This window comes from Cervus canadensis, chromosome 29, assembly GCF_019320065.1.
Source record: "Cervus canadensis isolate Bull #8, Minnesota chromosome 29, ASM1932006v1, whole genome shotgun sequence".
NCBI lineage: Eukaryota > Metazoa > Chordata > Mammalia > Artiodactyla > Cervidae > Cervus > Cervus canadensis.
Window position 1 is genome coordinate 3,282,522 of NC_057414.1, and position 62,325 is coordinate 3,344,846.

General features: G+C 38.5%; 1 protein-coding gene and 1 non-coding gene across 3 annotated transcripts; one reads left to right on the forward strand and one right to left on the reverse strand.

Moving 5' to 3' along the window:
* Positions 1–1,395: 1,395 nt before the first annotated feature.
* On the reverse strand, positions 1,396–40,159 carry HIKESHI (heat shock protein nuclear import factor hikeshi). 2 transcript variants are annotated; one of them, XM_043451996.1, is made up of 6 exons: positions 39,918–40,145; positions 39,528–39,590; positions 37,534–37,771; positions 8,852–9,003; positions 2,699–2,817; positions 1,396–1,745 (listed from the first exon to the last, which is right to left on the reverse strand). In XM_043451996.1, exons 1-6 carry the CDS (start codon positions 39,945–39,947, stop codon positions 1,691–1,693), a joined length of 657 nt encoding a protein of 218 aa, XP_043307931.1. In that variant the 5' UTR covers positions 39,948–40,145; the 3' UTR covers positions 1,396–1,690. The 2 variants fall into 2 exon arrangements, with proteins under 2 accessions (XP_043307931.1, XP_043307934.1); XM_043451999.1 differs by lacking the exon at positions 39,528–39,590 and having other exon boundaries at positions 39,918–40,159.
* LOC122431537 lies at positions 34,651–34,757 on the forward strand. The gene has a single exon (XR_006266554.1). It is a non-coding gene; the product is annotated as a U6 spliceosomal RNA (small nuclear RNA).
* Positions 40,160–62,325: the final 22,166 nt, after the last annotated feature.

Sequence of the window (62,325 nt, forward strand, 5' to 3'; positions counted from 1 at the left end):
TAACTTGAACTTTCCTCATACCATTAGCCCCAATCTTCATTACTGCAAAAGCTGTACTCCAAGTCAGCAAAGTACTTCTGCTGTAATCATTACAGCTTCATCTGCTAAACCAAGTGCACTGGGGTGGAACAAGTGCTGGACTTATTCTCACTGTACTGGTCATTTTCTCCAAGACTTCCCAGACTTCTGTGCAGGAACTAGCTCCAAGAATGTGTCCACCTCAAGGAACAATTATTGGCTTACTCCTGTTATGATACTATATTTCTGATATCATCTGTAACTCAGCAGGAATTGCAACATCAATACCAGGCTTTTGCCCACCTCTTACAGGTAAACAATCTGCCTGCCAATGCAGGAGACACAAGAGACAGGTTTGATCCCTGGGTTGGGAAGATCTCCTGGAGGAGGAAACGGCAACCATCCCCGTATTCTTTTGGGGCTTCCGTGATGACTCAGACAGTAAAGAATCTGCCTGCCATGTGGGAGACCTGCATTCAATCCTTGGGTTGGGAAGATCCCCTGGAGAAGAGAATGGCAACCCACTCCAGTATTCCTGCTTGGAGAATCCCATGGACAAAGGCTACAGTCCACGGGGTCACAAAGAGTTGGACATGACTGAGCAACTAACAACACTACACCCAAACTGGGTATGACTACCTATCCCAACAGCAAGAACAATATAATCAGAAAAGTAATCCAAATTTTGCCTAATGCTCTGCTGTGGAAGCCCAACAAACCAGTTTAAATACACTACCCAGGGCTGTCATGGACAATCACATAGTCTTTTCCTCTTGGCAAGCCAAGGGATAGTTTGTATGTAGTTAAAACTTACTGTTATATCTCTGTAAAGATCACCAGACAGGTGAGATCCTGGTGGTATTTGGTCAATGGGAATCACCAGTGTAAGTCAAAGATTTTCCTCTGAATGAGACACAAGGCTTTATCTTCATACATAAAAGTAAGAAATCCTATATTCTGTACAAAAGTGCCTAACACTATCAATATTAAATAAAGCCTGAACAATAATAATTATGGGAGTTTTGTTAAAAATGAATGAATTTGTTGATATAAAAAGTAACAACCAATTTGTTAACTGAAAACTTTTTTTTTGGCCGCACCATGAGGCTTATAGGATCTTAGTTCCCAGACCAGGGACTGAACTCCAGGCCACAGGAGTGAAGGCTCCTAGTACTAACCACTGGACTGCCAGGGAGCTCCCCTGAAAAAACTTTTACTCTTAAGAAATACTAACTGAAAATAATTTCTCCATACGTAAAAATGTAGATTGGGTATCTTTTTCCAAAAATCTCCACAAATTTTGATATGTTTGATTTTCATTAATTATTCTAGCAAATTCCACTGTAAATATAAACAAAAGATTATAAATACAATGCATTTGGCACACTATTGTGAATATGCTTTATTTTTAAGTAAAACATGAATCATAGCCCAAACAAAATGTTTTACCTCTTGAGTATTTTAAGCTTACGGGAAAGGAGTCATTAATGATGAACATGTTTTCATTTTTCAATGTTTTTAATTTTTTATAAAGATGTTAATTAAACTTCATAGTCACTAAGCAGTTTTTAAACTTAGGCTTCATGGATCCTTTTGACTTCATGCTTTCAAATAGTCATTATCTTCAAAACATGACAAATTTCAGAATCCATTAAAAATTATTTTATTCAAATTATGTTTTCCAAAAGAGAGGGTTCTGTGCTAGTCGTCTTTGAAAGTTTTCATACCTACAAAAGAAAAAACATCTTTATAAGAAATTTAATTAGAATCTTTCATAACCTGACAAATAACTCATCAAAAAGCAAATAACTTTACATGTCACTTCTAAAAAGCCAAGATTAAAAACCTAGAAAGTTAAAAAGTTAATTTGGGAGCTTAATTATTAATGTATAAGAAGACAGCAAGCATAGTGATTTAACTGGCTGTATCACAAAGCACACATCATAATACATTTTATTATCTTTGGCAAATATGAGAGCTAGAAGTGACCTAAGAAAAAATGAAATCTAACTCCCCCACCCTCATTTCATAGATGAGAGTGATTTGCTCAAGGTCACATAGCTACATGATAACAAAGCTCAAACCTAATACATTCCAGACCAGTCCATGCTACACCATGCTACCACTTCTCAACAGCCTCCTTATGTGTCTCCCTAACACTGGGATATTCAAAGTGAAAAGAAACATCTACAAAAGAGAAACAAAGGAAAGCTGAAGAAACAGATTTATTAATCATTTATGTACAGGATACAGTATAAACCACTCTGATGTTTTATACATGTTTATTTTAGATCAAGACTTTCTAAACTTAGGAAAAAAGTTTTCACTGATATTTCACGCCTCATATATGGTACTTAAAATTCAAGCATATAGATAGGTAGGTAGGTAGATAGATAAAAGATACAGACCTTAATTGTGGTCCCTAAAACATAATTAACAGTATTTTCTTGTGTTTATAAAGCCAAAATGTCTACTATATAACAGAATATTATTTGGGGCAGAAATTTTTCCTAATCTGAACTCTAAAGCACATACTATTTAATGGCATGCAAATGTTAATGTAGGCTGATATCCACTATAAAAGAAAATGTTTAAATGTCAAAAAAGAAATACATTCACAAGCAAAATATATATATGGTTACTCAAAGCCTTACTATGAGAGCTACATAATGCCCCATACCATTTCAGAACCACATTTGCTGGAATGAACATTTCAGATGGACTTGGTGTCATCTGGGCCTGAGAGACAGCAAATGATGAAGCAAAATTGTAGAAGTTGTCCAGCATCTTTTGTGTGAACTAAAAGTTAATAATAAATAGATTAATGGGTTGTACTAAACACTGCAATATTTTAAAATATTAAACTCTAATATTTTTAATTTAAAATGTTGTTGCACTCACTTGGTTTAAGGACTAGGAGTTGTAAGTCTAATGCTGACCACTAAGGAAGTCATAAAATGACACTAGTGCACAAAAGCATAACCATCTGCCTTTAGTACTATCCTTATATCTCAAAGAATTTCTATGACTTTCAACTACTTTTAAGTTTCTAACAAATTCATTTTATTAAAAGAAAAAAAGATAAAATTTTTTTCCTTCAAATTATCTTCTTTTATCTCCACCTCTGCAGATTCCCCTCTCCTCAAATACCACCCTGGTCAAATCAACCTGTTTCCTCATCCAAAATAGTAACCATATTTAAAAAGTCTTTTTCTTGCCAGAAAAATTTTTAAAAAGTATAAAAAAGGAGCAACTGGTTACTTGCCATCAATTGCAAAGATGATACTATTCCACTTCCATCTCCTGGCCCGTTTGCTCTAACTGACCTTCAAATGGGCAAATCCACTAAACACCCTCCAGCTCTCCTTGGTAGAAGCCAGAAGCACATGGATTTACATTTCTTGAGCATCAAATGGGTTTAAGCACTAAACCCAAAATTAATGAACTACTAACAATAGTAATACCTTTTATTCACTCAAAAATAATCTTCCGAACATCACTTTCTCAGAAACACAAAACTAGCCATGAAGATTCTTGCTGACTCTTTTCTACATGAGAAGAAACATGTTAACAGGGTTTTTGTTTAATAATATCGAGATAATTTAACCCAAGAGACTCTACTGTTAAGGTACTTGAACCAATATGAGAGTTCAGTAAGAACATGGACTAAATAAAAGTTCAGTATCAAGAGGAAAAAAACCAACAGCAACCCTCCACACAAGCAACAAAAAATTTTAAATGTAATTTTAAGAAGATCCGACTCATGACAAAAAGTCTGTAAGATACCTAGGGGAAATGCAAAGACAAGCTGACAGTAAGATATTTGTGGGAAATATTTTAAAGTGTATTGACAGACAAGAAAGAAAACGAATGAAAGGACTTTTTTTTTTACCACATTGAGTGGAAAGACACCATGTGTTCATGAATGGAAGACATAATGTAATAAAGGCACATTAAAACCTATAAATCCAACGTTATTTTTAACTACATTCCAACAAGATTTTTCACGGCACTTGACAAGTCGATGTTAAAATTATTATGAAAAATACTCAGGCTTGTTTTGTTGATTATGAGGAAAGTCTTGGCCTACCAGATATAACTGGCAAAGGGACAGGCAAATAAACTAACTGGAATAAAATGGAGAGCCCAGAAACAAACGTAAGTATATGTGACACATGACATACAACAAAGATGCTATTACTGAATTAAAAAAAAAAAGTATGTAGGAACTTCCCTGGAGGTCCAGTGGTGAGGAATCCGCCTTGCAATGCAAGAGACACAGGTTCAATCCCTGGTCAGGAAACTAAGATCCCAATGCCAAGCAACTAAGCCCACAAACCACAACTAGTGAACCTGCAAGTCTCAACTGGAGATCCCACAGGTTGCAAGGAAGATCCCACAGGCCACAACTAAGACCAGACACAGCCAAATTAATTAATTAATTTAAAAATAGGGACTGGGCTTCCCTGGTGGTTCAGTAGTAAAGAGTGCACCTGCCAATGCAAGAGACACGGGTTCAATCCCTGATCTGGGACGATGCCACATGCCGCAGAGCAACTATGCTGCAAATGAGCCCACAATCTACAACTACCGAAGCCTGCGTGCCCTAGAGCCTGTACTCAGCAACGACAGGGCACCACAACGAGAAGCCCACGAGCTACAACTACAGAAAAGCCCACTTAGCAACAAAGATCCAGCACAGTCCAAGATGAATAAATAAAAAATTTTTTAAAAGATGTATTTGCTTTAAACTAAGAGTTCCAAGAGGAATGTTTCCAAGACAAATTTTAAATTGCTATAAATATATATAAAGATATTGAATGGGAATTTATATTTGGAAGAGTTTGGGCATAAATTATTAGAAATGGAAACATAGAAATCCATGCAAAGGAAAAAATGACAAATTTATTAACCAAGAAAAATAAAAAGTTATATAGGACAAGAAATATAATCATAAACTCGTAACACATGGCTCAGCTCTGAAAAATATTTACCAGGTCATAATACTGAAAATTTGGAATCTTAACTTGAAGACCTATATTGGAAAGGAGGGGAGAAAAGATACCTGTATATGCCGGGGAGCAGAAGATTAAGAGAGCTAAACCATGCTGGGCTTCTGCTTATGCTCAGTCACGCAGTCGTGTCCGACTCGGCGACCCCATGGACTGTAGCCCACCAGGCTCCTCTGTCCATGGGATTCTCCAGGCAAGAATACTGGACTGGGTTGCCATGCCCTCCTTCAGGGGATCTTCCCAGCCCAGGGATCAAACCCAGGTCTCCCGCATTGCAGGCGGATTCTTTACCATCTGAGCGACCAGGGAAGCCCTTAAATCATGTTATGTATTGATAAGTCAATGGAAAATACCTATAACAAATAAATCAATAAAGACTCAACAAGTTTCTTCTGACACATGGAAGTAAATACAAGAAGAAAAAGTGGGAGGTTGAAAGCGACTGTTGCTGAGGAGCAGAAGAAGAGCAGAATATTAAGAGGCACAACAGAGAACAGCCGTTTTCCATGTAAAACTGACTTTCTCAGTCATGTGCTACTGATAAAAACTAAAATCAAGTAAGAACAACTAAAGGCATAAATTAGAAACATGTTTAAACATACATACAAATTGCACTATACATATTTTGTGAAAAAACAAAATTTTTTAAAGTACTGAAATAGGAAAGATACATAAAGTTAGAAGATTAGCTACTTGGACAGGGAAAAAGAGAAGCAGAGAGCAGTGGATTGTAACACTTTATATAACTTCTTAACTAGTATAAAATATAGCAAAATGTAACAGTTAAACCTAAGTGGACGACTGTGTGCATGTGTGCCCGCTTAGTCCTGTGGGACTCTTTTTGATCCCATGGACTGTGGCCCTCCAGGCTCCTCTGTCCATGGGATTTACAGGCAAGAATACTGGAATGGGCTGTCATTTCCTTCTTCAGGGGATCTTTCCAACCAAGGAAAAGAACCTGGGTCTGCTGCACTGCAGGCAGATTCTTTATCTTTTGAGCCATTAGGGAAGCCCAGGAAGATACATGGAAGTCTTCAAATATGCCCCACTATAAATAGAGCCCTACAAGGTCAGGTACTATTTTATTTTGATACCTGGTTTTATCTATTTGTTCTTTAAAAATGCCTGGCACACAAAATGTACACAATAAATATCTGTGGAATGTACTTTTCTATATATTAAAATATTTCATAAAAAATACATATGCTTAATAAGAAGGTCAAATAATTTATTATAGAGTTAAAATGTCTTCCTGCCTCTCTCCAGGGATAACATCACTTTGGCATGTATTTTCCAGACATTTTTCACATACAATTTATATGGAATAACTGTTTAGTATTGCTTCGTAACTTGCTTTTTTCAGCACAGTTTTTTTTTTTATAATTACTGACAAAAATTTTAAAACCCAGACTGTCTTTCCTAACTCGGCCCATTCTCCAGAGATTGCATGACAAGTTGGCTCTTAAATTCACAGCCACAGTTCTTAAAAGTATGCTGTCCAGCAAGCCCAGAGGTTTCCTTAGTCCATTCATGCTCCTCCTCTCCTAGAGGACTTATTTAACAATCCTTTTGGTTTAGATTGTACTGGAGTGGGTTTCCATGCCCTCCTCCAGGGGATCTTCCCAACCCAGGGACTGAAACCAGGTCTCCGACATTGCAGGTGGATTTTGCACCATCTGAGCCACCAAGGAAGCCCTTGGTTTACATTTCCAATATTTCCTTTCCCCTCAATCTTGGCTGATGATGATCTTGCTTCCTATTTCACTAGAGAAGGAATTGAGAGAGAACCTGCACAAGTCCTCTTCAGCACGTTTGCTAACCTGCTGCGTCTCTCTATCCAAACTCTAAACATTGCCCATTATCCTTTCTATTCCTTCCTAATACAGTCTACTTCCTACTCAAGGATACCACTTTCACAAGTCTCCCCACTCTCCTGCATCATCAATTTTTCTCTCACAAATGCTTTACTGCTGTCAAACATGATATAATATCTATAAACAGAAAAAAAAATTTCCTTGTCCCCACAGCCCTCAAGCAACCAGACCACCCATCTGCTGTCCTTTGTAACAACACTCACTAAGAGTCATCTATAGTCACTATTTCCATTTCCTCTTCTCCAAGTCACTCAACCTCACTCCAAACTCCCTTTCCACCTCTGTGAATTCTTGTCAAAGTCTTTAATGACTTTCTACCTTGCCAAGTCCAATCGTTAATTCTTACCCTTTTTACTTGATCCATAAGCAGTCAACACTACTGATCACTTCTTCCTTCTTAAAAACCAGTCTTGAAAATTGTATATATCTTATGTTGAATAGGTTTATTGTGTTTTTCAGGTCTACTATATCCTTCTACTTCTCCGTATAACCATTCTATTAAGTTTTGAGTTTGATATTGAAACCCCAACTAAAAATCTTTTATCTACTTAAAAAAAAATAATCGTAATATACAGTGGAATTATATATAACTTTGTTGTATGTATTTTCCAAATCTCCTGTAAATGTGCTATCATATCTTAATAATTTAAAGAGGTAAAAAAAAAAAAGTACTTCTCTTCCAAAATATCATTCTGGGGGGTCTCCTACTACATTAGGTGTTCCTTTCCTTTTATTCCTCCTGATCTCTTAAGCATCTCAACTTTGAAATGGCCTCAAGCTCTGTCACTGGCCAATTTTTCTGTTGATAGTTATTTCTCAGTGATCACATTTCCTCTACAACTTTAAATACCACCTCTACACTGAGGGCACCCAAATTTTTCTCTCTCATGAACCTGCCACCTCCAGCTATCTATCTAATAGGCATCCCAAACACAGTACAACCAAAACCCAACTCCTGATTCCACTCCCAACCCACACTTGTTCTTTGCACAATATTCCTGTGTTCTAGCTCCTGGAACCAGCATCCTTACAGCCACAGTTGATGTCTCTACCTCAGACTTTACATGTGATTCACACCGTGAGACAGCATTGGCCCCATATTCAAATTATCTCTAGAAAAGATATCAACTACTTTTCACCACATCCATTTGTACTCCCCATTAAACTCTCACCGAGATTTTCACAAGAGACTCCTAACCGCCCTTTCTCCTTCCATCTTTGCCTCATTACAGTTTCTCTCCAAAGATGCAAAAGTGATCCTTTAAAAACGTAAGTTAGATCATATTACTCCCCTGCTAGAAATTTTGTTTTGTCCTCCAAAAAGAACTTAAGCCAAAGTCCCTACAAAAGCCAATGAGATTTCATATATGGAATCTCATTATGGGGGAGGCACTTCCCCATAATCTCCCACTTCATCTCCCATCTCTCCCCCTTGCTCACTCTACGCCAGCCACAAAGTTTCACTTTATTTTTCAAACGTAACAGATTTCTACCACTGGGCCTTTGTATTAGCTATAACTCTGCCTAAATCATTCTCCCCTTCAGGCCTTTGCCTTATAGGTTAAAAGTCAACCTTTATGAAATTATGTGATTTTAAGCAACATTAGGACCAGAATCTTCCTTATTATCAGGTTCACAACTGTATACCCACAGTCTAGCATATTAATTGTGGGAGGAAACGGGGGGGAAAGTTAATATTTAAATTCATTTAAAAAAAAATCACTTTGAGCTATTTTATGACTGTAAAAACTAAGTATCATCAAAGCATTTATGAATTTTAAAATACCTATATAGAAAGGAGACAAACTGAAAATATTCATGGAAGCCAATAATTTATGTCATATGTGTTTACCTTCATTTTTACATGAATTCTACCACAGGCTGTTTCATGAAGTATAGAATGTGATCTGTAAGCTATTTTAGAAAATGAGAGGTGCACTCCGTTACCTGAGTGAACGAATCAACTGAGGAGACAGCAGCGTTGCCCACAGGAGTCTGCTGAGCCAGGCTGTCCAGCAACTCCACTGAGATCCCAATCTGAGCGACAGACGGAGTCCGGACAATGTTCATGGTTCCAAACGGGTGCTGGCTTCCTTCTCCTGAAAGAAATTAACGTGTGCCACATGTTTCCAACTTAACTTGTATAAATTCCTTCCTAAAGATGTGAAGAACCGCTGATTTATATGCACTAAGAAGTTCTGTCACTTGAAAGTTTGTCTTTTCTCAGATAAATGTAAAAGGATGCGTGTGTGTGTGTGTGTGTGTGTGTGTGTGTGTGTGTGAGTTGTTCAGTCGTGTCTGACTCTTTGTAACCCCATGGATCATAGACCACCACCAGGCTCCTCTGTCCATGGGATTCTCCAGGCAAGAAAACTGGAGTGGGCCGCCCTTCAAGGGATCTTCTTGACCTGGGCATAGAACCTGGGTCTCCTGCACTGCAGGCAAATTCTTGGCCGTCCGAGCCGCCCGGGAAGCCCAAAAGGATGCCTAGTTCTTAACCATAATAAAAAAACTGAGATTTTCCCCACCAGAAAAACAGCCATTACTTTTCTAAAAACTTATAAAGTTATTATAGCTAGAAATGGAGATTAACAGAGTAAGACAAAAATAAATGAGAATTAGATAAAGATTCTCAATGCTGTGACGAAAGGATATCTTTAAAGATTTTTACAATTAGTTTTAATATTTTCTGATTATTCTACAAAGAAAGAGCTCTCAATTGCCACTATGAACAACAAACAACATGGCATATTTTACTACATGTCATGACTCGCCCCACTCAACACCTGAGGATCTATTATCAAATAGGCAATAAAGAAATTTGCAACTTATTCAGAAAATAATAATTTTCCACTTTACAATATATCATTTATAAATAAGTATATAATATGTCATAAATACATAAAACAGATTATATGTGTATTTGATATACCTGATCCTCTAAGTGTCAGCTAACTTAAACATGAAAGAATATAGATCAGTTTTATTAATCCATATAAAGCAATCATGAAAGAAGAAAAAAATACAATGAATAGATTAGTGGTTTATCTGCTCTTTTAATAGGAATATAAAATGTCTAAACTAATACTACAGAACGAAAATCTGGGACAATATGCATTCCTAATAACCAGAACACTCACTCAAAGTATCAAAACTCTTAAATTTTCAGGTATATGAATACAAAAACCTGCAACTGTATGTTTTTGTGCTTTAAAAATACACACACACACTTCACTAAATGCGACTGGTTTAAGATATTTTTATTTTTCTTAATTTCCTCATTATTTGTACATTTTCCAGGTTTACTTCTGTTATTTCTATCAATGTGGTCTGACAATATATTCTGCAATCTTTTAAAATATACTAAGATTTGTTTTGTGGCCTGTTGTGTCAAGGAAATGTTCCAGGGGCACTTGAGAAGAATGCATATTCTGCTGCTATTGAACAGAATGTTCTGCTATGTCTCATCAAGTTTATAGTGTTGTTCAAATCTTCTATTTCTTTGATGATCTTCTGTCTAGCTGTTCTGTCCATATTTAAAGTAAGGTACTGACATTCTCAACTACTGTTGAACTGATTATTTCTCTTTTCCACTCTGTCAATACCTGATTTATGTATTCCCAGGCTCTTTCAGGTGCACACAAGTTTGCAACTGTTACATCTTTTTGAAAGACTGACCCTTTGATTTCGGTTTACATATATATTTTTTCATCCTTTACTTCCAACCCATTCATCTCTCTGAATCAATAGTTGAACCATGTCTTTTAATCCATTCTGCATATCTCTGCTTTTTAATTGGAGAGTTGAATTGTGTGTTAGATACTTGCCAGTGTATCATTTTAACTCCTTTTTCATAATTTTTATTATATTCTTTAAATGACTGCACTATAATTACAATTAACATCTTAATTTATAACAACTCTAATCTGGATTAGTATCAGTTTCAGTATACAAAATTTAAATTTCAGTATACAAAAGAGTTTCAGTATACAAAATTCAGGATACAAAAACTTTGCTCCTATGTAACTGCCTCTCTTCCTTATGTTGTTTATTGTCACTAATTACATCTTCATACATAGTATGTCTATGTTGTGGTGTTGTTAGTCACTAAGTCATGTCCGACTCTTTTGTGACCCCATCAGGCTCCTCTGTCCATGAGATTTCCCAGGCAAGAATACTGGAGTGGGTTGTCATTTCCTTCTCCAGGGGATCTTCCCAACCCACGCATTGAATCCGCATTCTCCTGCACTGGCAGGCAGGTTCTTTACCACTGAGTTACCAGGGAAGCCCACTATATCCATAAGCAGACAATGTTTTATGCCATTATCTTTTATATCAAATAGGAAGAGCAGAGTTACAAAGTATGCATTAATACTGACTTTTATAATTACCTGTGTAGTTACCTTTACCTGCGTTTTTACTTAAAATGTATTTGAATTACATCTCAGGTCTCATTTCAGCTTGAAGGACCCCCTTTAGCACTTCCTGTAGGGTTAGTCCTCTAGTCATGATTCTCTCAATTTCCGTTGATCTGGGAGTATCTTTATTTTGCCTTCATTTCTGATGGCTACAGAATTCTCGATTGACCTTTTTTCAGTACTTAAAATATGTCAGCCTACTGCCTCTGGACTCAATGTTTCTGATGAGAAAAAGCTGTAACTTCATAAGGACCCTTGTACATGATGAGTTGCTTCTCTAGTCAGTTTAACATGTCCTGAAGCTAATCCTACTTGAGTTTGTTGAGCTACTTAAGTGCAGATTAATGTTTTCATCAAATTTAAGAGTTTTCAGGTGGTATTTCTTCAAGTATTCTACCCACCCCTCTGTCTCTCCTCTTCCTCTGGGGCTCCCAACACTGACACGCTTGACAGTGTCTCACAGGTCTCTAAAGCTCTGTTCATTTTCCATTCTTCTTTCAGCTCTTCAAACCTGGTATTTTATCTATTTTCAAATTCACTGATTTGGGGGGGGGGGACCTACTCAAATCTGCTACTAAAACCCTCTAGTCAATTTTTCATTTCCATTACTGTACTTTTCCACTCCATAGTTTACTTCCTTTAAAATTTTTTTTTTCAATTTTTACTTCTTTTTTCTATCTGATGATATATCATTCTCCTGATTTCCTTTAGCTCTCTGAGCATGTCTGAGACATTTCCTTAAAGTCTTTGATGATTACGTCCGATGTCTCTACTTCCTAGGTAGTTTCTAGTCATTTCTTCTGTGAAAGGGGCTTGTTTCTTGTATGCTTCATAGCTTTTTGTTGAAAACTAGAAATTGAATAATTGACAACTCTAGCAATCAGATGTTTCACCCCTTCTTAAGGTTTATTGCCACTGTTTATCGTAGCTGTTTCCTTGTTTAATGATTTTTCTGAACTAATACTATAAAGTCTTTATTTTTTTTTTTTATCATTTGTGACTACTAAAGTCCCTTTTCAGCTTAATGATCAGCTAGTGAACGGAAAGAGACTGCCTTAGAAGCCTGGAATCAAATTCTCCCAATGTTTTGCAGGTGGGCTCCATGTGTTGAGACTTGACTTCAAAACTCATGCCTTCAAGGTCGGCCAGCAGTGAGACCTTAGGACCTTCTTAGATCTTTCCCAAGCATGTGCATAGCCCTGGACACCCATGTGGTCATTTAGATTCCTAGGAATTCCCAGGTCAGAGAATTTCAAAGCCCTTGTTTCCTAAGTGTCTTATTCCCAGCCTTCCCTTCCAAACTTTTTGATTAGTCTGATGTTTGCCCCAACTGTTGACACTTTCTCAGGCATCAATGACCTGTAAATATTTGTAATATATATTCAAATATTAATTTACCTGTAAACATTTTTGACAAACCCTTGCAAGAAGTCACTTTAGCAGTGGAAGAGTTCCAAGTTAAAGGACATAAAGGCAAGCCTTTTGAATCTGTCTTTCAAAGAATCACATAACTCAATAAGTTAATTACAATTAATTGTGAATGACATCCATTCTGCTCCTTCTGGTATCGGTACCAATACTGAGAACATGGTCTGTTACTTTCAAGGCTACCACTGAGCAGAGGAAAAAGGGCTGAGATCACGGCAGATTAAAATACCAAAAGCTCACTGTTCGCACAGAGATTCAGTGTTTTTTCTTAATAAACGTCCCTCTGGTTGTGACAAGCCTTTGGTTAGTTTCCAGGGGCCTGAAAAAGTTGATTCTGGGAGTTTCTGCCAGTTTTTTTGTTGTTATCGGTGTTGTTGCTTTTATAGAGGGATAAATTTTGGAATCCCTTTCTCCATCATTTTAACTGTTTTAAGCTGAGAATCATGCTAAGTCCAGAAAATGCACTGCTATTTGTCTGTGTATCAGGCTCAGGAAAATGACTCAATACACTTGCCTTAGTTAAAATCACCCAGGGAGTGATATGCCCAAGCAGAAAGCCTTGTCATCTCTAATCTCCACCTTTTATTATACACAAGTTCTTGGCAAATGAGTGGGGTCCTAACTAAAGCTGTCTAAGCCCCACTGTAAAAACTGGGGCTAAGCAAATATTCTGACTTTTTCATTTTAGAGCTCTGTGGAAACAAGACACTGTAAGGAGGGGAAATAAGCCTCCAAGTCTTCAATAATCTTTAATCAATATTTTCAAAGAAATCTACTGTGCAATTAAGCCATTCCTTTAGTCAATTTTATTCTCAAAACAGGTTTGACACAGTAGTTGATACCCTCCAAGTACAAAAGTTCTTGTTTGCAAACCATAAAATAAAACACTGGGAAGAAACATTGGAACATAAAATACAAACTTACAGTGAATGCTTAATTTTGTATATGAATTCATGATAGCCAAAGTCAAAAGAAAAACATGATCAGTTATATTGAGTCTTATAATAAAAAATTAAAAAGCAAAAACAGCAGGGAAAGTAAAACATCTGGTCTTCAAAAAAAAAAAAAACACACATTGCATAAAGTCCTCAGTAACATTCCAACACTAAAAGCAGCAGCAAATCTTTTAAGGCTGTTTCTCAAAGTATTCCTCTCCTCACTAACCTAACAAGGCGTAACTCAAGAGGAGAAATCATATAGGAAACTAGTGTTTTACTGTTAGTATACAAGGAAAAAGCAGTCATCATCATTTACTATCTGGGTCTAATTGACTCTTTTAAAATATATATACATTTTAAGTCATTTCACAAAAAATGTTTGGAAGAATAGAGAGAGTAAAAAACAACTTTATTGGGATTTTCAGTGAGTAACCAAGCCCAGCAAACTCAAATACGCACTACAGATTTCCCACAGGTGCCTGTTGTTTAAGTCACAATGAAACAAAATGAGCCACATTCTCTGAATACAACTGTTCATCAAGGGTCACTAATAAATGTGGAATATATCCATTTTATAAACCTGACTCCTGACTTTAAACACATCTGTTAGGTTCCAGCTTATCATTACTTCTGGTCCTTCTTCTAGTAATTGTACTGTCAAAGCACAATACTTGAAATTTTTAATGGCTCATAATTTGTTGAAGAACGGCCACCTTCTCTGACTTGTAATTTTCAAATCACTGTCATTTTTAGATTTATGAACATTTAGAATATTTATGAACATTTAGAATATCAATCCAATTAACTTTTCATTTCTACATTTATTTCCTTCTCATCATCTTTGCACTGTGTAGGCAAAAAAAATCCCTTTAGATTTTTAAGTAAACATAGAAGATATATTTTCATTTTCACCAAGAACTTTATTGAACCATGTATTCACTGTTTTGTCCCACTACCTTCCACCATTTTTCAGGCAACTTCATAATTCTATCTTCCTGAAATTTTTTATCTTTTTGAGCAAGGAACTATTCCAGATGCCTTTTATAGTCTTTCACGGGACTGAAGTTTTTTCCATTGAGAGAATTTTGTAAAGACAGAAATAAATGGAAATCTGAAGGAGCAATGTCTGTGAACACGGTAGATAAACCAGAATTTCCCAGCCAAGCTGTAACAGTTTTTGCCTGGTCAACAAAAAAAATGAGGTCTTATTATCCTGATGGAAGATTATGCATTTTCTGTTGACAGATTCCATACACTATCCATCCAGTGTTATTTTCAGTTGTTCTAACTGGGAGCAGTACTCCTTGGAATTAATCGTTTGGTTTTCCTGAAGAAGCTCGTAATAGAGGACTCCCTTCCAATCCCACTATATATACAACATCACCTCCTTTGGATGAAGATGGGCCTTTGATGTGCTTGGTGGTGGTTCATTTCATTTGCCCCACAATCTCTTCCACTCCACATTATTATATAGTATCCACTTTTCATCGCTTGGCACAATTTGTTTTAAGAATGGAACACTTTCATATGTCTCAGTAGAGAAACATGCAAAAATATAGTCAAGGTTTTTCTCACTTAAATTGTGTGAAACTCAAACATCAAAGTGATTAACATGACCAAAGCAGGGGCAATGTCCACTTACAAACTGTATTCAGTCAAATTTGGAGCACAAAGGTAAGAATACCAGCACATATCCTTCAACCACGTGTCCAAGATTTTGTCACAAAATACATGATTAATTCCTCCTTGCTGAATGACTGAGTAAGAATACCGTATTTTCTTTTGGTCCTTAGAAATATACTGTTCAATCATCAACTTTTTAGTTAAGAAAATTCATTGAGATCATCATTCTTTTATTTAATAAGATTCAGTCCTGAGACTTTACTTATATGATCAACTGCACCACCATTATAAGAGTCCAGAATGCTGCTATTTGCCTCTTTGTATTTATTTTCTGATTCATGCAATAAATGTAAAATTTGTTCCTCTGTCAATTTTCTTCTTTGCCACTAATAACATAAAAAATTATTAATTCCTAATTCTGTCCAAAAAAGCAAAAAGCAGAAAATGAAGATGGTGTCTCCAGTCTCCCTTTATACTTCGTGAAAGATGACTTAATTCTCTGGACAATACAATATGAAAACTGATTGAGGAATAATGCAATAGCAAACTAAGGTATACATGCAAAATCTGGCCCATAACCTAATGTAAGACCTTGAAGGGAAGGACAGTTTTTACATTTTTAAAGCGCTGTTTAAAGAATATGTCACAGTGACCATTTGTAGTGCACAAAGCCTAGAATATATACTATCTTAAGCTTTACAAAAATGTTTGCCAACCTCAGCTTCAAGTAATTCCATCATTCTTCCTTTCTCTTATCATTTCAGCCTTTTCCCCCCATAGTTGAGAATAACTAATGAATAATGATAAATAATTCCTTGGATGAAATAGCAAAATGTTTCAAAATATAGACAAAATAAGATCATTAATATCCACAAATGCATATTAGATGTATAAAATGATCCAATGGACCCATATGGTAACTGTAAGATAGAATGAACTTAAAAAACAGAATTAAGTAAAATAAATGCTTTCTCTGTTCTTTGAAAGACCCCTATAAAAAAATAAAACTTATGAAATATCCACCTAAGAGTTACAAGTGTCTCGTAAAAGAAACTAAAAGTGAGTCCAGTAGTTAAGATATTTTTGGTGTGCAAAGAGATGAGGACTGAAGAAAACTTATGGCAGAAATAAGCAATTTACTATGAAGTGACATTTGAAATCTGACATATGTTAAAAAGCTACAGAAAAACAGCCTAATTTTGCTTGTTGAAAATCCTCTTAGTATCGAATAGAAATATTTAGAAATCACAAATATGTATTCCTAAAACTTCTGCTTCATTTCATGGATAGCCTGACAAGCCTGAAATACCATTTTTCCTGAATGCATATTTTAAGAGCTATGTGACTTCCAAAGGTTTATCAACAATAAATCTCTTAAACCAGATAAAAATGTTAATTTACCTGACATTGAAGTATGGCTAGAATTTGGATGTCTGAAATGTATTTAAACAATCACTATTTACCAAGTATCTAAAGTCCATCTCTGTGCTCCTAAACACTCTAAAGAACATAAGGTAAAAGATACAACATTCCCTACTCTCAAGGCACTTTCATTCTCATAAAGCAGTAAAATTACTTAACCTTTCTGAACAGGTTTCATTATCTGGGTGACTTTTAAGATACCTCCCTAGAGCTGTCTATCTATAATATTATAAAAACATAATAATCATTTCTTGAGCACCAACTATGTGCCAGACAGGCACTATTATGCATTATCTCTAATGTTCCCCAAAACACATGCACTGTAGGTATTATTAACCCCATTTTACCTGAATTCTCCTCTAAGGTTAAAGAACCTAGTCAAGACTACCCAGCTAGTACTGCCCTGGGATTCAAAGAGGTATAGAAGCTCCAAGGCTGATGCTTATTTCTGTTCACTATCCTGTTTATACCAAATTCTGTAATATGAACTCTATACTGACTTTCACTCATTACTTACTTTACAATAAGCATTCAAGACAGCAAGTCAAGAAGTAAAAGGTTCCATTCTGGCTGTAGCTCCACTGCATATGAGTAGACTGATCCTAGTGGTATCTTGGAGGGGGGGTGGGTAGCTGTCCTTTCTAATCCCCTTAACAAGCTCAATCCAATTTTAAAATGAAAACTAGAATCAGTTTAAACGTTTCTTCTTGGCAACTGAGCTAGATGCAAGAAGCCAAAGCAGTAACATTAAAATACGCCAGCAAGTCCCAAAAGAGAACTATAAAGAAGAAAGTCAAATGATTTATAACAAACTCTAATTTTAACATTCCTTGAAAATTCTTTGGTGCTAAGCCTTTCTTCATGAATGCTAAACCTTTTTTCATGGATACTCTTAGGTGCTAAGCCTAATTTCATGAAAGACAAAGGTTGAACAGCAGTATAGAAGTGTGACAATTAAATGGAACTCACAATACTGACTGAACCCTAGATAGAGGGAGGAGGAAAGTGCTATAAAAGGCATTACTGGGAAAACTGGCAAAACTTTAATACAGAATACAGACAAGAGTACTGTATTAATGTTAAATTTGCTGAATTTGGTCATTATACTGTGATTATAAAAGAATATCCTTGCTCTAGAAAACATATGCTGATGTATTTAGAGTAAAGGGGTATGATATCTATAACATTTTCAAAATTTTCAGGGAAAAAAATATCCAGAGAATCATAAATAAAACGTAACAAGATTAACGAACATGGCTCCTCTGTCCATGGAATTCTCCAGGCCAGAATACCAGAGTTGGTAGTTGTTTCCTTCTCCAGGGAATCTCCCCAACCCCAGGATCAAAACCAAAACTGCAGGCAGACTCTTTACTGTCTGAACCACCAGGGAAGCCCAAATGAATACAGAAGAAAAATGTAAAAAATTCTTCACACTATTCTTATAATTTTTCTCTAATTTTGAAATTATTTCAAGATATAGTTGCTTTAAATCTCTTACTGCATATATCTATGGCTGATTCATGTTGATGAATGGCACAAACCAACACAACATTGTAAAGCAATCATACTCCAATTAAAAATAAATTTTAAAAATCCCTACTGCAAAAAAAATTTTTTTAAGTATCAGAAATGATAGTTCCAGAATTTCATTCCAAACACTATCTCACAGCAGGGCCCTAGTCAAAAAAGAAAAAAGGTAAAGCCCCACCATAAGGTGCCTAATTGAGGTGCGTGAAACACAAAATACCAGCCTTCTCTCTCATCAGAGTATTCTAAAAAGCTCTACCACCTTCATTACTCTATTTTATTCACATAAATATATAATTCCTCTTTATAGCACAGGTGAGTTAATCAGCAATTTCTTATTCTATTAAGTACAATCACATATTAAAGTGCTAAACACACAATATAAAACATTTAAGTTCCACTTAAGTGTTCTTATTATATCTGACCTAGTGTCCTACTCCCCCACCTGCTCTTCCAATCTTGGCCTCTTCTGTTTCCCATTCTCCACTGCAGATGTCACTGGAATTCTCCCTGACTGAGGCACTGAGCCACTTCCTCATTGTATCTTGAAACACTTTAAAATAGTTAACCTACAGAAAAAAGGAAGGTTTTAGGTTGAACTTAAGTATGTGTATGAAAGAATATGTAGATGTGGCTTAAACAAACTCTTCAAATAGTATATGAACTCTACAAATATTTACCTTTAACAGACATATGCATATAAACACATATAAATATGCATAATATAAATTTTTCAGTTACATATATTTGGTAAGAGAAACTGTTTCCACCTTCCAAGTTCAGAACTAAAATTTTAAATCTTAAAAGATACTGTACTCATGTTCTTTATATAGCATGAACCAAAACTTCTTAAAGTCAACATTATATGGCATTTCACTATTCATATATTACAAGCTTTAACAGACGTTTACTACAAGTGAACACCAGCATTCAGTTGACTTTTGTATGAATGCTGAGTTTTTCGGTGCATCTCACAGTTTAATAAACGCTACTAAGGCTAGATACCAACTTCAGAACTCATAAGACATTTTAAGAAAAACTTTCCAAAAGTAATGTAAAAAATATTCAAAAAGTACTGTGAGATTTGATCATCATTATACTGTACAACTAGAAATACTTACATGTATGTGGAAAGTAAATTTCTAATTCTAATTACAGATAGCTTTTGGGTCAATGAGATGGACACACATGACATAGTAGTCTATCTCCCAAAAAACCTCACTTAGAAAATCAGAGATGCAGTCCAGTGAGAAAATCCCCAGTACAGCCTGGACCCAACCATGAGATGCTTCTCTGGACCAGATCTGGTCCAGAGCAAAGGTGAGCAGATAATCCTTTGTCTCTGTATTCAACTTTAAGGATGTGAAAATTCTGAATTTGGGGGGAAAAAATGTAATTAGAGTATTTATAATAGATCTTCTGGCTTCCTATTATCCATATCTGACTCTCTCACATGATACTAAGAGTTGCAATGGTGAACGTCAGTATGAAGATAATGAGAATGGAGGTAAATATCCTTAATTTAAAATAAATCACCAAAATATGATTTTGCTTTTTCTGAAATGTGACTTTTGCCATAAAGTTTTTGTTGTCATATTCCTAATTTCACTAAGTGGGCTAACACAGCAAGGAAAATTGGAGATGACATACTAAAAAAATGACCAAATTCAGGTTCAGGGTTGTCAAATACAGATTTTATTTTGTCAGTATTAACTCATGGTACAGTGTAAAAAGTCAACAACAAGTATCATAATTCCTAGAGGAACCACTGAAAAAATACAAAGGTATAAGCAAAAAATAGTGGAGGAAATATGAATTTTAAAAATAGCCAATCCAAAAGACCTCCTTCCCAAAAAAGGAGGAAAAACAACTAGCAGACAAAAATTTGAACTTAACCATATCAGTAACATTAAGTATTAATGGTATAACCGCCTTACTGAAAAGGCAGAGATAGTAAGAGGCTAAAAAACAAGCACAACTAACCATGTACTGTTTACAAGAGACAAAGATTTATGTCAAAGATAAAATTCCTGAAAAACACAGCATGTGAACACTAATCATAAGAAAGCTGGAGAAACTATATAAATTTTAGACAAATTAGACATTAAGACATTACTTTAAGAAGACTTTTAAAGAAGCTTTACCAGAGAGACAGGGTATTTCATACTGATTAGAGGATCAATTCATTACAAATCTTGGATACTCATAAAACAGAGGGAGGAAGAATAGAGAAAAGAGATATGGCTTTTCTTTCTTTTTCTTGCCCCACCACCCTCTTACTGCTCCTATTCAATATGGTGTTCAAAGGACTGGGCAATCCAATAGCCAATAAAAAGAAAATAAAAGGCATAAAAGTTAGAAAACAGTAAAAAGTCTTTTTCATTGATGTTACAATCATTTATATTGAAAATTCTAGGACACAACCAGAACTATTAATAAAGGGAGTTTAGCAAGATACTCATGTGCTACCCTTTCCTTCATCCTTCAGTATACAAAGTTAATAAACAAAAACCAATCGTATGACACCACCAAATGCTGGCAAGTATGTGGAGCAACAGGAACTCATACACTGCTGGTGGAAATGAAAACTGGTATAGCCACATGGAAGAGAATGCGGCAGTTTCTCACAAAATCAAACATGCTCTTACCATAATATCCAGCATTCATGCTTCTTAGTATTCAAAGGAGTTGAAAATGTCTACATACACAAAAATCTACACATGAATATTTACAGTAGCTTTATTCATAACTGCCCAAACTTGAAAGCAATCAAAATAACATTCAGTAGGTGAACCGATAAACTATAGTACATCCAGACAATGCAATATTGCATGCGTGCTCAGTCATGTTTGACTCTTTGTGACCCCATGGACTGTAGCCCACCCAGCTCCTCCTTCTATGGGATTCTCCAGGCAAGAATACGGAAGAGGGTTGCCACGCCCTCCTCCAGGGGCTCTTCCCCACCCAGGGACTGAACCTGCATCTCCTGCATTGGCAAGCTGATGATTTACCACTTAGCCACCTGGGAAGCCCTAAGGTAGTATTACTTAGCACTAAAAAGAAAATAAGCTATCAAGTGATGAAAAGACATGAAAAAACTTTAAATGCCTAATACTAAGCAAAAGAAGCCAATCTGCATGAAAAGATTTCACTTGTATAATGCCAACTATATGACATTCTGAAACAGACAAACCTAGAGACAATTTAAAAAAAGTCAGCGGCTGCCGGTGTGGAGGTGAGGCAATGTGGCATACAGGCAGAGCAGAAAAGATTTTTCAGAGCAGTGAAAATACTCTGCATGACATTATAATCACAGATATATATCCTTAAACATCTGTCCAAGCCTATAGAACGTACAGTACCAAGAGTGAACTCTAAGGTAAACTGTGGACTTTAGGTGATTATGATGCATCAATGTAGGTTAAAAGAAAAAAAGCATTCTGGTTAATGATGTTGATAATAGGACAGACCTAAGCATGTGTGGGAGCAGGGGTATGTGAGAAATCTATGTACCTCCCTCTCAATTTTGTTATAAACCTAAAACTGCTCTTTAAAAAAGCCAGTTTTTTCTTTTTCTTTTTTAAACAATTGTACTTCTGCTGCTGCAATTGTACTTCTGTGTATCAGTAATAAGGGCTTCCCTGGTGGCTCAGCTGGTAAAGAATCCACCTGTAATGCAGCAGACCCTCGGCTCAATTCCTGTGTTGCTAAGTTTCCCTGGAGAGGGAATAGGTCACCCACTCAAGTATTCTTGGGTTTCCCTGGTGGCTCAGACAGTAAAGAATCCACCTGCAATGTGGGAGACCTGGGTTCGATCCCTGGGTTGGGAAGATTACCTGGAGGAGGGCATGGCAACCCACTCCAGTATTCTTATCTGGCGAATCCCATGGACAGAGGAGCCTGGCGGGCTACAGGCTACAGTCCATGGGGTCGCAAAGAGTCGGACACAACTGAGCGACTAAGCACAGCACAGCATACCAGTAATAACTGGAAACCTAAAGTAATTTGAGAGGCAAGAAAAAGCCAAAAAGGCAAACAATAAATAGGTAAACTATTACCTATCAACAAAATATAATTCTATACTACTATTTTAAACAAATAGGGAAAAAAGGACCATATACTTCACATCCGTGTTTTTGAAAACCTTTTAATGCATATCATCTTTTGTTTTAAAACACATGAAAATCTCATCCTATATTCCCACTTCAGCCCATCTAAAGACCAGAATGTCTCTGTTTCTTACTCTACAGTACCTGATGATGGAAAAGGAGGGTTTAAAAAGAGAGAGAGAGAGAAGGTTAAATAGTCAATATTTTTTAACACATCAAAATTTCATAAAAATTTAACTCCATGTGAAATAATATTAAGTGAAAATGGCAGAAAATAGCAGTTATAAACATATGAACTATATATACATAGAAAACAATGCATAGGAATGTGAATGTAGGTTTCTCCTTAAATTTACTTTGGGAAGTGAAAAGATCTGTATCATTTAGAATAGTGAATAAAAATCTGGGTATCTAGATTCTTCATCCCTGCTCAATTTTAGAAACTCTCCAAAATTACCTAGATCTCAAGTGTCTCAAGAGTAAATTTAAGGACTGCATGAAATTATTTCTAGGGTCTTCTAAAATTCCATGGCTTATTCTCTTATTATACTTGGCAAGGATATGCTCTCTTAGTTTTCTGTGGTACCAACCACCTTTCTTATGATTCTCTAACAACTGCCAAGACAATAATGATCCATTATCCACACTCAGTACACTTTTTCCAGGCCTCCTACACATTTATTTAAAAGGCCATTTTAATCCAGGAATTCAGTTCCACTTGTAGGTGTTTCTTCTACAGAAATACAGTGCTAAACAATATGTACAAAAATATATGTAAGAGTATTTATTGTAGCATTGCTATAAACAATTTTTAAAAAATGGAAATAATCCAAATTTCCATCAATGAGGATTCAGTTCAGTTCAGTCGCTCAGTCGTGTCCGACTCTGTGACCCCATGGACTGCATAACTAATCAAAGGGGATTAATTAAATATTCATTTTGGTACTGCATAACATACAATTGTTTGAAAGAGGTACATCTACACATACTGCCTAAAAGTTAACAGTATTTCTAAGTGAAATATTTAATTTCTCTGACATCCAGTCTCTTGAAAGCCAGAGGCTAATAATATCCACCTCTAAATGTTGTTAAAAAATAAAGAGATAATACACAGGAAAGCCTAGCACAATGCACTGCATGAGCATATATTCAATGTTAGCCTTTCCTTCATTCTTTCAACATCATAAAATCTTCCTAATTGGCTGCTCTGGCTCAAATCTCAACAAAATTTTCCAAGCCATCCCAGACAATGATTTTCCTAAAACACCATTTTTAAAACTATCATCCTCCTGCTCAAACACCTGCCTACCAGAGGGAAAAAAGGAAACCCCACACGGTACAACCGTCGCAGAGCAGCCCCACTTCACCTTTAAGCCTTACTCGCATCCCCGTCTGAGACTTCCCAAACAGAAGTCTATCAGGCCAGCTTTAGAAGTCTCCTCCTCACTGTCACCTGAAGGTGTGGTGTACACTACTGCTTTCGTAACTCTGCTGACTTCCATATGCAATCAACTTCCCATCCTCCCACTTCCATCCCAACCAAATCTAGTCGTGCTTCAAGCTCATGCTCCAGGCTAATTTTCCACTGAGCCATTTTCAATTACCTCAGTTCACTAATCTGCTTCCTATGAATACTGTCTTGGAGCCGTTTTTAATATTCACACACATATATGGAGACCCTAAACGAAAGCAGTCATCAATTTGAAGTGTATGTGCTAAGGATGAAATAGATATACAACAAAGTTTTTACATAAGCAAGTATTTTTTCATCTTTATAACTTGCTTAATGGAAATGTCTAAAGAAATTTCTAGTATACTTCCCAAGTTTTTTAATGATTAAAAATTATAATACAGCAAAAGACCTATAGTGCCGATAGCTACCTACTTTTTAAAATCTAAGTTCCACACAAATTTTATTTTTGTAAATACTCTCTTTTATGTGCTGATCTGAGTTTGCATACAATTCCTGTAAACCAAAGAATTTCTTTACGTAATACTCCCAGTATTTCATAATTTTTACTAAGTTTTTAATTCAATGTCTCTTCCACACTAAACCCCAAGCACACTGTATCTAAAGATAAAACTGCAAGACTGGTTAAATTTTCCCAATTCTCTAACCACCAAACTGTATCCCCTAAGCTTGTGCCTTTTATTTATTTACTATTTAAAGGATTTCGAGATCAAATGAAAGAAGGAAGAAAGAAGGGAAATTTCTTCTCGTTTAATATCAAACCTTCCTTTCTACATTTTAGGAGTTTAGTCCCATCCTAATTTTCAATCATTGTCTCAGATTGTTCCAGCATCAGCCTAAAAAATGTGTTCACTGTGTAAACTCCTTTTCAGAACCCAAGAGCCACAAAGAATCTTCTATCAAACCAAAAGTCACAGTAACTGGTTTTAAGATCCTCTACCCACTGAAATTTTCTCAACAGAGCCCTCTGCTCCTGACCTTCTCCAACCAAAATCTTTCAATGCAAAATTAAGAAATCTGTTCCTCATCCAGAAGAGAACCGCAAACACTACCAAAGTTTAACGTGAAATCTGCTTCATTTGAACTCCCCTCCCTACTCCAAATAATTCTGCTAGATTCCCTAATAAATTCTCAGTTCCATCACAATTGCCTAAAGTTACTTCAACAAGTCTCTCTTCCACCCTGCTGTGCTAATTAGCTAGATTTGCTCAATATAATAAAGTTTATAAAAGGCATCTCAAAGCTTCAAAAAGATAAATCCATTACAAGTCCACATATTCTTAAATTGCAGTAATACACAATTCCCAAATATAAATTAAAAGTCTAATCTTTTCTGTATACATTAAGAATTCTAATATTTTAAACACCCAAAAAGTACTTTTCCAAACATACTAGCAAAGAAACACCACAGCATTTTATCATTTGTCTAATGCTGATAATCACCCAGTTCAGTTGCTCAGTCATGTCTAACTCTTTGTGACCCCATGAACTGCAGCATGCCAGGCCTCCCTGTCCATCACCAGTTCCCGGAGTTTACCCAAACTCACGTCCATCTAGTCAGTGATGCCATCCAACCATCTCATCCTCTGATGTCCCCTTCTCCCACCTTCAATCTTTCCCAGCATCAGGGTCTTTTCAAATAAGTCAGTTCTTCACATCAGGTGCCCAAAGTACTGGAGTTTCAGCTTCAGCATCAGTCCTTCCAATGAATATTCACAACTGATTTCCTTTAGGATGGACTGCTTGGATCTCTTTACAGTCCAAGGGACTCTCAAGAGTCTTCTCCAACACCACCGTTCAAAAGTATCAATTCTTCAGCACTCAGCTTTCTTTATCGTCCAACTCTCACATCCATACATGACTACTGGAAAAACCGTAGCTTTGACTAGACAGACCTTTGTCGGCAAAGTAATGTCTCTGCTTTTTAATAGACTGTCTAGGTTGGTCATAGCTTTTCTTCCAAGGAGCAAGTGTGTTTTAATTTCATGGCTGCAGTCACCATCTGCAGTGATTTCGGAGCCCAAGAAAATAGTCTTCTCTCACTGTTTTCATTGTTTCCCCATCTATTTGCCATGAAGTGATGGGACTAGTGCTATGATATTAGTTTTCTGAATGCTGAGTTTTAAGCCAATATTTTCACTCTCCTCTTTCACTTTCATCAAGAGGCTCTTTAGTTCTTCTTCACTTTCTGCCATAAGGGTGGTGTCATCCGCATATCTGAGGTTATTGATATTTCTCCCAGCAATCTTGATTCCAGCTTGTGCTTCATCTAGCCCAGCGTTTCTCATGATGTACTCTGCACATAAGTTAAATAAGCAGGATGACAATATACAGCCTTGATGTACTCCTTTCCGGTACTGTTGGAAGCAGACTGTTGTTCCATGTCCAGTTCTAACTGTTGCTTCCTGACCTGCATACAGGTTTCTCAGGAGGTAGGTCAGGTGGTCCAGTGTTCCCATCTCTTTAAGAATCTTCCAGTCTGTTGTGATCCACACAGTCAAAGGCTTGGCATAGTCAGTAAAAGCGAAAGTAGATGTTTCTCTGGACCTCTCTTTGCTTTTTCGATGATCCAACAGATGTTGGCAATTTGATCTCTGGTTCCTCTGCCTTTTCTAATTTCAGCTTGAATATCTGCAAGTTCACGGTTCACATACTGTTGAAGCCTGGCTTGGAGAATTTAGAGCATTACTTTGCTAGCATGTGAGATGAGTGCAATTGTGCGGTAGTTTGAACATTCTTTGACATTGCCTTTCTTTGGAATTGGAATGAAAACTGACCTTTTCACAAGAGACTGACCCAGACTTGCCCATTGTGTCCACAAGTCTCCAGCAGAGGCGTGGGTCGACGGTGGCCTGCTGCAGGGTTGGGGGCCCTGAGTGCGGCAATGTGTGCATGGGACCTTTTGAAGGATGTTGTCATTATCTTCATTACCTCCACCATAGTTTGGTCTCAGGTCACACAACAGGGAGGGAGCACAGCCCCACCCATCAACAGAAAATTGGATTAAAGATTTACTGGGCATGGCCCCACCAATCAGAACAAGACCCTGTTTCCCCCTCAGTCAGTCTCTCATATCAGGAAGCTTCCATAGGCCTCTTATCCTTCTACATCAGAGGGCAGACAGAATGAAAACCACAATCACAGTAAACTAACCAAACTGATCACAGGGACCACAGCCTTGTCTGACTCAATGAAACTATGATAATCACTAAGTCTCTATATATTTTAAGCTGCTTTATTTTTCTTTAATAAAGCATTCTGCTTTACTCAGTACAAATACTGATATTTCTCCCAGCAATCTTGATTCCAGCTTGTACTTCATCTAGCCCAGCGTTTCTCATGATGTACTCTGCACATAAGTTGAAATTTCATTCTGTTTTCATAACTAAAACTATCAAAAGCCATGTTATAGTTTTGGAAATGATGAGAAATAATTTATTTTTTAAAGACAAGAGAGTAAAAGAACTATTTTTATTATCAAAATGGAAATATATTCATTTTCCTATAATGGATTAGGTATTATTCTGAGATTGTGTTTTGGACTGTTTTATCTAATTTCACAACAGAAATCATAATGTCACTGACTAATTACTATTGTTAAGGTTTTGGTTAAAGCAATTATATTAACTAATTTTTGATTGCTGAATTTTCTCCAGACTGGATGAGATAACACAATAAGGAAATGTCTGGCTTTCTATGATCTCTGAATATATGTCCACTGCCCCTCAACCTTTTGGGTGTCACAAGAGAAAAGGGAAAAAGATAGCCAAAGGCAATAAAGTATGACAGGAGAAAGCACTTTTCACTATTCACAAGGCGTCTCCTTCAGGGAATATAGTGATGATCATAAATGAAAAAGAAACGTTTAAACCCTTTCCAACTCAAAATGCTGGCACAGCTAGAGCAAAGAGAAGCGAGGGTAAAGTGACAACAGTTGACCATTTATTAATAATTAGTATGTCTTCAAAAACAACCAAGGGTCCTGGTGTACTAGATGATGGCCAATATTAACCTTAATCAATGCATGAATCTGGGTACAAAATAAGTCTGCATTTTCCAGCTATGCAAAGGTTACAGCTGGTTGACTATTAGCCTATTGCTATACAAACAAAACCCACCACTTTGTTTAAGGCATTGCTACCATGTAGGACATGGCAACCCACTCCTATATTCTTGCCTAGGAAATCCCATGGACAAAGGAGCCTGGGAGGCTACAGTCCCTGGGGCCATAAAGAGTTGTACACAACTAAGCATGCATGCACGCGCACGCGCACACACACACACGCATCAAGTTCCAAAGGCTCTTCACACCCAAACCAAAACTGTTCTTTCTCTCTTGCCCCAAGTTAGTTGCTTCTCCACTTAAGCTGCTTATTAACATTTACCAGAATCCATGTAATCTTCTAGCATGTTTTCCAACTAGTGATTTGTTTAAACAAACTATATAATAGTATCTATTTCCATTTCTCTTTCCTTTTTAAATGAATACATATTTGTACAAACAAATATAAATATTCACTAGTTTATGCTTTACTTTAAAACGGAGCAGTTTGAGAGCTCCCAAGTGAGATGGATGCAGAAAAATGTCATTACTTCCTCTTTTTAACAAAATGTGTTGGAAAGGTTAGATATGCACTTGCAAAAAAAAAAACAAATTGAACTTCAATCTGTACGTTGCACTAAATACAAGAATTTATTCAAGTTGGATCCCAGATATAAATGTAAAATCTAAAACTAAAAACATCTAGGAGAAAATTTTTATAACCTCGCATTAGGCAAAGATTTCTTAGAGGCAACACCAAACCCACAATCCAGAAAAGAAAAAATTGAAAAACTAAACTTCACCAAAATTAGAAACATGTTCTATGTAAATCACTTATATTTCAATCAAGTAAATTTTTTAAAAAGATACAAAGGAAAAAAAATAAAAAATAAAAAGAATTAAAAGATGCAAAGGAACAAATCATTAAATAAGATATCTGTAAACAAAACAAAAACCCCAACTGATGCAATAAAGAGACAAACCAAAAACCAGAAAAAAAATTTCAAATCACATCTCATAAATAACTTGTGTCAAGAATATACACACAACTCTCCAAACTCAATAATATGAAAACAACCCCATCTAACAAAAAACAAAAACAGATTTGAACAAACACTTCAACGAAGATACAGAAGGGCAAATAAGCAGTTAAAAAAGTGCTCATATCACTAGTCATCAAGGAAATGCAAACTTAAAACCTAATGGGATACCATTATACAACTATTAGAACACCTAAAACTGATAATGTGTGGGCAAGGCCAGGGAGAACTAGAACTTTCAAACAATAGAGGCTAAAATGCAAAACAGTAATCATGTTGCAAAATAGTTTGGCAGTTTCTTAAAAAGTTAGCACAGAAGTACCCTAAGATCCAGTCATTCCACTCCTAGGTATTTATCTGTATTGTACTGTGTGTACACGCTCAGTTGTGTCCAACTCTTTGCCACCCCATGGACTGAAGCCCACCAGGCTCCTCTGTCCATGGAATTCTCCAGTCAAGAATATCAGAGTGGGTTGCCATTTCCTATTCCAAGGGATCTTCCCGACCCAGGGATCGAACCTGCACCTCTTGCATCTCCTGCACCAGCAGGCAGATTCTTTCCCACTGAGCCACCTGGCTAACAGAAATAAAACCATATGTCCATACAGACTTATACACAAGTGTTCACAGCAGTTTCACTTTTATGAGCCAAAAACTGAAAGAATCCAAATGTCCATCAACAAGTGAATGGATACACAATGGTGGTATACCACACAACCAGCAATGAATTACTATTGTGGCAAGTTACTCCACAACATGGATGACTGAAAAAGTAATTGTCCTGACTGAAAGAAAACTCCAGAAAATGCAAGCATTACAGTGACAGAAAGCAGATGAGTAGTTTCCTGGGGTAGCGGGGGAGATAGGAGAGGGGATTACAAAGGAGCACTAGGAAACTTTTCGGGGTGATGGATATATTCATTATCTTGATTGTGGTAATGGTTTTACAGGTGTAAACATATATCAAAATTTATCAAAAGGTACACTTTAAATATATGCAGGTTAGCTGAACTGTGTGTGCACTCAGTCATATCCAACACTTTGCACTCCCACAGACTGTAGCCCGCCAGGCTTCTCTGTCCACGGGATTCTCCTGGCAAGAATACTGAAGTGATTTTATACATCTTAAATTTGCCATGACAAGTTTTAAAAGTAAAGATACCTCATTGAATTCATTTTGTAACTCTCATTTGTACATAAATATAAATATCCAAATAAATAAGCTGGCTTAGGCCAAATTTCCTCTTTCATATTTTCCTTGTCCTTTTTGAAAAGAGGTAATATTAGCTTCAAAATCTAAACTGGTTAACTCTGTCTCTTTTCCTATTCTCTAACACATTTATATAAGATATAAAACAATCTTTCATAAAGGTGTAACTGAACTTTTTAACTCTTTCAATCTGATAGTTGTATGTAGAAGGGAAAGGTATATTTTTAATTGCTAATTTTAATTTTTGTGATATTTTATCTCATCATGATTTAAATTTGAGTCAGTTTTGTTTAGTGTATTTTTCTAGAATATAGCCAATTTTATATGTTCCTTTGCTGTTCTCAAATGTACTGGCATAAAATCTCTTGTAAATTTTACTAAACTGTATTACAGTTATAGTTATTTCTCCATTTTCACATTTTCAAAAACACCGTGTCTTCTTTTTCCTAAATATACCTCTTCAGTAGCTCATTATTTGTCTTTTCAAAGGATCTGATTTTTATTTCATTAAGTCCCTCTACTGTTCCTTTGCTTTCTGTTATTAATTTCTATTCTTTAGCATTACCATTTTTGCATCTACTTTCTTCAGTTCAGTTCAGTCGCTGAGTCACGTCCAACTCTTTGCAACCCCATGAATCACAGCACGCCAGGCCTCCCTGTCCATCACAAACTCCCGGAGGTTACTCAAACTCATGTCCATCGAGTCAGTGATGCCATCCAGCCATCTCATGCTCTATCATCCCCTTCTCCTCCTGCCCCCAACCCTTCCCAGCATTAGGGTCTTTTCCAATGAGTCAACTCTTTGTATGAGGTGGCCACAGTATTGGAGTTCTAGCTTCAACATCAATCCTTCCAATGAACACCCACGACTGATTTCCTTTAGGATGGACTGGCTGGAATCTCCTTGCAGTCCAAGGGACTCTCAAGAGTCTTCTCCAACATCACAGTTCAAAAGTATCAATTCTTCGGCACTCAGCTTTCTTCACCGTCCAATTCTCAATCCATACATGACTACTGGAAAAACCATAGCCTTGACTAGACGGACCTTTGTTGGCAAAGTAATGTCTCTGCTTTTTAATACGCTGTCTACATTGGTCATAGCTTTCCTTCCAAGGAGTAAGCGTCTTTTAATTTCATGGCTACAATCACCATCTGCTATGGTTTTGGAGTCCAAAAAAATAGTCTGACACTGTTTACACTGTTTCCCCATCTATTCCCATGAAGTGACGGGACCAGATGCCATGATCTTAGTTTTCTGAATGTTGAGCTTTAAGCCAACTTTCTCTCTCTCCTCTTTCACTTTCATCAAGAGACTTTTTAGCTCCTCTTCACTTTCTGCCATAAGGGTGGTGTCGTCTGCATATCTGAGGTTATTGATATTTCTCCCAGCAATCTTGATTCCAGCTTGTGCTTCATCCAGCCCAGCGTTTCTCATGATGTACTCTGCACATAAGTTAAATAAGCAGGATGACAATATATAGCCTTGATGTACTCCTTTCCAGTACTGTTGGAAGCAGTCTGTTGTTCCATGTCCAGTTCTAACTGTTGCTTCCTGACCTGAATACAGGTTCTCAAGAAAACAGGTCAGATGGTCTGGTATTCCCATCTCTTTAAGAATTTTCCACAGTTTACTGTGATCCACACAGTCAAAGGCTTTGGCAGAGTCAATAAAGCAGAAATAGATGTTTTTCTGGAACTCTCTTGCTTGTTCCATGATCCAGCAGATGTTGGCAATTTGATCTCTGGTTCCTCTGCCTTTTCTAAATCCAGCTTGAACATCTGGAAGTTCACGGTTCACGTATTGCTGAAGCTTGGCTTGGAGAATTTTGAGCATTACTTTACTAGCGTGTGAGATGAGTGCAATTGTGTGGTAGTTTGAGCATTCTTTGGTATTGCCTTTCTTTGGGATTGGAATGAAAACTGACCTTTTCCAGTCCTGTGGCCACTGCTGAGTTTTCCAAATTTGCTGGCATACTGAGTGCAGCACTTTCACAGCATCATCTTTCTGGATTTGAAATAGCTCAACTGGAATTCCATCACCTCCACTAGCTTTACTCATAGTGATGCTTTCTAAGGCCCACTTGACTTCACATTGCAGGATGTCTGGCTCTATGTGAATGATCACACCATCATGATTATCTGGGTCATGAAGATCTTTTTTGTACAGTTCTTCTGTATATTCTTGCCACCTCTTCTTAGTATCTTTTTCTGTTAGGTCCATACCATTTCTGTCCTTTATCGAGCCCATCTTTGCATGAAATGTTCCCTTGGTATCTCTAATTTTCTTGAGGACATCTCTAGTCTTTTCCATTCTATTGTTTTCCTCTATTTCTTTGCATTGATCGCTGAGGAAGGCTTTCTTATCTCTCCTTGTTATTATTTGGAAAATCTGCATTCAAATGGGTCTATCTTTCCTTTTGTCCTTTGCTTTTGGCGTCTCTTCTTTTCACAGCTATTTGTAAGGCCTTCTCAGACAGACATTTTGCTTTTTTGCATTTCTTCTCCATGGGGATGGTCTTGATCCCTGTCTCTTGTACAATGCCATGAACCTCTGTCCATAGTTCATCAGGCACTCTATCAGATCTAATCCCTTAAATCTATTTCTCACTTCCACTGTGTAATCATAAGGGATTTGATTTAGGTCATATAAGAATGATCTAGTGGTTTTCCCTACTTTGTTCAATTTATGTCTGAATTTGGCAATAAGGAGTTCGTGATCTGAGCCACAGTCAGCTCCCGGTCTTGTTTTTGCTGACTGTATAGAGCTTCTCCATCTTTGGCTGCAAAGAATATAATCAATCTGATTTCGGTGTTGACCATCTGGTGATGTCCACATGTAGAGTCTTGTGTTGTTGGAAGAAGGTGTTTGCTATGACCAGTGTGATCTCTTGGCAGAACTCTATTAGCCTTTGCCCTGCTTCATTCTGTACTCCAAGGCCAAATTTGCCTGTTACTCCAGGTGTTTCCTGACTTCCTACTTTTGCATTCCAGTCCCCTATGATGAAAAGGACATCTTCTTTAAGTGTTAATTCTAGAAGGTCTTGTAGGTCTTCATAGAACCATTCAACATCAGCTTCTTCAGCATTACTGGTTGGGGCATAGGCTTGGATTACAGTGATACTGAATGGTTTGCCTTGGAAACGAACAGTGATCATTCTGTCGTTTTTGAGATTGCATCCAAGTACTACATTTCGGACTCTTCTTTGACCAAGATGGCTACTCCGTTTCTTCTAAAGGATTCCTGGCCACAGTAGTAGATATAATGGTCATCTGAGTTAAATTCACCCACTCCAATCCATCTTAGTTTGCTGATTCCTAGAATGTCGACATTCACTCTTGCCATCTCCTGTTTGACCACTTCCAATTTGCCTTGATTCATGGACCTAACATTCCAGGTTCCTATGCAATACTGTTCTCTACAGCATCGGACTTTGCTTCCATCATCAGTCACATCCACAACTGGGTATTGTTTTTGCTTTGGCTCCATCCCTTCATTCTTTCTGGGGTTATTTCTCCACTGATCTCCAGTAGCATGTTGGGAACCTACCGACCTGAGGAGTTCATCTTTCAGTGTCCTATCTTTTTGCCTTTTCATACTGTTCATGGGGTTCTCAAGGCAATACTGAAGTGGTTTGCCATTCCCTTCTCCAGTGGACCACATTCTGTCAGACCTCTCCACCATGACCCATCCACCTTGGGTGGCCCCACACAGCATGGCTTAGTTTTACTGAGTTAGACAAGCTGTGGTCCATGTGATCAGATTGGCTAGTTTTCTGTGATTATGGTTTCAGTGTCTGCCCTCTGATGACCTCTCGCAGGTTGCTTAAATACTTAGCCCACTCATTTCCATCTCTTTTCAAATACACCCATTTAAGCCTATGAGTTAATCTCTTCAGTACTACCTTGAAGAAGGACTCACCCAGTTCTGTCCGACTCTTTGCAACCCCATGGACTATACAGTCCGTGGAATTCTCCAAGCCAGAATACTAAAGTGGGTAGCCATTCCCTTCTTCAGGAGATCTTCCCAACCCAGGGATCGAACCCAGGTCTCTCGCATTGCAGGCGGATTCTTCACCAGCTGAGCCACAAGGGATGTTATGTTTTATTCTGTAAAGGCTTAGAGTGCTGCAGTCCATGGGGTGGCAAAGAGTCGGACACGACTGAGCGACTGAACTGACTGTAGAAGTTTAATTTCCACAGTTATTTCTTCTGTGACCCACTTAATTACTTTAAAATATTTTTAAATTTCTAAACATGACAATGCTTTATCTTTTGATTTGTAATTAGACTGCACTGTGGGCTGCACAGTGATAATCTCCCATTAGCTGCAACTTGCTTCATGACTTGCTATAAGGTCAAATTTCATAAATGTTCTGTGTACTTAAAAAATGTGTATGATCTAATTATTGGTTTCAGGGTTCTATAGCATCCCAAGATTGTTAATTCTTTATTCAAATTTTCATTCCTATTTACTTGATGTATTAACTATTGAGAAGTGTGTCAAAAATACTGATTATAGTGCTCGCTTCGGCAGCACATATACTAAAATTGGAACAATACAGAGAAGATTAGCATGGCCCCTGCGCAAGGATGACACGCAAATTCATGAAGCGTTCCGTATTTTTCAATGTATGGCAAAAACCACTACAATATTGTAATTAGCCTCCAACTAATAAAAATAAATGTAAAAAAAAATACTGATTATAAAGTTCTCCATATTTGAGGTTATTTTTTATATTATACACAAATTCATGACATTTACTTTTTCTAGAAATATTTAAGACTTCCTAGTGATCATCTCATTCTTAAGGAATGAACCTCTTATGCCTTGATAATGTTTTTGCATTAGTCTCATTTTTATTAAATACATCTATGACAGCTTCAGGGGAGTGGGGGTCCTTGCGTTAGAATATTTTAGATGCTTTATTGATAAACATCACTATAATTATTTGTTTGCTGTTTTTAAAAGAAATCCCACCCCAGAGTCTCCCTGCTTTCTCTGGTAAGCTTATTCTATTTACATTTATTTTGATAACTGCTTTGTTTTCAATATACCATGCATTTTCTTTTTCTTTCCTTTTTTTAAGTTTTCCTTACAATTTTAACAGAACTACTTGAAAGTAGAATCAATTTTATTAATCTTTCTAAACAATAGGACCTTAAAAGCTTACTCAGACTACTACCCTCCTTCAATTCTTATGCATTTATTTACTGTATTGTTTTATATAATCAAACTGTCCCAATTTGTCTATATGTTTACCTATTTCTTTGCTAACTTTGCGTCTTTCATCCTCTTCTACATTCTGGATTCAGTTCCCTTTTATCAAAGTTCAACTACCTTCAGCAGTTCTTTAGTAATAGTCTATCAGTAGCAAACTCACCATCTCCATCTGAAAACGCTCATTTCTCCTTCACTGTACAATGACAATAACCAATGACGGTTACGTTATTTTTCCTCAGCACTTTGAAATACTAATCTAGAGATCTTTTACCTCTATTCATGCTGTTGATAAATTTGCTAAACTAATTGCTGTTCAGTTTCAAGTGACTTGTCTTCTCTCTCTGGTTCCTTTATTAGTTTCTCTATATATTTACCATCCAGTGATTTCACTACAGAGTACTGAGTTGTCCATATTTTTTCCTACATAAGTACATAGAGTGTCTATTTTTAGGCACAGTCACAGTAAGTGATTTTAGAATGACCATTTTCTTAATTCCCCCAAAGGGTTTTCAGAACCAATACCACACTATATGTATAAGAGGCATTAAGTTACTACATATAGTGGATGCCCTAGGACAATGACTGTCAAACTTTAGAAGGCAACAGAAACACCTAGGAAACCTATTTAAAAACTTGGACTCCATCCAAGTCTTCTGATTCAGGACATCTGGGGTCCGACAAGGTATTCCCATTTCCAACAAGTTTCCACGCTGATGCTGCTGGTAGTGGAATCACGCTTTAAGAACCACTTCCTCAGGGACTAGGAATAATTATCTCAGGGAACCCCCACTCAGAAGGACTACAGGGATTTGTTGTTTCTTAAATCTGGAGATTAGCCTTTACCATCAATATAAACCATGTTTGGCTGTAAATATTACCCTTTCCCATTTCTCCTCACAGAAATCCAACTATATAAATAACAGCAGCTAACAGTTCATCATCTGACCAGAAATGCTCTAGTTCATTCTTCACAGTCCTCAAGGTAAAAACAGAATTTGACCCTATCATTCCCCTATTCAATTGTTCACTGGCTCCTCTACAACTACAGGGACAGTTCTTTATGGGGGAAGAGACACATGGGCTTCAGAGTACATGCAAATTTTTATATTACACACACTTTTTATGACACTATCAAATAGGTCTGTAATCAAAGCATGTTAAAACTTGCTAACCTATTAAATTCAAATGAGTCAGTGTGATTCAAAAGCTTTTCAGCTTTTCATGACCCATGCCTGCATCCTATACCCCATGCCTTGTGCCATTCTGAGCACACCACGATTTCAATCTTTTACCATTATATCCATATTTTCTCCGCCTAGAAAAGAATGCCCAATAAGCCTCATAGTTCTGACAAACACCTACTCATCTTCTCAAAAGGTTTAATATCACCTTCGCCCAGAAATTTTCCCCAACCTACTAAGGGTTGCCTATTTAGTTGCTCCTTTTACCGATTCTCTCAGCACTTTGTACAAACATACACAACTACTTTTCAACCTTCTAAACAATGGTCCAAACATGTTGTCTAAAATATGACTTTTCCTTAGACTCTATAGACTATTTCTAGGAGAAGATATATTTATAATCTAAGACTTTCCATGTTTCTTTTCATCTACACTTTCAAAGGAACCAGACATTCATTGGGAGTAAATGTACCTAGTTCTATTTTCAGTTTCTACACAAAATATCTCAAGCATGTAAACAAGATTTGTCCCTCTAAGATCTAGCATCTGTAATGTGAATAAAACCAACACAACATTTAAGGGGTAATCAAATCTAAGAACTCAAAAATTTTCATAGAAAAAAAGGACTCATATTTCCTACACAAGTCTACTTGGCTTACCTGTTTAAACACTGATATATATATACTACAAATTTGAGAAGATTCCTCTCATTATTCATTAAACACCCTCTCATTCAAAAATATCTCTTTATAATATAAAGGTATACACCATATAAAGAGAATCACAGTGACTGGTTCTCTCCAGGGGCAAAGGATGGGAGTATGAGGTCCCTTCACTCACATTTTTCAAATGTGTATCATCTAATTTTTTTTTAAACAATGTTACATATTACTTTAACAATCAGAAAAATATAATGAAAAGTGAAAAATGCCATATTCTATGCTATGCCATTTAAGAAAAAAGTTTAACTATGAAACTATTTTAATATATTATTCTTACCAGATTTAAGACCTGAAATTTTGAAGATGGCACTTGGTTTCCCATTCGTGACAAATCCTAGGAGTTGCCATACTGGCATTCCATTTGAATCAGGATAGGAAAAGTAGACAGAGCCTCCCATTCCTTCAGGAAATGGGATTGTTCCCAGCATAAAAACCACAACATGGTTGATATTTTCATAATCAGGCAAGTCAAAAACAAATTTATCCTCTGCCACTTGCTGTGCAGCTGTTTGCACCTAGAAAATAAGAAACTCACCTTAGTTCAATAGTTTGATAAGTTACTATAGCCCTTTTAGTGTTGCTGTAAGCTCTGTTAACAGATACAGTTGACTACTGTCATCATATCAAGCCTAACACTGGGTGAATCTGATACTCTAACTATGGAATTACCAAATACACCAAAAAGCACTAACTTTAACAGAAAACCTAAAAATATATATCTAGGCTTAAAATGATTTAATGAATGCAATCTTTTAAAAACATGACTAAATTATTTGAGAAGTGCCCAGAAAAGACTTTACTTACATAATAAATCACTACAGCTTCAAAATGTTATAAAAATGAAACACCACACCATAAAAGCCTTATCTTCTAGTTTGAAGGTAAAGAAACTCCAGGTAATTAAAATGAGTAAGCAATCCAGAAGTTGTTACTGTCAATCCTCATTATTTGCAAATTCCCTATCTGTCATTTTGCCTACTCACTAAAACATACTTGTAACCCCCAAATTACTAACCTTCAGTTTAAACAGAGAATAAAACAAAAGAAGAAAGAACATAAACCAAACTGCCCATATTAATTTTATCAGTTTTTGGCATGCACACAATCTTAAGGGCATATAAAATTATGGTATGTACAAATCCTCAAGCAATATAAACATTTCTTAATGCCAACTCTGTCAAAAGCACCAGACATTCTGTTAATTTGTATTATGACACTCTAATCCTCAACTCGAGGTAAAAAAAGGACCTCTTTTACTTAAAAAAAGTAAATTTTCAAGGAATGAAAATTGACTTCATAATTTTAGATTAGATGGACTTTTTTAGTAAAAGAATAATATTGTTAAGTGTCAAGGTACTCTAGGTCTCTTTGCCTTTATTTCGATTAACGTGTTCAAATATAGCAGAATTAAGAGAGTCAAACACTCTAGAAAGTCAAACACTCTTTAGTGGAAAAAATGTTGCCATCAAGGAACCCCTCCTGGATATCCATTAGAGAGATGAGGTATTAGGTAAATACACAAAGGCATTGCTGTAACTAAATTCCTTGCAAATTAGTTAGCGACACGAATTCCATAGGGCTTTTCTATTCTTCAGAAAAACACACATATTTTAAATGTCATTCATTAATGAAATTCATCTGAGTTCCGCGGGTGGTCTTGTCATTTTTCCTATTAGGGGCAGGTGCAATCCAAACTTATCTCACCAGTATTATCTACTACCATTGCCAAAAGGCATCTCTCTGCCATTTAAGGCACAGACAAATTTTCTGAGGACAGCCATCTCCAATTTATCTCTCTAGTTCCTTACACTGTGTACAGACTACATTGTTTAAAAAAAAAAAAAATTGATGAAAAACTTAACAAAGAAGCTGCAACATTTAACAAAGCAAGGAGAAAACATAAAAAGAACTCTTGGTGAAAAAGAATCAGGTCTGAAATGAACCTGAATGGTTTCTACGGAGGCAAGCAAGATTCACCCTCAAGATTATTCCTCAACAATTCCAGGTACTTATTCTATTTACCTAACGATTCATCAAGGAAGACAATCTCCTTTTTTACCAATAAGGAAACCCGCTGCTCACATCACTTGGAGTCATCAGAAGCACGGCTCCCGATTTAAGTTTCACGAATTTCTACCAATCAACTTCAAATTACGTTAAGCCTATTTTTATTAGAGCCCTTCCAAAGGGACCCAGAAGTTAAACACTGACCGAGCATCTTAACCTTGGACAGGCTGGACGCTACAGGCTAGATTAAATGCCAGTATTTACCTCGAATTCCCTTTCTGAGCTCAGGCGAGTCTTTATACTGCCAACTGAGCTTAAGTTCCTCAACTGCAAAATGAAAATGAGAAGTACCACCTCACGAGTTACGGCTTAAGTTTGCGGTGTCAAACAAGCGCTACAAAGAAGGCTGAGATGAAGCGCTGTGAACAAAAGGCGTGCGCTGCCTAGGGTAAGGCACACTCAAAAAGCGGCAGTGAACACTGGGACTGCTATCAAGAGCGCTGGGGGCAAAGAAGGGCGCAAACCACGCTCTCCGCCGGAAAGCAGACGAAAGGGGTCTTCCCCGAATCCGGCGCACCACCCCCTATCCCAATCCCCGTGGCCTCGCCCTTGGGGTGTCGCCCTCTTCCTAAGACCATCCGACCCTTTCCTCACCAGCCTCCCCGCCACCAAGCAGCCGAACATGGCGGCGGCGACTCCGCTCGGCCAGCAAGGACCCGAGGTCAAGGACTAAAAATCCTAGGGCTACTGCCGTGGTCGAGCCCAAGAACCTTCCAGAACGTGGACTAGGGCGCCTGCCCCTCAGCTACATAGCGACGAGGCCAGCGGCAGGACCGCCTTCTGCCCCCGCGACCTCTGAACCCCCGCTTCCTAACCAGCGCGCCGCTCAGGCGACGAGTACTTCCGGGGCTTTAGAAAGCTGGGCCGGATCCGGCTAAGACTACAAGTCCCAGGAAGCCCTGCGCGGGCTTCCGGGAAGGGAGCGCAGGGTATTTGCCCTTTGAATTGGTAGTCCATACTGAAATGACCGGTTTCAAAGCAGGCTGGAGATGTTTCTCACGTTTGTGTAACATTTAAGCGATTACATTGCGCTTTTACAATCATTTCTCTGGATCGTTACAAAAATCGTGTGAGTTGGTTATTATTATCTGCATTTTGTGGGTGAGGAAATTGCCCAGAGTGACCAGCCCTAATTCTTCACGCAGCACTAAGGGATGGAGTTTAAATCCAAGTCCTGATTCAAATCCGAGTTTCTTTCTGCTATCAGTCAGTCAGTCAGTCAATCCGTTCAGTCGCTCAGTTGTGTCCGACTCTTTGCGACCCCATGGACTGCAGCACACCAGGCCTCCCTGTCCATTACCAACTCCCGGAGCTTACTCAAACTCATGTCCATTGAGTCAGGGACGCCATCCAACCATCTCATCCTCTGTCATCCCCTTCTCCTCCTGCCTTCAATCTTTCCCAGCATCAGGGTCTTTTCCAATGCGTCAGTTCTTCAAATCAGGTGGCCAAAGTATTGGATTTTCAGCTTCAGCATCAGTCCTTCCAATGAACATCCAGGACTGATCTCCTTTAGGATGGACTGGTTGGATCTCTTTGCAGTCCAAGGGACTCTCAAGAGTCCTCTCCAACACCACAATTCAAAAGCATCAGTTCTTCGGCACTCAGCTTTCTTTATAGCCCAACTCTCACATCCATGCATGACTACTGGAAAAACCATAGCTTGGACTAGACGGATATTTGTTAGCAACCTCTTGAGAAATCTTTCTGCTATATGTTAGCTGAAAATTACTGATTTTTAATCGGCTGTTTTGCACTTATTGACAATTTTATTGTAGTTCTTTCCAACTTCACTTGGCTCCTCCATTTATTTGCTGTAAAAAAAAAATTGTAAGCAAGCTGTATAGTAATATCCTTGTACTTTAATGGCATCTTTGTATAATAAGAATAATTGTGTTTGTCTCCTAGGGTTGCTATGAGGGTTAAATGAATTTAAATCCTTAGAACTTGGCAGTACTTAACTAAAGGCTGTTTTGTTGTAAAATGTCTTTTTTTGTTTGTTTGTTTTCTTTTGTCTGTGTATTTGCAGAAAAGGTTCATAACCAGAAGAACCAGTGTCAAGTACTGACTGCCACCAATACTGTTTCTGCATTTCACAACTTCAGTTCCCTTTCCTGTCCAATAGGAAGATAAGATATCCCCTTTGCGAAGGTCTCTGCTCAACTTGAAATATCTGAGCTTAGTCCATCAGGCGCCAGCAAGTCTATCCCAGGTTGTATGTGGAGGATCAGAGTGTTTGGAACAGTAGTCCTCTGGTCTCTACTCCAGCACCATAGACTTGGACCATCTGTTTTGTCTCAGATACTGCTTTGAATAGCCAAGCCAAAGATTAATAAATAATCAAAATTAATAGATAATCAAAGATAGAAGAGGGTCTTTCAACCAATGTCTCCAGCTTTCTACCTAAGAAGTCCCAGAATCTTCAGACTAAGAAGGCCATTCACATGAGACTATTTCATGAGAGGCAGACAAACTGCCGGGACTCAGAGCCCATTAATTAGTTTATAATCTTAGGCCAGCTAACCTAACACTACCTTTTCTTCCTTTTCACCATGTATAGAATGAGATAGTAATAAGGTTCTTATAAAGGTTATTACATGTAAAGTAGCAAAGTAGTGGCCGGAATATTTGTTGTTGTTCAGTTGCCAGGTTGTGTCTGACTCTTTGTGATCCCATGAACTGCAGCATGCCAGGCTTCGCTGTCCTTCACTATCTTCCAGAGTTTGTTCAAACCCATGTTCCTTGAGTGGGTGATGCCATCCAACCACCTCATCCTCTGTCACCCCCTTCTCCTGCCCTCAGTCTTTTCCAGCATCAGGGTCTTTTCCAATGAATCAGCTCTTTGTATCAGGTGGCCAAAGTATTGGAGCTTCAGCTTCAGCATCAGTCCTTCCAATGAATATTCAGGGTTGATTTCCTTTAGGATTGACTGGTTTGATCTCCTTGAAGTCCAAGGAACTCTCAAGAGTCTTCTCCAGCACCACATCCAGAATCAGTTATTACTTTTCTTAATTTTTCATGTATTCATACCCATTTTGTATACTTTGAAGTAATAAATTAATATATTGGTCTCTGCCTTCTGTTTCCTACACAGGGCTCCTGTAATTCCCAAGTAATAAGAGTGCTAGGAGCATCTTTTTTTCTAATGAGAGACTCTGGATAGGTTCCTGGGTGGCTCCTAGATGGCAGCTCATCACCAGAAACATGAAGCCTGATTAGAAGCTTGGACTTTTCAGCCTCTCCCCCCATTCTATAGAAAGGGGAGAGGGGCTGGAAATGGAATGGATCATGCTTACATGAGGAAGCCTCCATAAAATTCCAGTAGTATGGTGTTTGGAGAACTTCCAGGTTGATGACTATGTCCATGTACCAGGATGCTATACCCCAACTCCACCAGGACAGAAGATCCTGTACTCCCAAACCTTGCCTTAGGCATCTATTCACCTGGCCATTCATCTTTATCCTTTATCATAACTGTTAGTAAATTGGTAAACATAAGTAAGTGTTTCTCTGAGTTCTGTGAGTTGTTCCAGTCAATAATCAAATCCAAGGGGAGGAAGGTATGGAAACCTCCAGTTTGTAGTCACGTTGGACAGAAGTTGTGGGTAACCTGGGACTTAACTACTTGTGATTGGCATCTGAAGGGGGGCACTGAGGGGCTGAGACCTTAACCTGTGGGATTTGAGGCCATCTCCAGCTGTGTTAGGATTGGGTTGACTGGTAGGACTGAGCTGGTGTCACAGAATTGCCCGATGTAGGAAAAACAGTGTGGTTGTAGTGTGAAAGTAAAGACCAGGTTTTTTCTTTTAAATACTGTGACTATGTATTCTGTGTATTTTGATTCTCTGAGCCACTTGTAGTTTTTAACCTTCATGTGCTTATGCAACTTCTTTTACCTGCCTGTCATACTTCCTTGGAAATTTCTTACCGACCCTTTCAATTGGCTCAAATATTTTCTTCAGAAATCTTTCTAGACTCACCTGTAATTAGTCATTCCTTCTCTTACATGACAATCTTATCTAATTGATTGAGAGCTAGTTAGATTTTTGTAAACTATAGTTGTTGTTTATTAATTGGCCCAACCTTTGTTATCTGGGATTTGAGCTTTTTCTCCATTTTTCTGATGAACTGTCTACTTCTAGGTTGGACAAAGAATTAGAGACAATGAGTTTAGTATCCTTTCTCCAGACTATGAAAATCAGCCTTTTGTTCACCACACTATATTACTTTTATTTGTTTTGTTTTGGGTCACAACTGCTCAGCGTGTGGGTATCTTAGTTCCTGGACCACGGGTGGAAGCCATGCCCCCTAGAGTGGAGACACAGCTGTTAACCACTAGCCCACCAGGAAGTCTGTTGTTTCTTAAATACAACAGTCTTTTGTAACTAAAGAAAGCACAGGTAGATACAGTGTATGGAAGTGAAGAAAAGTGTTTCAGAGGAAAAAAAAATCTTTCCAATAATCAGAACTCCCTGAGATAAGAATAGGCAGGCATGGGATAGTGAATTCTCCCATTCACACTGATATTTTAACTAATGCTGAAATCCACTTATATTGTTAAGGAGATTCATAGAAAACTTGGGAAAACTGACCTAGGACCTCAAAGGTACCTATCAGCTTTCAGACTACATAGGCTTCTGTGGACTAAGAACAAATTGTAGTTGAGTTTTGGCCAGGGAGTCAGGAACCAAATCCTGGCTTTACCTTTTCCATTAACTAGCCTAGGGATGAAGTAATTTATCTTTTTAGGGGTTAGGTTTCCATACTTCTAGAACGAGGACATTGAATTCTGATTTCAAGAGCAAAAATATTTTTCTCTTCTTCTAAGGAAAGTTTCCTCTCTAAAACAAGGAGAACAAGAAATAAAAGCACAAACTCCTTCGCCTTTGAACTAAGAGATATATGTGTAACTCCAAGTCACAAAGATATCAGTGGAAAGGCAAGTAATTTAGCAAAGCAGAAGGTAAACTCAAGTACCTATAGAGAAAGATAATAAATACCAAAGAAGTTCAGGAACTGTAGATACCAGGGACCACAGAAGGCAACGGTAAGGCAGTAGATTGAAACATGTAGATTGCTTAAAATCGACATCAGGTTTTATATCTGACCCTCTTCAACACCTCAGCCATTGGTATGAAATCTCTGGAAGAAATTGAGTTAGAGAGGCCCCAGGCACTAGGAAACCAGATACTGGGGGAAAAAAAAAAAAGGATTGTTGGGCAAGACTGCCTTGTACAGATTGGGTCCTGAAGTAGAGTACCCCATCAGAGAGGAGCACTTAGCTCACACTAATGTAGGATTGACACCCAGAGTGGGGGTGGCTTTTCTAAAACATCCAGTTGGAGGGTGTGGGAGTGCCTTTTTCTATATTATCCATGCAGAAAGAGGTATCTCTTACTGAGTTATCCATCGGGGAAGAGGGTCACTTTAAAAATTCATGTAACAATCCAAAACCCTTTCATGATTAAAAATTCAACAAACTTTTAGGAATAAAAGACAGCTTCCTCAAGCTGATAAAGAGCATCTATTAAAATCCCACAGCTAACATCATACTTAATGGTTAATGTTGAATGCTTTCCTCCAAAGATCAGAAACAAAACAAGGATGGCTTCTCCAGCCACATCTAAAAAGAGAGAGAGAGAAACAAAAGGCATACAGTTTGAAAATTAAGAAATAAAATTATCTCTATTTGTGACATGATTTTGTACATAGAAAATCCTAAGGAATATACTAAAAAACTATTAGATGTAATAAACAAGTTCAACAAAGTTGTAAGATGTAAGATCAATATACAAAATTCAATTATATTTATAAACACTTGCAATGAACAATCCAAATATAAAAATAAGACAGTTCCACTTACAGTAGCAGTAAAAAGAATAAAATATTCCAGAAGTTATCTAAAAAACAAAACAAGAAATTAAATATCTAAGTAAGTGGAAACATCCCATGTTCATGGATCTGCAGACTTAATATTGCTAAGATGGCAATATTCCCTAAATTGGTCTATGGATTCAATGCAGTTTCTATCAGAATCTCAACTATTTTTGTAGAAGTTAGCAATTTGATTCTAAAATTTATAAGGAATTGCAAGAGACCCAGAATACCCTGAACTATCTTGAATAAAAAGAACAAACTAGGAGGACTGATGGCTTCCAGTTGGCAATAATGGTAAAGAATCCAGCTGCCAGTGCAGGAGACATGAGATACTCGGGTTTGATCCTTGGATCCTTCCCCAGGAAGATCCCTGGGGAAGAAAATGGCAACCCACTCCAATGTTCTCGCCTGGAGAATCTCATGGACAAAGGAGCCTGGGGGGCTAGAGTCCATGGGGTTGCAAAGAGTCAGACATGACTGAGCGTCTGAGCAAGGAGAATTAACACTTTCCAAATTCATAAGTTATAGCAAAGCAATGATAATGGAGACAGTGCAGTGTTAGGACAAAAATCATTATGTCAATCAATGGAATAGAGCTGAGCACCCAGAAATAAACTGTTATGTCTGTGGTCCACTGATTTTCAACAGAAGTGCCAAGACCATTCAGCTGGGGAAGGAAAGGTCTTTTCAACAAAGATTCTGGGACAATAGGATAGTCACATGCAAAATAATGAAATCAAACCCTTTCCTAATGCCATATATAAAAATTAACTCAAAATGGATCAAAGATCTAAATGTAAAAACTAAAACTATCAAACTCTTTGAAGAAAACAGGGGTAAATCTTCATTAATTGGGGTTTGGCAAAGGATCCTTAGATATAATGCCAAAAGTATGAGCAAAAAGCCAAAAAATAGACCATCTGAATTTCATAAAAATTAAATTAATTGAAAAAAAAGCCCAAAACTTTGGTGCTTCCAAGGAAATCATCAAAAATGTGAAAAGACCACCACAGAATGGGAGAAAGTATTTGCAAACTGTATATCTGATAAGGGACTTGTATCTAGATCAGACAAAGGACTTTTACAGCTTAAAAAGACAACCCAATTTTTAAATGGACAAAGGATCTTGTATTAATTTTCTAGGGCTACTATAAAAAATTACCACAAGATAGGTAACTTAAAACAACAGAAATGTATTCTCTTACAATTCTGGAGTCTAAAAGTCACGATGGGTGTCAGGAGAGCCATATGCCTGTGGAGGCTTGAGGAAGAATCAGTTTTGTGTCTCTCTTCTAACTTCTAGTGGTTGAAGGCGGTAGTGGTTGTGGTTTAGTCGCTAAGTCTTGTCTGACTTTTGCAACCCCAGGGACTGTAGCCTGCCAGGCTCCTCTGTCCACAGGATTCTCCAGGCAAGAATACTGAAGTGGGTTGCATTTCCTTCTCCAGGGGATCCTTCCGACCCAGGAATCGAACCCAGGTCTCCTGCATTGCAGGTAGATTCTTTACCTACTGAGCTTTGAGGGAAGTCCAAGTAGTTGCCACTAGTCCTTGACATTCCTTGATTTAAGACCCTTCATTCCAAACTCTGCCTCCATTTCATATTGTGTTTCTCCTTCTGTGTCTTTGTGTCTCTTCTTATACAGACCTCATTCATTATATTTAGAATCCTCCCTAATCCAGTATGGCCTTAACTTAAATTGAGTACATCTACGAAGACCCTAGTTCCGAAAAGATCACATTCACTGTTACCAGACTGACATAAATTCAGGGGCGGATTCTATTAAATTTATGGCAGACTCCCATAAATTCAGGGACTCTATTCAATTCACTATAGACATCTGAATAGACATTTCTCCAAGAAGATATACAAATGGCCAATGAGCATATGAAAATATGCTGGACACCACTCATCATTTGGGTAATGCAAATAAAAACCACAGGAGAAACATGTCACACACTCTGAAATGTTTAGAATCAGAAAGTCAGAAGCACGGATCTGGAACCCTTGTACACTGCTAGTGGGAATGTGAAATGGTGCAGCTGCTTTGGGAAACAGATTGACACTTCCTCAAATGATTAAACATAGAGCCACCATATGACCTATAATTCTGCTCCTAGGTATATACTCAAGAGAAATGAAAACAGATGTTCACTCAATAACTTGTATGTGAATGCTTATAGCAACATTATTCATGATACCCAAAAGGTGAAAACAAATGTCTACCAATGACTAAATGGATAAACAGAATGTGGTATGCAGTGGAAAATTATTCATATAGTAAATGTGATTCCACCCGTATGAAGTATATAGAGAAATCTAAGACAGTATGTTAGCAATTCCTTTTGGCTGGGGTGGGTGTGGATGTGGAGATGGTGGTGAGTAGCTAAGGCTATAGCTAAGGCATATAGGTTTGTTGCTCAGTCGTGTGGGACTCTTTGTGATCCCATGGACTGTAAAGCTTAGCAGGGTCCTCCGTCCATGGAATATTCCTGGCAAGAGGACTGGAGTGGGTTGCCATTTCCTCCTCCAGCGGATTTTTCTGACCCGGAGATCGAACCCAGGTCTCCGGCATTGCAGGCAGACGCTTTACCCTCTGCGTCACCAGGAAACAATAGTAACTATTTTAAGTGTACGGTACAGTAGTATTAACTGATAACCTTGTCCTGCAGCAGATCTGTAGAATTTTCTCATCTCGCAAAACTAGAACACTGTGCCTGTTGAACAATTGCCCTATTCACCCTCCCCTAGACTTTTTGAGGTGATGAAAATGATCGGTTAATAAAATCGGCAATAGTGATGTTTGCATATATCTGTGAATATACTAAAGACCATTGAATTATGCTTTTTTTCTTTTAAAGGAACTCCTCTTTATTAAACCAGTTTGTTGGATAAAATGCATTTGTTTTTTGTTTCTGACACCATTACTCCGCTTGTGGAATCTTAGTTCCCTGACCAGGGATTAAACCTGAGCCCATGGCAGTGAAAATGTTGAGTCTTAACTGCTGGCCCACCGGGGAATTCCCTGAATTATACATCTTAAATAGATGAATTGTATGGTATGTGAATTATATTTCAATAAAACATCTAAAATGGATGAATTGTGTGGTATGTGAATTATATTTCAATAAAACTATTTTTAAAATCAATACCATTTACAATAGTATTAAAATAACAACAGCCTCATGTAAAGATACCTATAAGCAAGTAGTTAGTCCTGGGGTGGGGACAGCGAGATTGCATGAAGGTCTTCCCCTGCCCGACTGTGCAATACTGACATCAAGGCTCATATTCTCCAGGTAGGAGACTGAAGCATCTTTCTCAGGAAAAACTGAACACCCCAGAGACACAGCTATCTTGAAATCTACAATGACAAAATTGACAGACTGCCTAAAAATAGTGAAACATTCCAGTAAACAGCCTCCCCACATTTTTTATTTATAAATAAATAGAACATGCCGCTAAGGATCAACACACATATGAGGAAATTCCCTATCATGAAAGAGAAAGACCGAGTTAAATAAATATTTGGGGCAGCGGGAGTAGGGGAGCTGATTCAGTAGAAACAAAATAGCACAAGGATCAAAAGAAGCTTAATAAAACCCTGTAGGTTTTATCCAGAGAGAGAAATAGAGTGTGTCGCTGAAACAAAAACTGAATGCTATCAAAGAGGAAAATCAGAGAACAAGAAAGAACTCCACAGAACTTAAAAATACGAGGGCTAAAAAGACTGTGTAGATTTTAGAAGGTTGTAAAATAAGGTAAAGGAAATTTTCCAGAGAAGAGAGGAAAAAGAAAGAAATGGAAATAAAGAGAGAAATGATCAAATTAGAAGATCAGTATAGGAGGCTCAGAATTTGACTTAGTGGGAATTCCTGAAAGAACAAAGAAAACACTGGACAGTAAACTATTGAATAAATATTATTTATTAAAATCCCAGAGCTGTAGGATATGAATCTCCAGAAGGAAAAAGGCTCACTGACTACCCACCAATATAAACAGAACGCACACCAAGGCTCACCCTCATGAAATTTCAGAACATGGAACTAAATGGAGATTCCATGAAGCTAAAATAAAAAATTATATACAATGGTTGCAGGCAAAAGTGAGTTGACCTCTGTGTAGCAACCCTGCAAGCTAAAAGCTAAAAGTGCTTTCATTATTCTGAGTGCAAATTTTTTCCTATATTGAACTCAATATCCATCCAAAACTATAATCCAAGTACAGGACAGACTGGGCTTCCCAGGTGGCACAGTGGTAAAGAATCTATCTGACAATACAGGAGACACAGGAGCGTCAGGTTCCATCCCTGGCTCGGAAAGATGCCCTGGAGAAAGAAATGGCAACCCAATCCAGTATTCTTGCCTGAAGTATTAGATGGACAGAGGAGCCTGGCGGGCAACGGTCCATGGGGTCACAAAGAGCCAGACATGACTGAGCATGCATGCAAGGACAGACTAAAGATATTTTCGGACCTGCAAAATCTTAAAAAAAAAAAAAAAAAATTGCCTCCCATATATCCTTTTCTCAGCAAGTTACTGGATGTGCTCCTCCCAAACAAGGGAAGAAACAATAAAGAGGAAGATATGAGACAAGATTCAGATTCAGAACACTAGAGATTCCACTAAGGAGAAGGATAAAGAGAATTCAAAAGTGACAGCAAAATAAGTCCCAGTAGATAATGCCTGGAGCACCCAATTCAGGAATCTCTTGAGAGGGATTTTTTTTTTTTCCGTTAGAACAAAATGAATCAATTATTTGACATGTCTGACAACATGAAAAGTTATACAGAGAGGTGTTTCCTGGAGCTGGTGGATGGAGGAAACCTTAGTCTAAGTCAGATATTCATACTAAAGCTGAAAAAGAGGCCGTTATCTAGGCCAGTGACAATAAAATGACTTAGCACCCAACAATATTTACGTGAATGTATTTCTTCTGTTTGGCTGCTGTAGCAAAATGCCACAAATTTGGTGGCTTAAAGCGGCACACATTCTCTTACTGTTCCAGAGGTTAGAAGGCTGAAATCAACTTCCCCTGGCTGAAAACAAGCTGTCACCGAGGCTGTAGTTGTCATCCAGAGGCTCTGGGGAGAATCTCTTCTCTTGCCTCTTCCAGATCCTAGTGCTGAGATCTTGGCTTTCTCCATCTTTAGAGGCAGCAGAGGGGCTTCTTGCTTCAGTCCTCACATTGCCTCCTCTGTCAGATGTCACTCTGCCTCCCTTTAAAAAGATACTTGTGATGGCATTTAACGTCCAGTGAAATAATTCAGAATAATCTCCCCATCTCAAGATCCTTAGCTTAATCACATTGGCAAAATCTCTTTTGCCAAATAAAGTAACATTCATAGGTCCTGACTATTTAGGGTTAGGGATTAGGACCTGGCTATTTGGGGAGAACATTATTTAGCCTGTCACCACTATCTTAATAAAAATTCCAAATGTAGGTTAACTAGACAACATTAAGAATATGGGAGAACAATGGAAAAATAATGTGAATATGAATCACTTTACTATACAATAGAAATTAACACAACATTGTAAATCAACTATGCTTCAGTAAATTAATTTTTTATAAAGATGAGAGAAAAAGAAAGGAAGTGTGGATAGCTAAAATCCTCTTCTAACTTAGTCAAAATATGTCAAAACTAATGAATGAATCAGGATAGAACAATTGCATGTAAGTACAGGGTAAATACAAGAAGAAACAGCTAAGTTGTTGAAAGTGCTTGCTTCTGGGGAATAGATCATGAGCAGAAAACCACTGTATTTTGCTTAAAACTTTTTTACCCTGTTTGATTTTTTTAAATTGTATATATGCCTATATTATATTAATAACAAAATCTGATTTTGTAAAACTGAGAAAAGGAAGTGGACTGTATAATCTTTAAAATTACCATCAGTGAATATTCCATCCATGAGCCTCTACCTCTTCAACATTATTGTTTTCAGTAACAGCATCACAGCCTCTGAACTTATGATGCCTAAAACAAATCATTAATAGCAATCATATGTACAAGAAGCTCAGCTCAGAAAAAGATATACTGGTGGTTTGAAACTTTCCACATGATAGTTCTATCCTGAAGGGAGATCTGAATGGCTTTCTCCTGTTACTCATCTTATCACCTGTACATGCGTACATGCTAAGTCGCTTCGGTTGTGTCTGACTCTTTGCAACGCTGTGGACTGTAGCCTGCCAGGCTCCTCTGACCACGGGATTCTCCAGGTGAGTATGCTGCAGTGAGTTGCCACGCCCTCCTCCAGGGGATCTACCCACCCCAAGTAGATTGCAAAAATAGCACAAATTCTTCCTCTTCCTGTGTCCATGATCTTGCAGTATGACTTTCCAGAGAGAGTCTGTCTGTTTACCCTGTTAGCCTTCTTACTTGATTTGAGCAAAAGAATACAACAGAAGTGATGTTATGCCATTTTCACGCCCACACCTCAAAAATATTTGCAAGTGAATGCTCTAGTTCTTGGAACTTTGTCCATCTACTACAGGAACAGCCCAAGGATAGCTCACTGGATGATGAGAGACATCTGGCCTCCTTACCTCAGCCAACAACCAGTCAAACCCCAGGAGCAGAGCTACCTGACTTGAAGCTGATCAAACACCTGAGTCAACCAAGACCAGAAGAACCACTCAACTGAGCTCAGCCCAAATACAATCATGAGATAAATAAATTTGAGATGTTTTGTTATGTAGCAAAAGCTAAGTTCTATGGAGTTCTGTCACTAACTGTAATCACTTTTTATTGATTAATTTTCCTTCCCTTTAATGGACACTGGTAGTTATCTATTTAACATCATTGCGCCCCCCCCCCCCCGTTCTTCCTTGTTAACCACAGTTTGGTAGTTTGGTTCAGGAACCCCTCCTCCGTGAGACTCAGGAGCCCCAGAAGAAGACCCTGCTTAATCTAATTGACAAATTTCCATTCCTTTGGCAGTGACTGTTTTAGGGTCAATCCTATAACTCAATTCTGGTCAGCGAAACCTGAGAGGAAGTCTGCTGGGAGCTTTTGAGAAAGGTTTCTTGGTCTTAAGAAAGTCACAGGAAAAGTTGGTCACTTTCTCTCTCTACGTTTCCTATATCTGAAAGTGACACCTGGAGTTGTAGCAATCATTTTTGAAACGACCTGAGAACAATCTGAGAAAAAAGCACAATCAGGTAGGCAGAGTAAAGAAATAAAAATAACTTTGTTGTTACAGCTGGTGTTCTAATGAACACAACTCTCACTAGAATATAAGCTCCAAGAAGGCAGAGCACGTGTCTATTTTGTCTGCTGCTGTATCTCCGGTGCCAAACCCAGCAGCTACCCTCTAGTAAGCATCTCATTTGCTGAACAAATGGAAGTGTATCGAGAATCACTGAGTATGTCTGCATTTGACACTTGATTAGATGGCATAAAGATCTAATTAGGGAGACTATACTTTTGAATATTTATTTATTTGTTTGGCTGTGCTGGGTCTTAGCTGTGGCATGAGTGATCTCTTTAGTCACAGCATGTGGGATCTAGTTCCCTGACCAGGGATCGAACCCAAGCACTTCGCATTGGGAGCGTGGGATCTCAGCCACTGGACACCAGGGAAGTCCCCGAGCCTGACTACTCCTGACTGTGAACCCTTCAGGAACGGGACTCTGTGTTTGCTCCCCAGTGCCTGGCGGACAGTAGATTCTCTGCACGTGTGTTGAGATGGTCTGTGTTCCAGAATATTCTGCCAGCTCTCCAGCAGAGGGTGCACACAGCCAGGTGTCCTGGAGCTCAGCACTCTCTTCAATCTGCTCACCCGCCCCTCCTCTGCCACCTTCCCCACTAGGAGCCAAAGACCACAGCAATGCCTGCGGGGGAGCTTAGAAGGGACTTTCCCATAAATTCAGAACCTCAGCGTCTGTGCTGTCCCAGCTTCCAGCACCTGCTACAGAAGGCTGAGGATATGCTTCTGTCAGCTGAAAAAGTTCTCTTTAGGTCAAGGTCAAATAAATGTTTTTCTGTAAAAGGCCAGGTAGCAGATGTTTTGGGCTTCCTGAGCCGGAAGGTCTTTATGCTGACATGCCCTTGTAACACCAAGACTTGTGTAACCAACCAGCCCCAGAGACCACCCTCCCTCTGTGCTTCTGGTTATGCAAGATAATACATTCCTTTAAGCCAATTTCAGCCGGCTTCATTGTTAATTACAGCCGAGGATATAATTAACACAACCACCCACAACTAGAATATAAGTTTCAAGAGGGCAGGGAACTTAAAAGTATATACATAAGAGAATAAGGAAAATAAGTAAAATGAAGGGTGTTGCTGTGTCCTGAAAACTTGACCACAAGGACTGCTGGCCAGATTTGACTGAGCCTGCTTTAGCTCAACAAAGCAGTGGTTTTCAAACTTCCAGGTTTGCCTGAATCAGCTGTGTTCAAACACTGATGGTTGGGCTTCTAGACTTTATTCAGCAGGTCTGGAGTGAGAACATTTTAATTTCTAACCAGTTAAGAGTTGCCAATATCTTTAATGTGAATTTCAGATAAATGGTGAATAACTTTTAATTATAAGTATGTTGTAAGTGGGGCTTCCTAGGAGGCACAGTAGTAGAGAACCCACCTGCCAACGCAGGAGACTCAAGAGACACGGGTTCCATCCCTGGAGAAGGAAATGGTAACCCACTCCAGTGTTCTTGCCTGGAGAATCCCAGGGACGGCGGAGCCTGGTGGGCTGTACAGTCCGTGGGGTCACAGAGTCAGACATGACCAAGAAACTGAGCACACACACGTTTGTTGTTAAGCATTGCATTATTTATTGTTTTATCTGAAATTCAAACTTATTTTGGCATCCCGTATCTTATTGCTAAGTCTGGCAGCCCCTAGGCAAGTTCCCAAGTGATGCCAATGGAGCTGGTCCAGGAACCGCCCTTTGAGAAACACCAACCTGTGTAATCTCATACATGTTGGAGCTTTCCAGTTGAGGTCTTTTTTTTTTTTTTCTTAAATGACGATTTCTTTTTCAATTTATTTATTTTATGGCTGCGCTGGGTCTTCGAGGCTACATGCGGGCCTTCTCCAGGTGCAGGGAGCAGGGGCTCCTCTTCAGTGAGGCTCACCGCAACTCATTCCAGGGGTTTCTCTTGTTGCAGAGCACAGGCTCTAGGCACGTGGGCTTCAGTAGCTGTGGCTCTCGGGCTATAGAGTGCTGGCTCAGCGGTTGTGGTGTGTGGGCTTAATTGTCTCGTGGCCTGTGGGATCTTTCCAGACCAGGAATCAAACCCATGTCCCCTGCACTCAGGCAGATTCTTGACCACTGAGCCACCAGGGAAGCCCATTCAGAGGTCTTAACCCTGGAGTGAAGTAAATGCCTACCACCCCTACTCAAGAATCTGAACACTCAGTCTGTACAGGTGAACATGTTCCTCCTTTATTCAGAAAAGGATTTTTTGCCCAAACTAGATGCTTTAAATATGCACTAATTTTTAAACAAGTATCCATTTATTGTGCATTTACTATGGGAGAGCTTGTTTCTAGGCTCTACATATAAAAAAGGAAAAAAGGAACAAGGATGATCAGGCCCCTTTCTCCAGTAGAGCTGGTGTTTGGTCATTGTCCAGGGGTAGATAGGACTGGGCATCTGTCTGAGAAATTACTGGTCTGCACATTGTCAGATGTTTACTTAAAACACAAAAACTATGTTGTCTGTCAACATGCCTATAAACAGGGGCCCATGGAGTTAGAAATTAGTTCACATCTCAGCCCTGCCTGCCACTTAAAACCCTGTGGCAGAGTATTTAACAACTTTACTCCTCCGATACTCCTCCGATTCCTCATCTGTAAAATTGGGACAATAATTTACACTTCATGAGGTTGTTGAATGGTAAGTAAAATAATTTATATAAGGAACTTAGCATAGTACATGGTAGGGAATAAGATGGTCAGTACTCAACTAAAAGTACAGCTACTATGATGGAAACTTCAGTGGTTTTCGAAGTGTGGTCCCTGGGCCAACAGCATCAAATAGACTCACGATCCTGTTAAAAATGCAAACTCTCTGGCCCCCACCCCAAACCTATTGAATAAGACACTCTGGGATGGGGCACAGCAATGTGGGATTTACCAAACCTTCCAGATGATTCTGATGCATGTTAAAATTTAGAAAACATTGCTGAGGAAAATACAAGAAGCCAGGTATTGTATGTGCTAGGGGTTAAGAATAGCAAGGCCAATGATGAACAAATCTTCTCTTTCTTTTCCCAGGACAGTTTAACATAGGCTTAGTGGTGTTCATGTCTCTGCTTATAGACTGAGTGTGTGTTTGTGTGTGTATGTGTTTGTAGCCCACATGCCTGAAACCCATCAGAAATTCACTTAAGCAAAGATTTCTTAGCTCATTTTTCTTGGGTTTTGGTTTTTCTTTCGACATTTAAAAAAACTTTCCCTTCTTATTTTTTGGCTGCACTGGGTCTTTCTTGGTGTTGTGGTGCGTGGGCTTCTCATTGCAGTGGCTCCTCTTGTGAAGCAGGGGCTCTAGGTGAACTAGCTTCATTAGCTGCATAGGCTCAGTACTTGTGGCTCACGGGCTTAGTTGTCCCACGGCATGTGGAGTCTTCCTGGACCAGAGATCAAACCCCTGTCCCCTACACTGGTAGGTGGATTCTCTACCACTGGATCACCAGAGAAGTTTAGCTCATTTTTCATTCATTCTGCATTTCGTTGACTGTCTACTATGAGCCAGTGTGTTGAGGCTGAGATTCAAAAAATAAGGAAACACTTCTGTGTTTCAGTAGCTCTTTCTCTAGCACTGATTTCATAACACAGGAAAACACAACAGTACGTGCATTTCTGTGGGATGCTAAAATGAGAGCTTCAACGAGAGATATTATGAAGAGAAGTAGAAGAGAGGCAGTAACTCAGAAAGGTAGAAATTCTTTATAAATGTTTAACCGAATGCAGAAAACAACTTGACTTCCTGGAAAGCCTCTGCCCAAGCCTTCAAGGCCACCAGAAGGAAAAAGAAAGGGCATTGGCTAAGACGGGGACCCTGGCCAGGGAGAAGAGAGAGACTCGTCTATGTGGGGCCTTGAACTGTCCCTGCCAACTTCCAGCCTATTTGTAGCTGCCTTTCTTGGATGTCCTGATCTTGGCTGTGGCCCAGAAGACTAGAGAGAAAGGCCACAGAAAGAGGGGAGTCCTGGCAGGAAGCTGAGTCAGGTCCCAGTCTGAGACCTGGGACAGAAACAGTGCTAAATCCCAGACAGAGAGGTGACTTGGCAGACAGAACTGTTAACAATTCTCCTCCACTCCCACCAGTAACCCTGAACATGTGTCTGGGAGGTACTAGTTAGCCACATGAGAAAGTTTCAGATGACTATGGAAAGTTGTGGGGGGCTGGGTTAAGGTAAGCACAATCTGTGTATCAGGATCACCTGGGTGAGTTTGTCCTTTTTTTAAATACTGAATTTGACCCTCTCAAGTTGAGACTCAGAGAGAAGTCATATACTCTCTAATGAGTCTGGGGCACACACGCTTTCCACAGGCCAGCATGCGGCACCCATCGCAGGGCACAAGTTAATACAGTGACCTGATTAATGAAATGTTTTGCACACCTGGGCAATTAAGTGATTCTCTCCTGTCTACTAGGAGTTCACACTCTAAGGCAAAGGTAATAAATTATTATTTTAGAGGGCACTTCACAGAGGGTTTTGACTTCCAAGAGTTAACAACCACTGTGGCAACCAGCTTTATTCCGGGACTTGAGGCAAACAACGCAGTGACATAGGTAAGCTACTCAGAACTGGGATTATGAAACCTTGGTTTGCAATTAGTCTTTCAGAAAGAAAAATATTTTTTTATGCAAAATTTCAGCAGTTTAAAAAGTGACATTGTGGACTTCCCTTCTGGTCCAGTGGTTAAGAATTCGCCTGCCAACGCAGGGGACATGGTTCCATCCATGGTCTAGGAAGATCCCACATGCTGCAGAGCAGTAAGCCTGTGAGCTCTAAGTACTGAGCCTGGGCTCCTGAGCCCGGAGTGCAACTACTGAGCCCGTGGTGCTGCACCTACTGAAGGTTGAGAGCCCGGAGCCTGGCTCCACAGGAGAAGACACTGAGATGAGAAGTCCTCGCACCGCAGCTAAGTGTAGCTCCCGCCTGCTGCGACTAGAGAACACTTGTATGCAGCAACAAAGACCCAGCGTAGCTAAAAATAACTTTTTAAAAGTGATTTTGCATCCAAAAAAAAAAATCAAATAACGGCCAGTACAGTGCTAGATATTTCTCACAATGATTTTCTGACAACCCATGATTAAATGGTTTTAGAATTAAACACAAATGCACACTCCCTCACTCATCACACAAAAATGTCACAGAAATCAACCAAGTTGTTATTGGGTTAGCCAAAAAAGTTCATTCGGGTTTCTCCATCTGGCTAAAAAACTCGCAGGAACTTTTTGGCCATCCCGACACATTTCACATCAGTCTGGGGTGACTGAAGCGAGGACGGTGAAATGAGTCTGCTTTTACATCTGAAGTCTTGTTCTACATCAGAAAGTAACCACAAAATACCAAGAATCTCTTCAGAAATCCACCAGCTCAATTCCAAAATGATAGTCATCTTTTGCAAATCACAACAGGGGAAATCCACAGGTGATAAATGAAAGGAGGGGAAGTTACAAACTTTACAGGGTTAGAGACACGTTCAGTGGTTAGAGAGACCATGTAGCATTTTTTTACTTTTGCTTGTAAAATGTGGGTCCTGCTCCCAGTCTCCTGGGTAAAAGCCATCTAGACTCATTTCCTCTAGATCAGTGTGTTTCTAACTGTGGACTGAGATCCATTATTGAGCTGTGATATCAATGTAGTGAGTCTCAACAAAATTACAAGAAAAAAAAGAAAATTTCAGAATATATCATACATGTAAAATGTATCGTTTAATGGAACTTCTGTGTGATTGACTCATGGAACTTATTATGTGTGTGTGATTGGGATATACTATATATAGTCTATCTCTTACTGTGGGTAGCATTTTTTAAGTTTAAAAATTATCATCCTAGATTACCTCATCCTAGCTTGAACATGAAGTTAAGCAGAATGACTATCCCCTTTGCCTTAAGTGAGCACTTTAATTCTTTAAGCATGTTTGGACAAGGTGGCCATTAATTCTTTAGACCTCTGCCCTTCTCAGGCATTTGCTTAAAAAAGAAAAAAAAAAACCTTTATAATCATTTAATTTCTGTAGTGGGATGATACACCTAATGCCACATCCTAGTTCTTTCTTAACTTGTTTCTTGGGACTCTGGTCCGCTCCCCACAGAGCACAGTATGGTTTTCAACTTCTCCCCTATTTCCTACTGCTAAAAGAAACACAATTGTTTTTCTCTGGGGCAAATGTGGGACCACGGGGACATGGATTACTGTCCTATTCATTTTATTTAAATGGACCAAGGACGCCAACAGAAAGAGACTGGTAACAAGACTAAATAGTTTATAAGGGGTTCAGGATGGGGAACACATGTAAATCCATGGCTGATTCATGTCAATGTATGGCAAAAACCACTGCAATATTATAAAATAATTAGCCTCCAACTAATAAAAATAATTGGGGGAAAAAAAAAGAAATGAGAACCTGTCAACAGAGGTGTCAGTACCACATGGAGCTGCTGGGAAAGAGGCACGGGATTTTAGGTCAGCCCCCAGCAGGGTCACTTCACGGGCGTGTGACAGATGCAGTCATGCAGAGCACTGAGACCAGAGAGATGCTTGGCTTAATGTTCTGTTGTCCCATCTTGACATTTGTTTTCAACAAAGAAGATACATTTTAGGAAAGTCAAACAACCAAGAAACCCTATTCTTGCTTGTCACTTACCCATATTAGCCAACTGTGTGCTCAGTTGCATCTGACTCTTTACGACCCTGTGAACTGTAGCCCTCCAGGTTCCTCTGTCCATGGAATTTTCCAGGCAAGAATACAGGAATGGGTTGCCATTTCCTTCTTCAGGGGATCTTCCTGACCTAAGGGTTGCACCTGCAACTCAATAGAGACTCAAGACTCTCTTGAATCTCCTGCATTATCAGGCAGATTCTTTACTGCTGCACCACCTGGGAAGCCCTTATTGGCCAACTACTTACACCAAAGTTTATGACATCGAAGAAAATGGAAAGATAGGGCAATCAATAGTTTATTTTCCTTTCAGTTTGTCCTTACACATCAGTACGTCAAACACAGGGAGTGTTGGTAGAACATGTTGTACCAAGAAGTGAAATAAAACACTGAGTTACTTTTGCCCAACATTCCCACTGTACTAGTAAATACACGTGAATGCATGAGGTACAAAATACCAATTATGTAATTTCAATGATTCCACAAAGGGGTTAAATGTTTTTGTTTGCACTTAAAACTGTTGCTATATACTATGAAGATGAATGATAAAATTTGTGTTGACAGAAGTTTAACTTGCAGTGGCGTTGAAAATTTTAAAAATACAAGTTAAGGAAACACAGAAGAAAAGGAAAAGCTTAGAATTTCAGCATCTTACATTTTTTTCTGCAGCTTAAACAAGAGGCTTGCATTTTCATTTTGCACTAGGCCCTGCAAATTATGTAGCTGACCCTGCCTTCAGGACTAGAAACAAAATCAATAGCATGCTGTCCCTCTTGGATTATTGCACATTTCTTTTCAAAGCTCGGGGAAGACTTCGTTCTGATCTCCATAGACAAGAATCATGTGTCCCTTACCACGCATGTCAGGACCTTGGCTCCCTTGGGGAAATGAGCAAAATGCTGGCCTGCAGGGAGCGTGTCAGTGCTTACCACCATCGCTGAACAGGGTTTCTTGTTCCTTTCTGGATTGGAGGTCCAGGCGAGCCAAATGTGCACCTTCCCTTTCTATTGGAAGCGTAGTTGTAATCGAGCAAGAAAATGAGCTCCATGGTGTGGAATTAAAGGGAGAATTTGTGCCTCTTCACATTACTGGACTACCTGAGGCGAATGACAAAAGAGGGAGTTTAGATCAAGCATCAAGCCCTGGGTAGACGCATAGTGCAGGAGTGCCAGTCCTTGGATCCCGTTGTTCAACAAAACCACACGGGGACTTCGTCTTGCCCTTCAAATTATGCTGTGGAAGGCTCCCCTGTCCTAGTGAGCACCTTGCCTCACCACAAAAAAGCTACAGTAGGGATACGGCTGCAGTTGGCCGCTCGTCCAGCTTGAAATTAACTGTGGAAGCCTTTTCTCCGGACATGGATACGGATGGCGGTGAAGTTCTAGGGCTGGTAGAAACTTTAGCAGATGACACATTAGTGGCTATGACTGCAGTGGAAGCAGGAGACATGATGGTGTGGAAGATGTTGGGACCAACAGTGCTCTCCTTTTCTGAGATACGTGCCCACGTGGCACTTAAGATATCATGGAAGCAAGTAAAAGAATCATTTCAAATTTTTACTTATCCTTCATTTTTTTTCTGGATCTCTAGTTAAAAGTATCATTAGATCTTTTAATTTTATCCTCTATAGTTTTAACTCTGTATTCCCCATTTTGATTCTCTAGGTACACCATATTCTAAGTAACCAGGCTTTCAGTTCATTAATCTCTATTCAAGTTGTGTCTAGAATGTGAAGGTGAAGTCGCTCAGTCGTGTCTGACTCTTTGCAACCCCATGGACTGTAGCCCACTAGGCTCCTCAGTCCATGGGATTTTCCAGGCAAGAGTACTGGAGTGGGTTGCCATTTCCTTCTCTAAGGAATTTTCCCGACCCAGGGACTGAACCCGGGTCTCCCACATTGCGGACAGACGCTTTACCGTCTGAGCCACCAGGGAAGCCCAAGTTGTGTCTAATCTACTGTCTAACCACTGAATTTATCTCAATAATCACACTCTTCATTTCAGAAAATTCGACTTTTCAGTTCCTCTTCGACCATCTCGGGAGTCTCTTACTGCTTATTTTTGTGACGGCATCTTTTATTTAAGTGTTCATTCATTTAACAAATATTTATTGAGCACCCACCAAGTGCAAGTTACAAGTAGTTATACCAGTGAAATGAAACAAAAGGAAAAAAAAAAATCCATCTACTCTCAGAAAGCCTACATCCTAGTGGGAGAAATACAACAAACCAAGTAGGTAAATCATGCAGTCTATTAGGTGAGAACTGATGGAAAATAAGGAAGAGAACACAAAATTTGATTTTAAATGTGATTTTGTATTCTGGTAATTCTGAAATCTTTAGTGGTCTCAGTCACAGTGGCTTGCTTCATTTTCTATCTGGTGATCTTTGATTGTAAGCTAGTTAACCTAAATTTTTAGCCACCTTAGGGGCCTCGTTGAGGTTTCTTGTTTTAACCGCTAACACCCACAACAATGAATGGCTTGTAAGCTGAACATGGCCCCCTGCCTGTTTCTGTAACTAGTGTTTCTGGCACCAGCCAGGCTCATTCGTTTCTGTAATGTCTAAGGCTGCATCCACCCTACAGCAGCAGAGCTGGGCACACGTCATGGAGTCTGTACTAAAACATTTACCACCTGCCTGTTACAGAGGTCGGAAAAAGGCTAGCTGACCTCTCATCTACAGAGATGTACAAAGGAACTAAAAACAGAAACCTCAGGAAGCACTAACCTATGCTGTTGGGGCAAATGAACTTGGTTCCTTAACAAAAATGCCCTTTCACCTATTAATTCTGACAAATGAGCCTAAGGAAATAATCAGAGATGTAGACAGACTTCTGTACTGGGCTGTACAGTACTTCTGTACTGGGCTGCACAAAATTCAGTCTTTTGTATTTTACCGTTTCCCTTCATCTCACCTTCTACCTTATCTGCTCAGGTTTTCTTCTGCTTCTGGTTAAATGCTCCATATGTCATCTTGGTCCTCTTTGGAGGATCTTTCTGGTCTTTATATTTTAATTCTACTCTTTATATTTTAATTCTATTCTTTTCCATAAATATAACCAAAGTACCCTATGTTTGGGACAAAATCACTAAGTATTTCACCCCTATGATATCCTCAATTTGCTTGTTAAGTTTTAATCCCTCTTCTACAAAAGGGGACAAGAACTCACTATACACACTCTCCATTTCCTTCCTTTTTCAACCCACTGCATTTAAGCTTCTGTGTCCTCTCCTCCCTTGCTCTGATAATATTTCCACTAAGATTATTAATGACCAAGT

Excerpts from the sequence above, each read along its gene's own strand:
- HIKESHI (XM_043451996.1), bottom strand. The coding sequence starts at position 39,947 with ATGTTCGGCTGCTTGGTGGCGGGGAGGCTG. Across the intron at positions 39,591-39,917 it reads GCTTGGTGGCGGGGAGGCTG|TTGAGGAACTTAAGCTCAGT; the intron begins GTGAGGAAAGGG and ends TTCATTTTGCAG. Across the intron at positions 2,818-8,851 it reads CAGTTGATTCGTTCACTCAG|TTCACACAAAAGATGCTGGA; the intron begins GTAACGGAGTGC and ends ATTAACTTTTAG.